Source organism: Euprymna scolopes, chromosome 11 (assembly GCF_053919585.1).
Source record: "Euprymna scolopes isolate OS-2025 chromosome 11, ASM5391958v1, whole genome shotgun sequence".
Lineage (NCBI taxonomy): Eukaryota > Metazoa > Mollusca > Cephalopoda > Sepiida > Sepiolidae > Euprymna > Euprymna scolopes.
This window is the reverse complement of record NC_136492.1, coordinates 115,180,777-115,252,865: the sequence shown is the minus strand read 5'-3', so window position 1 is coordinate 115,252,865 and position 72,089 is coordinate 115,180,777.

Below are 72,089 nucleotides of genomic sequence, written 5' to 3'. Positions count from 1 at the left end.
ATTATACTTTTTTCGTCGATTTTTAGCCGTTTGCTTCCAGATATTAATATTGGTCATCGATTACCATGAGAGAAATATACGAAAATAGGGAGGGGGGCGATTTTACCCGGTCGTTAAATACATCTTATTATAGTATTTTAATTCATCCAGATTATGTACCTATTATAAGAGAGTCCTAATTTCAAACGTAAAAAAAAAATATATATTTGGGTGCTATCTATTAGAATCGATATCGAAAGCAAACCTGTAGCATCGAAAGCTGGCGACGTTACTACTGTACCAAAGTGACACATATAAACTAATTTTAATAAACTAAGATGAATGTATAAAATATGGAACACTTTTCCTTAAATCAATTTTTACCGATTAAAGACACATAACAGAATAGTTAATAAAATTCCAATCATATAAGGCTTCAAGATCAGCTCTTCGACTTTTAGTTTCGGAGATATATTGTTTTAAAATTTAGAAAAAGATAGACACAGTGACATCGTAAGTTTTATGAATTATATTTTTGTTTGGCACCTTTCGTCGATGTATCTAAGAGGCACGGAATAATCTTACGAGAACACGGTGCCACTCTTGTTAAAGAGCTCATATTTTATAGTAATGTAACAAAGAAAAGTTCAATGGGGTAACCGCTTGAAGTATGAAATTACATGCGTCACATTTTGAGTCAATCATAATGCATTAAACTTTTTCATATGTTTTGCAGGTAATGAATTTAGAGTGGGGTTTATGACCTAATTATTGTTTGGGTAAAACAGTATATAAACATTCATTTAAATAATTTTGATGGGACTTATGATCCGCTCTAATCAAGTCAACTCCATGATTATCCTATATATTCCCAATCTAAAACAGATATAACATATATAGGCGTATGATTATGTTTCAGTAATTCAAGATATAAATAAAATTAAGTAGTGGGTTTATTTAGTTTATTGCCGCCAAGCCCTAATAATGTTTAGGCACTATGATCAATATAAAATATACTAAATCAAGTATATTGAACAAATTAGTTTTTATGAATTTATTAAAGATTATGCTTGTTTCTAACTGTTAATTCCTACGTTACGCTTCGAACAGGCCACGTATAATATTTAAAGACCAAACGATTTAAAAAGAGTGGCATTCAATTGATCTAGTTTTTTTTTTTCAAATATCGTATAATAATATATGATCAGTGTTGGAATTATGTGAGATATGAACTCGTAGGAATTTCGACGTGCATCGGTTCCCCAGCAAAAAGGTAGGCAAAGAAACGCTACAAACAAAAATGGTCATAAATTAGAAGGATGCGCCTTCCAAGAGTAACTGGACTGAAGTATTACATAGAAAAATGTATCTTATAATGTGCTTTTGTTATGTTAATTAAAATATGTAGTATAACATTACTTTCTAAGTCTTCAGTATTACTTAATGATTTATCTACCTTGAACTAGCTTATATTCAATACAAAGTAAACAATATTTTCACATACATTTTTTATAAATTCTTGCTTGCTGCAAGTTGATTTTTCTATTAAAAACTATTTTTTCTCGCTATACTGAAAAATATCAGCTTGATGAAAAATTGATTAAATATATGTCTAATTTTGTGAAATGTCTAATGGCACTCCTAAAAATATGAGGTTCCTCTCTCTCGAAAACTTTGTGCGCATTTATAATCAAAGGTAGAGACAGAGACAAAAAAAACTTATGTTCTTAACTAATGCGTATATTATCCAGTAATGGCTGTCTGGTTTATAATATCATACTAGTAAGTTTGTATTTGCAGGGATTGATATACAGAAAGATTATTAAACGTGGGAAATACCACTAGGTTATATTGACTGTATATATGCAGTCAGGTCGACTAAATGAATTCTAAGTTATATTAATAGCACACAAACATAGTATCAACAATATTGGAGAATGATAACTTCAATACGTGTGTGTTGTAAATGAATTTTCAAATTACAAACAGCATATATGCAATCTTAATATGTGTATAGATTCATTGTAATTAACATGTAATGTAAACGGGATAGCTAATTATAACACTTTCACAAGCTGATATTTGGAGATGTGTTCTAAAGCAAAATTGCTTGAGTGTACGAAACTGACCTTGGCTTCTCCAACAAACAATCTATATTATATACTTGACCCTATATGGCTTTTACGTTGATTAAGCTTTCAAAGTGTATTCAACCGTGTATTTTCTGAGTGCAGGTGTGAAACTTGTCCAGTCAAGGGATTCACGTGTCTCCTTGGGATTTTTGAATACAGCCACGTAAGGCTCTAGGTATACAATTTACTTATTATTATGGTTGTTTATTTATACTAATAAAATACACTTATATGCTATCTCAAGGTCAGAAAAAACGATACTAATCACACTTTCGCCGAAAATAACGTAATGTTTCATGCAATACCAATTCCAATTCTACGCAGTTAACAAGACTAAAAGTGAGATTTATATATTTATATAGACTAAGGGAGAGGATAAATTGCAAGGCATAAAAACAACATCCGGGTAGAACATGCACCTGCATAGTTTTCTTATTTCTGCTCACTATGTTTTTTGCATCATGAATCGCTTGGATAATAACATTTTATGCACAGACAAAGCAGAGGAAAGTATTTTTTTATTTACTCAGTAGGAATTTTATTTTAGTTTCTATTTAAAATACACCAAAACTCAAGTAAATACGAAATCAAAACGAATTTTCACAGACTATTAATTGAAGAATGAACTGTACAACTGTGCATCTTTTAATTAGTTAATTATATATATATTTGTGTGTGCGGGGGGTGCCTACCCATCCCTGTCGTTACAAATATTCTTACTGAGCTGAAGATGAACAAAAAATATTCTGTTGTGGTGAAGGTCAGTATAGCAGATAAAAAAAAACACGACAACTGCGCACATATTAGATTTAAAGGTGAAAATCCGAATTTTGAATATGTTTACTTTTTAATCTATTGTGTTTTGTCGTGTGAAATTCGTTGAACATTTTAATAATTAATCTGTTAGATTAGCAATATATACTCAAATTGCTAAATACATATATATATATATATATTGCTGAAGGTTTAGTTTTTCCTTGGGGGGTCTATAGTTTAAGCATAAACCATTAAAAGGAACTTTCAAAAAGAAGACTAAAATACACTTGTGAAGTATATATCTCCGAAGCATAAATTAGATAAAAAAGCCAAAAAAGGTGTGGTGCAGAAGAAAACCCTATAGAGACGTCTTTCAGCCAACTCTTTTCAAGATTAACGTTGACAACGAGGGAGAAATCGTGTAAAAACGTGGTCAGAAGATCACAAATTAATAGCGAGGGTAGAAAACATGTACAGCGAATAGGAGAAAAAAAAGAAACAATCTCAGCGAACACCCATTAGCTCTAAATTGTCTATATACTCTCTTTGCTTACAGAGAGATGGTTGGCGGAACTTTATGGATACAACCTCGAGAATGTTTAAGTGAATTCTCGAACGATCTCTGTGTAAAACCGAGAAAGTTTCATCCTTGTATCCCTCAGTGCAAATTTGGCTCAAATACAAAACAAAAAAACGCAAAAAACTATACTCTCAGTAATTATTTATGGCAGTACATCCTGTGTTATTCAAAGTGTTATAAAATTATGTGCCGATAAAACTCTTTATATATATATATATATATATATATATATATATATATATATATATATATATATTTACGGAACTCTCTACTTTTTAATCTTTGAAAATTAAACAAATATATTTTTTTTACTGAGCCCAATATTGCTAATATACCATTAAGTAGGGCATGCTTTGGAAAATCAATACTAAAATAGAAAATAACTCATAAATTACTGTGCATTCGGTTATAAATACGATGCTTTCTTTCGGCAATTTGTACTTACGAGACATTCCCTCACCTATGGTAGACAATAAGAGCCTTCGTATGTGTAAAAACTTGGTATCCATGCCTATTTCACATTTGCTGTGACTTTGTGGTTAACTTTGTTTAAAATGTGGGGTAGTTTAGCGTCTGCTATACTCTCGCGTCCAGAAATACTTCGTCCTGGTTGCAAGACAGGACCAAGAAAACCATGCGTGATACTAGATGCAGTAGTTGTCCTTAACACATACGGTGGCAAGCATTCCCAAAATTATAACCCATCTGGTACTGGCCGGCGTCATTGTTGCTTAATTTCGAGGGTTATGTAGGCAACAAATAGACATCGCTTATTAAATAAGAAGTAAATCATTATATAGTTTATTCGTCACTTAATCGTCAAAACAAATGCTAAACATACACGGGATTTTTCTTTTTTATTCAATTTTCACCCCAAACAAGGCACAGTGCCACATTGAAGCAGGGGGCTACTATCAGGGACTTAATTAGCAGGGTAATTATGAAGGGAGATGAGTAGAAAGATGTTTGTTCACATTAAACTTGAACTGCTGCATATCAGTACCGTTGGGAAAGCAGAATCCCGGAAGGGAGTTCCAAAGACCCGCAGTTCTTGGGAAGAAACTAATGGAGTAAAAGGCTTTCTTGCACCTAGGGGTATCTACTGTAAAGGGATGAGACTGAGTGGCTTGTCGCGTTTGTCGAGGGTAGTTACATCGGGGAGGTACAAGTGTTTGCAGTTCGTCAGAGCATTCACCATTAAAGTATTTGTAGAACAGGCAGAGGGATGCAACATCTCGCCGATGGGACAGAGGCTGAAACCTAGATGGCAGTTCAGGACCTATCAGGTTGGCAACTTTCTTTTGAACCCTGTCCAGGAGCGAGAGACAAGCATCAGATGCATCAGCCTAGATGTGACAACAGTACTCCATACATGGGCGAATGGTGGCCTTATAGAGGTACAGGATACTGTCAGGCGTAAGTAGTTTTCTAGCACGGTAGAGGGAGCTAACCTTCCTTGCAGCAGCCTTGGCAATACTCTCAATGTATCTATTCCAGTTCATATTCCCTGTAAACGTAAGGCCGAGGTGTTTTCAGGCAATGTGTTCTTGGCCATTGCTATCGGTGGTAGAGAAGGGTGATTGTAGTTATTGAAGGAAACAAGCTTAGTCTTAGCAGCATTGAATGTGACCATCCATTTTGTCCGCAGTCCACTACAGATTGGAGGTCATCCTTAAGTGTTTCTGCCATTTACTTGGATATGTGCTCATTTTTCCCCTCATATCTGTTATAGAGAGTGGGGTCATCGGTAAATATACCCATTTCCGAAACAGTTCTATGAGGGAGGACATTTATGAATATCAGGAATAATAGAGGTCCAAGGATAGACCCCTGAAGTACTCCCGAATTTATGTCATATTGTTTAGATGTACGACCATCGAGGACAACTTGGACTTTTCTCTTACTTAAGAAGGATTTAATTACAACAGTCAGGAAAAGCAAGATTCGTTAAGTCATTTATTGTAAAGTTTGAAGAGAACTGGAGCAACCTCGGCAGAACATTTTTTAATAGCACAGCCGGTATGATATCTGGTCCACCTGCTTTTGAGGTGTCTAGGTTTTGTATAATAGCATGTACCTTAGAAGGGGTGATTTTCAAATCGTCTAGTGTGACGTCTGTTCGCAGAGGAAAATCAGGGAGCGAGTGGTGTACCGGGTTCAGTGTGGAGTTTGAGGCAAACCGACTGGCAAGCAGATTAGCCTTGTCAGTTGCCGTGCAAGCAACCTCATGATTGTTTGATAGTGGGGGAATAGTTGACTGTCTATTATTTACTACGCTGTTGTAGATTTTCCAAAAATCCCGGGTTCCTACTTTTTGTGCTTCGATCGTTTTCTGGTGGTTTTAGAGTAATCTGTCTTAGCTGTCTCTATCACTCTCTTACAATTATTTCTAGCTTCTATAAACTTCTGTTTATTTGAGCTGTACTTATGTCGGTTGAATCTGCGGAACGCATGCTGCCTTTGACAAATGGCAGCTGCACAAGCAGAAGTAAACCATTGGGGAGAGTGGGGCTTGCTTTAGAATTTATAAAATGAAATCACTTTATTTATTTATGTAAAGGCTACCGTAGTTTATGTACGTCTGTGATTAAATTTAGGATTTTTTTTTTAAATTTCGCCACGCAAAAATAGACTGGGATGACATTATGTGGGATTCAGGTACTTATGTGATATGTATTGCATATTTTTAGAGCAAAAAATATTATATCTTATTTAGACAAAAAATGAATTCATTCAAAATTTTTAGAAATTTATGAACAAATATTATTATAAAATAATATAAATGTGTTATCCATCGAGACAAAAATTGCCGTGCTTCTTTTTAATTTTAAATCTTTTATTCATTGAAAAATAGTAGAAAAAGTGTTATATTATTCTGCTTTTGTATGATAATATATGGACTTTTATCGTTCTGGGAATTAAGTCGTCAAGATTTTAGTAGAATTCAATTTGTTTAAAAAACAACTTCGTTTGTCTACGATTTTTGTATAAATCTCCTCTTTATTGTAATTAACCTATAACAAACCAAATAAAAATATTGCCATATATTTTTCTCTTTTCACAAGAAAAGTGTAATGCCATTTGAACTCATTATCTATTATTTAGTTTCCTTTCTAATAGGGACCTTTTTGTTCACATTTCATTTGATTTTCATCAGGTTTGTGTAAAAGTATAGCAAATAACAGGAAGGGAAATTCAAAGGGAAGTAACTATGAGAATAGATACGTTCCGGCAACTACAGACATTTAGGTTGTAGGAGTATATTTTCTTGGGCTTATCCTATATGCGTTGTATGAGCAGGTGGGCTGGGTTCACCAATACACATTCCAATATCTATTTATAAAACAAGTATATTGATGCAAGATTGCACCGATGTGATAATTGTTTTATTTAATGACATTTTCACCCCAAACAAAGCACATTGCCACTTTGATGTAGGGTGCTACTATCAGGGACACAATCTACATGGGTACTATGTGAGGAGTTCGACAGCAGAATATCGGTTCATGTTACACGTGAACTTCTGCATGTCAGTACAGTTGGTGAAGCAGGAACCATGAGGGAATTCAAAGTCTAGAGGTTCAAGGGAAGAAACTACTGGTGTAGAGGGCTTTATTCGCTCTAGGGATTCAACTGTGAAGGGGTGGGATTTTAAGTTTGTGGGGTGTGTACTGGGTATTTACGTCAATGGGGGTACGATTGTTTGCACTTCGGAGAATTTACCGTTAAAGTACTTCTAGAACAGACAGTGGCATTCTACATTTCGACTATGGGGCAGAGGCCGAAGCTTAGATGACAATTCAGGACTTATCAGGTTGGCGACTCTCTTTTGAATCTTGACTGGGAGGGAGAGACGAGTAGCAGATGCGCCAGCCCAAAAATCACAACAATACTCCGTACATGACCTAATGGTGGCCTTATAGAGGTACAGGATACTTTCGCGGGTTAGTAGCTTTCTAGCACGGTAGAAAGAACCTACCTTTTTCGCAGCGGTGCTGACAAGGCTCTCAATGTCATTGTTCCAAGCCATGTTTCCTGTGAACGTTAGACTGAGGAGTTTTAAATACATCTTTAAGATAATGCTATTTGTGGTAGAGAAGGTTTCTTGTAGTTATTGAAGAAAAAAAATTTAGTTTAGGCAGCATTGATTTGGACCATCCATGTTGTCCCCATTCCACTACAGCTTCGAGGTCATCCTCGAGTGTTTCTGCCATTTCTTTAGATATGTGTTCATTTGATTTCCTGTCGTGTCTGTTATAGATCCTTGTGTCATCAGCATATATGCCCATCTCCAGACAATTTTGTCAGGGAGGTCATATATCAATATTAGTAATAGTAGAGTTTCAAGGATAGACCCTTGATGCACTCACGCATTTATATTATATTGTTTAGACGTACGACCGTCTAGGACAACGTGCATCTGTCTCTTATCTTAGAAGGATTTAATTATATTATGTATTCTTACAGTGACACTGTATGCTTTGTTTTTCCTGAGAAGACCTTCATGTCATACCCTCTCCAAAGCATTAGATATATCTAGAGCTACCGCTCCTTCCTCCCCTGTTTTGTCCCGGGAATGGTATATACGTTCTAAGATTACAGTTAAGATGTGAGCTGTAGAACGGGCTTATCTAGATCCATAGTGTTAGTCGGTCAGAAGTTTAGCATCTGTACGATGATGGCCTAGAGCTTGGCCAATTATTGACTCAACTACTTTTGCGAAACGTTGGAGAAGGCTTATAGGGCGGTTATTAACTGAGTCACTTCTTTCGCCAGAATTCTTGAAAACTGGTATCACAAAATCCGTTTTACAGCAGTCAGGAAAGCAAGCTTCATTAAGGCATTTATTTTAAAGTTTGGATAGAACTGGAGCTACTTCTTTGGGGCACTGTTTTTAAAAACACAACCGTGATGGGATCTGGTCCACATGCTTTTGAAATGTCAAGATATTTTATGATAGCATGCCCCAGGAAGCCGTGATTTTCAAATCGTCTAGTGTGGTGTCTGTCCGCAAAGGAAAGTCAGGAAGGGGGTAGTTCGTAGGGTCGAGTGTAGAATCGGAGGTAAACAGACTGGCAGGCATGTTAGCCTTCTCGGTTGCTGAGAAAACATGATTGTTGGATGGTGGGGAAGTTGTTTATTGCCCATTATTTACTACACTGTTGTAGATTTTCCAGAGATCCCGGGGTCCTATTTCTGTGCTGCGATACATTTTTTTGGATGGTTTCAATAAATTCTCTCTTAGCTGTCCCTATTTCTTTCTTACAGTTACTTCTGGCTTCTATACACTTCTGTCTGGTTGACCTGTACTTCTGTCTTTTAAATCTGCGGTACGCATGCTGCGTTTGAGCTATGGCTGCTGCACAAGTAGATAAACTATTGGGGAGAGTGCGGTTTGCTATAAAATTTCACCGTCGGAACATGTGATTCAATTGCCGTTTTGAACCATTTAGTGGTCTCATTTGCGCACTGTTCAGCAGCAAGTGGATAGATATTCGCCAGTAGGCGTCTCTGATGAGATACCTGATGGCTCCCCTGTTATGATTTAATTTGTTGTTAAGAGTTATCCCCCTTGGGATTGACATTCATAATAAAAGCGCCCTCTGTTTCATTTTCCCGCTCGATCCTTTCAAGAGCGTACGTGTATTTTACAGTTAATAAAACCTTTCTAAAAGGCAATTCTTTACTTACTGATACTATTCACTTCAATTTTATTAACTGTAAAAAAAAAATAATGGATCGAATCTTACGTCCCGACAGATTCGAGGTGGAACCTACATGCCCTAATTCCGAAAAATCCTATAGGCATTGGAAATTAACCCTCCAGAATTATATCCGCTCACATAATAACGGATTAATCGAAAACACTTCAGATAATTTCTTTGCCTTGATTAATTGTATTTCAGCCTCTGTTTTCGATTTAATAAGCGATAAAACCGACTACGATAGTGCATTAAGAACATTGGACGCCGCTTATTTAAAACCTGAAAATATTCTTTATAATAGATATCGATTGATGACGACGAAGCAACAAACAACACAAAATATAGATGCCTTCATACTACAATTGGAAATGCTTGCCAAAACATGTAACTTCGAAGCGGTTTCTGCTGAAGAAAACAAGAATCAATACATTCGGGAAGCTTTCATCGGCGGAATTTCTTCTTCGTCCATCCGACAACGACTGTTAGAAAAACCCATCCTGACTTTACAAGACACATATGCCACGGCCAGATCTCTTGAACACGCAGAAAAGCATTCGATAAGCTACGCAAATAACTTTACTGTAGCAGCTACAAATAATCCTTCGGGCTACAATCGTATAGCTGTGACTAAAGAAAATATGCATCCAAAAGGGGTTTGTTTTTTCTGTGGAAAATCACGTCATCCTCGATATTTATGTCCTGCACGAAACGCCGAATGTAAAAAATGCAAAAAAAAATGGTCATTGGGCTAAAGTGTGTAAATCTTCTATTTCTAACACTCATACTGCTGTTCTTTATGACGACTCTGACTACCCCTCACCTTCTCTATCCTGACTAGGAACTAACTCCAAAGATGTCACATTCACTCAATGCCAAATTAACGGGCACTTCGTGAACGCTATGGTGGACTCCGGCAGTGTAAAAACATTCATTAATGAAAATACTGCTAAAAAACTTAAACTCTTCACAATACCTAAAAACAAAACTATAGCTCTGGCTGCTTCCGATCAACATGCTAAAATAACTGGCGAAGCTGTCGTGGATTTAATACTGAAAGATAAAACCCATTCTGGAATAACAATTGAAATCATTGAAAACCTTTTCATTGATTTAATAATCGGAAAAGATATTTAAAAAAAATATAAAAAAGTAACACTTAAATTCGACGGTCCTAGAGACAAACTTATAATTGGAGCTATAAACACGAATAATTTTTTTCCTACCATAAACGTTTCACCCCCTCCTCTCTTTTCTAATCTTTCTCCTCATACTACTCCTATTGCGACAAAATCCCGACGTTACACTTTTGCCGCCAACAAATTCATAAAAGAAGAGACTGCTAGAATGTTGAAAGAAGGCATAATTGAACCTTCGATATCTCCGTGGCGAGCGCAAGTTCTTGTAACTTCGAATGAGAATCATAAGAAAAGAATGGTAGTCGACTACAGCGATACCATTAATAGATTCACGGAACTAGACGCTTACCCAATGCCTAATATCAATAAGATGGTAGACGACATCGCTCAATATAACATCTTCTCTACTCTCGACCTAAAATCTGCTTATCACCAAATACCTATAAATCATGCTGATCGTAAATTCACTGCGCTTGAAGTAAGTGGCAAACTTTTTCAATTTACTCGTCTTCCTTTTGGCGTCACCAATGGAGTAAGTGCTTTCCAGAGGAGCATAGACTATATTATAGAAAAAGAAAATCTAACCGATACCTTTGTGTATGTTGATAACGTAACTATATGTGGAAAAAATCAAGAAGAACACGATTACAATCTTCAAAAATTCTACAAAATTGCTAAACAATATAACATCACTTTAAATTAAAATAAAAGCATAATTTCTTCTAGTTGTATTACTCTACTCGGCTACACCATAGAAAATAATCAAATAGCTCCCGATTATCAAAGACTAAAACCATTACTCGAAATGCCACCTCCGCTGAATCTTAAATCTCAAAAAAGAATAGTTGGAATGTGTTCCTATTACTGCAAATTCATTAAAAAAATTTCTGATAAAATTTTATTACTAAATCAAAACAAAGAATTTCCACTACCTCCATCTGTATTAAAATCTTTTCAAACATTGAAAAATGATCTAAAAGACGCCACTTTAATAACGGTAGATCCAAATAAAGAATTTGAAGTAGAAACGGACGCTAGTAACTATTGCATTGCTGCAACACTAAATCAAGAAGGTCGTCCTATTGCATTTTTTTCAAGAACTCTCAATACTAACGAAATTAAGCACCATGCAGTAGAAAAAGAGGCAGCCGCTATTGTAGAAGCTCTCCGTAAGTGGCGACATTTTCTACTCGGCAGGCACTTTAAAGTCATCACAGATCAGAAGAGCATCAGCTTCATATTCGACAATAAAAGAAAATCAAAAATTAAGAATGACAAAATATGTCGTTGGCGTATAGAATTATCCCAATACAATTTCACTATAGTTTATCGACCTGGACCTGAAAATATTGCTGCTGACACATTCTCTCGCATCTCTGCTCTTACTTACAATCTACAAGATCTTCGTGATTTACATAAACAATTATGTCATCCTGGTGTTTCAAGACTAAGCCATTTTATAAGAACGAGGAACCTCCCTTTTACTTTGGATCAAATTAAGAATATTACTGACTCTTGCTCATCCTGTCAATTACTGAAACCCAAATTCGCCAATACCAATGGAGGGAATCTCATTCAAGCCATAATACCTTTTCAACGATTAAATCTTGATTTTAAAGGCCCTCTACCTACTTCTATACATGGCAACAAATATCTACTTACTCTAATTGATGAGTATTCCCGTTTTCCTTTCGCTTTTCCTTGCAGAGATATGACAAGCAAAACCATTATCCACTGTCTAAACAAACTCTTTTCAATTTTTGGTTTGCCTGACATGATACATACTGACCGTGCTTCTGATTTCTTAGCAAGAGAAATAAAGGATTTTTTACACAAAAAAGGAATTGCTACTTCTAAAACAAGTAGATATCATCCTGAAGGTAATGGACAGATTGAAAAACTCAACGGTACCTTATGGAAGGCCATTCAAACAACATTACATTCTAATCAAATGAAACTACCTTATTGGGAAGACATACTACCGGACGCACTTCATTCAATTAGATCATTACTTTGTACTGCCACTAATATGACTCCCCATGATAGACTATTTAAATATAGTCGTAAATCTGCTTCCGGATTTTCAATTCCTTCTTGGGTTAAACCAGGCCCAATATATATTAGAAACCACACTCAAACAAGTAAACATGACCCTCCTGTAACGCCTGCCACCCTAATAGATGTCAACCCCCACTACGCTTATGTTCAACTACCTTCTGGTACTGAAACCACTGTCAACGTTCGAGACTTAGCTCCAAACTCATCAAATGAAGAAAACTCTAATAATAATCCTACTACTTCAGAGACTTTATTTGAACCTTCTACTAATGAAAACATTGGTCATGAGGAAGACAAAAATCAATCGTCTGATCTTGAAGAAAATCAGATTTCACTAAAAAATAATACTGAAAATCAGCATTCCTGCCAATCTGTGCGGAGGTCGTCCCGAGTTCGACAATTCCCTAGTAAATATAAGGAGTTTGTGACTAAATACTGAAAAAACTGCAGTTTGGGTTCATATGTTATTTGTAAATAAAATGATTCTTATGTGATTGTAAAAAAAAAAAAAAAAAAAAAATTGTAATTAATTACCCCTTACTTGAATACTTTAGGACGGGGAAAATGTTATGATTTAATTTGTTGTTAAGAGTTATCCCCCTTGGGATTGACATTCATAATAAAAGCGCCCTCTGTTTCATTTTCCCGCTCGATCCTTTCAAGAGCGTACGTGTATTTTACAGTTAATAAAACCTTTCTAAAAGGCAATTCTTTACTTACTGATACTATTCACTAATTCTTTACTTACTGATACTATTCACTATGCCAGCCGTTTTATAATATATCGTTGTTTTGAGCAATGACTCTAGAGTTTATGGCGACTTCAACCATTATCGATGTATGACCGGCGTTCCCAAGTGGGTTGTAAAACTCCAAACACAATCGTCGGGAACTCTTATCAGAAACAGATCTAAAAGTGATGCGTGTTGTTCTTGTTGTTCAGGGAAACCGGTTGGAAACGTAACCATCTGTGATAGAGAATGACATATAGAGAAGATATGTGTTGTGCTACCAGCTGCGTACATTTAACTCTTTGCAAAATGAAAGAGACTCGTACTAGAAGTACGATCACAGTTGTCGAAACACTACTTTATGCGCAGGTCAATTGAAACTTTGTAAATATATAGCATGCTTTCGATTGTGAGTATATATCTGTGCGTATGTGTGTTAGAGTCTGCGAATTACGGCGTTTGTGTGTCGCCAAATGATTTTCAGTATTGATATCAACTGGGATCTCGTCAGATACGTCCCATGGCGAAATATTTTTTTCACTTGCTGCTGAACAGTGCGCAAATGAGACCACTAAATGGTTGATATAGTTTTTCGAAATATTTATCAACTAGCCATATTTTCCGTAGCAATAAATTTCGTTCTAACAACAAGAGATGGCTTGTTGCGCTTATTTGCGCCAGGCATAGTTCCGGGATTGAAGTTGTCCGTCATATATTCAACTTCTCTTGTGCTAGTCGTTCGTCTTTCTCACAATGAAAAAGTAGTATTAGCTAGGGGTTTGGATGTTGACATCACCCATTAGGATTGATAGAGAAAGGACTTTTGCCGAAGTCGAGATATTTAACTCACATCTCAAACATCATAAACCACGGTCCAATGATGACGTGTATATATGAAGGCAAGATTGGCTGAACTAGCGCATAAGTTCGCTAATTCCCCTACCAATACTCGTGAGTTTATGTGGACTAAGATCCATTATCAAGCTGCCACACCCCTGCAGACTAAAAAGGGTATTTATATTACTTAGCCGGATAAAGGTGCTGGTGTAGTAATTCTAAATTCGAATATATAATCAAATTTGAAATTCGAATGATATAATCAGGAAAATGTTGTATATTCTAAACGATGAATCAAAATTTAAGAGGTTTGGCCACATATCAGTTGACAATACTTCGGGCACTGAAGTGAAACTGCAGATATGTTTCATTCAGTTACGTAAGATGAAATTTATTAACAAGGATACTTATGGCAGGATCCGCCCCGTGGGTTCACATCGACCTAGAATGTACGAGCTTCCTAAGATCCACAAGAATGGGGTCCCTTTAAGACCCATTCTTTCAATTATTGGCTCACCTCATCATGAATTGGTCATATGGTTGTCTGAGATCATTGAACATGGACTAAAAAAACTTTTCAGATAATTGCATTGTGGATTCCTTCCGATTCGCTGCTACAATGCGGGAACTGGATTGTAATTCACAAACTAACTTCTTATGTTCGTTCGATGTTACTAACTTGTTTACAAATGTGCCCCTTGGGGAGAACATTAAAATATGTGCTGACATGCTTTATTGGATCCCATTGATCCCTCCAACTTTTCCTGAGAGTATTTTCCCTGAACTAATGGAATTAGCCACCAAGTCGGTTTGCTTTAGCTCTAATGATGCAGTGTACAAGCACGTCGACGGGGTGGCTATGGGCAGTCCTTTGAGTCCTATTTTAGCCAACATTTTCTTAGGCTTTCAGCAGTCATTACTCTTCACTCGGATCTCTAGACCTTTAAGTTATTGGCGGTATGTGGATGCCACTTTTGTTATCTTCAAATCTCGCGCCGAAGTAACCGATTTTTCCCAGAATTTGAATAGTCTCCATTCTGCACTCAAATTCACAATTGAGGAAGAGCAAAATGACTCTTTACCCTTTTTGTGGCGTCCTTGTAGAAAGGACAGAGCATCGTTCTAGTACAACTGTATACAGAAAACCCACATTTTAGACCTGTATATAAGTTGGAATTCTTCTGCCCCTACCAGGAGAAAAATTCGTTGGATCAAGACTGCTCCACCGTGCTCTCATGATTTGCTCGACCAGCAAACTTGATAATGAATTGAAGGTAGCTGATATTCTTGCGAAAAATGGTTTCCCTGAGTGCGTAATCTCTAAGCCTGTTCGTCAGGCTCTTGTTAAATTTAATACCAACCTTTTTTGTCCGGCTAAGTGTCCAGTTTATCTGAAACTCTCTTATATAGGTTCTACCCGTAAAGAGTTTACCTCGGTTGTATATCACTGTTTCTATGCGGTTCAGCCTCGTGCGGTGTTCGGCACTAAAACTGCTTTTCCAACTTTTAAGAAAGATACACTTCCCACACTACAAAAAGTTTAGTTGTATAACAACTTAAATATCAGTGTGATGCTGACTATGTGGGTCGTACGTTTCAAAGGCTGGGAGTCAGATTGGCACAGCGTGTCCCTACATGATTTCGAATGTCCAGAGTGTCTAGAATAAAAACATTGTTGAACAGATCTGGTCGTTCATACAACACTTTCGTGAATTTGCGGAACACATCCAGGCGCTCACCTATGCATTAGTCATCAATTGACTGACAATAAAGCATGTGGTGAAGCGTAATCGGATGGCTGTTTTCGCACTGTGCACAAGGCACGTTCCAAACAACATCTCACTATTTTGGAGGCTGTAACCAATGTGAAAACCATCACTCTGTAGGCAAAAAGAGCTGTCGTATGTCATATAACTGTTTAAAGAGCTCTGATTTACCGGGAAGAGGAAAAAATGCCTACATTGCGTCTTTGTTTCTTGTTTCTGCACTTATTTTCAGGCGAGTTATGTTTTTTTGTTGTTTTTGATTTGTTTTTATTTTGTCCCAGGTTCTGGACTATTGACGATATGGCTCGGGTTATTCATTGATTTAATTCACCCGGTCTAGTTGTATAATTTTTTTCACCCCTCTCTTCGCCTCCATTTTTCAATTATGTAATTTTGTTTTAATCGCTTCCGACGTGATCTCTTGACAAGGGTCGGACAAAAGGTACCTCGAGGTTCTTTTTATTTTAGTTGAATAGTCTTGACTATTTTTAGTGTCTATGTTTTCATCCCTGCATCGATCTTCCCCAAAATTCTAACGTATCCTTTTAAAAACTGTAATATATATATATATATATATATATATATATATATATATATATATATATATATATATATATATATATATACATGTGAGTGTGTATGTGTATGTGTGTGTGTATGTGAGTGTGTATGTGAGTGTATATTTAAGCAGGGAAAACTATAGAAATAAGAAAAAAATATTAAATAAAAACATATGTTTGCGTCATACTTAAAGCATAAGTTGATATCTATGGTTTTAATAGACGAATATTGACCCGAGTTACCTAAAAGATGTTCGTAATAAAATTAATCTCAAATTTCAATGAAATATAGAAATAATTTTCTTTTAAACTGCTTTATCTATATGTTTGCTAACAATTACTTTAATTCTGCTTTGTTGTTAAGATTGTATCTTGAATTCACTTGAATTGAGTTACGTAATCTACGGTTCTCTAAACTGGTTTCCACATTTTATTTAATACGGCGTTATTCTTGGAACACATTACAATAGATATCACGCTGTGTTATTTAACCACTGTTTACTAATGTTAGGAATTAAATATGGCCAATCAAGCTGAATCGTCTATTGTTGATTTTGGTGATACTATCTGATGGTTACTGCGATCTAACCTGTTCGTTTGGTGGTTAATCGGTCTACTGTATTTCTAGTATAGCTATAATGCAAGAAGAATATATGTCTTGCAATTTTCTCTCTTAGCTGATTTAAAGATTCGATATTTAACTTCTATATAGCCTTGTAAACAACAGTGTCACTCGCAATAGTCATAACTACTGTATACATTTTATAATATACCAAATATTTGTTCGACTCATATAAAGCTGAATAATTAATTAGAAATTTTATTCATGTTTTTTCGTATTCTAACAGTTAAACTTTACAATTTGTACTGTTTGCAATACTGAAACAATTATTTTAATTTGGTAATAAAATGTATTAGTTGTATGGCTATATACTTGTCGAACACTTTCAGAGTAAACTCTCTATACTCTTTACAGAAACAAGCATCGATTATAAACATCTTACTGATAGCATAGATTATGAGCAAAATGTACCATACATATGATAAAAACGATAGTATTAAAACACCTGACATATTCAACTAATATTCCGAGATAAAGATTGTAAATATTTAGCAAAACTACAATAAAAGTTCCGAAAAAATAAAAATAATGCAACAATTTATAAGTAAAATGATTAACTAGAAACTAAAGCATGCCTATAATAACTATTTGTGAACAACAGCATTCACGTTGAAATCGATTTCCAAATGGATGACCGATTTGAAACTTTGACAACGATTAACGCATACGCACGAAGTGGATCGATTCTTGTTTATTCTTTCTGGATTTACAACTATTCACATTTATATGAATGTCATGTGGGATTCAAATCTGTTTGTAACGAGACTGTTTCACCTACCAAGGTAAACTTATATTTCGTCTATCTGCAATATGACAATAGAATAAATTCTATGGAAATTCGTTTCGCTTGAGTTGAGTTATAAAGAGCTAAAAAAAAGAATGTGCTCTTGAAGACTCATTATATTCACATTAATTTTTATTACCGGATCTGAAGACGTCAAAAACATTTCAATGGGTCCGATAATCTCTGTTATTGTTCGTCGATAAGCCAAATTAATCATTGTAAGACTCTTAACGTGATGTCTTCACACCTGTTTATATGGAATAGTATTAAATATGACACACCTTTTACACGTTAATATATGTATATATATATATATATATATATATATATATATATATATATATATATATATAATCTCGATATTACCAGGACAATTATATTGCTCCGAGCGTAGAGTTTAGTCACGTACAATTTAAGATACACCAGATATCTTAAATTGTTACCATTTTTCTTCAAGTTGGTCACATTTTGGATTTTTAAGAATAACTCCTATACTAAATGAAAACTTACTTCTGTTTTTAACAAAGCTAATGCTGAATATACTCTTAATGAAAATAAATTAAATTAGTTGTAAATTAAACAGAATATAAAATACATAATTTGGCTACATATACTTTTCCGAAATAGATTACTTTAAAAAATCCTATAACTAATCCATATATTAATAAAATAGCGTGCGTGTTTTTTCTCTGGGTTACGCTTGCATCCGGATCGTTTAATTATTATGTACTTCCATTTATGTAATAAATAATTTTAATAATTCTTCATAAGTTTTGGTTTCGGGTCCAGTTATAAACGATGCCGCTCGAGTTATTATTTTTTTTTAATAAATAATTTTACTAAGAATACTTTATTACTTTTGTTTTGGCTTTGATTAGAGCTGATTGCACTAAAGTCATCTATTTTTTAAATAAATAATTTTATGAAAAATTCCTTATAATATATAGTTTGGAGCTAGATCTATGACATCCGCATATTCTTTCAATTGTTTTTATTCTCGAGAGGGTATCCGTTGATATCTGATATGCTTTTATATTGAGTGAGTGATTATGCGATGATTGACTGCGTCTTACTTTGTAAGATATATACATGAGAGTCAAAACAATGAAAACGATACGCTGTTGTCACACCTCTGCTAATGGCACTCCAATAATCAAATTTATAAAAAGTAATTTAATCAAGACCTCTTCATAAGTCTTGGATTCGGTTTCGATTTAAGCTGATGGCACCTTGTTAACATTTTTTTATATAAATAATTTTATCAATGATTCTTCACATGTGTTGGTTTCGGCTTCGACTATAGCAGAAGGAATAACCTTTATGTATATATATATATATATATATATATATATATATATATATATATATATACATATATATATATATATATATATATATATATATATTCATGAATTTGGGATTCTGTTTCGATTCAAGATGATGAACACAAATAACGTAGATGTATGATTTTTTTATAATATAGAAAACTCGACAGAAAATTACGAGAGGCATGCAATAAGTAATGCCGCTAAGCAACTTTCACTTGTCTGATCTAGCCGTAATTTTTCATGTGCAATGATTTTGGGTTTTGTGGCAAAGTGCACCTCTGAACCAATTGTGGTTTCGGTTTTTCAGGTGTTTGAACCGATTAAGGTTTGAAATGGAGCCTGTTTATTGTCGAGCAGTGATCCGGGTTTTTGGTATTTAAACGGACGCACACCACAGGAGACTTTTGATGATATGAAAGAAACTCATGCTGATAATGGCCCATCATATGACCTTGTAAAACGCAGGCATCCTGAATTTGAACATGGCCGGAAGTCTGTGGAAACAGCTCTCAGACCTGGTCGCCCCCTTTCTGCCATTGATGCGGCTGCCATTTTGTGAAGATCCGGCCATTACTATTCGCCAAATAGGCCAAGATGTCAAGATAAGTACAGGGTCTGTGGAAACTATCATTCCTGAATATTTGTATGTGCATAAGGTGTCTGCCAGGTGGATTCTCAGGCTGCTCACACCATTACAGAAACAAGAACGCGTCGAGTGCTCGAGGATGAATTTGGAGATGTGCCAAAAAGATGGGTCAAAGTTTTTCAAAAGACTGATCACACAGGATGAAACCTATGATCCAGATACCAATTTTCTTATATTTTAAAAACAGTGTATTCATCTATGTATCAGTAAAATTTAAAATTTAAATCTAAAATCAAACAGATATTCATAAGACTTTATCATATACACATACTTTATATATATATATATATATATATATATATATATATAAATATATATATATATATATATAGAGAGAGAGAGAGAGAGAGAGAGCAACGTGGCGCTGAATGTTTGAAAACAGAATTCGAAAGAACACAGTTATTTCTGTTCTTTAACTGTTGCCATTTATCCTTATGCCGTTCGCATAAGTTTAATATATGGTCTTCGAATCTGAATTAGGAAATCGATAATGAATATATAGATTAGGCTTAGCACTTCTAATCATTACCTTTACTTCTATAAACATATCTATGAAAAATAATTGATGGTTCACATTTCATTTCAAAGTATTTTTTAACTAGAAATGTTGTAAAGTAGGCATTTATGCCAAGTACGTTCAAAGGTCATTGATTCATCAAGAGCAGTTAATACAGAAATAAAGACCGCACAAAGAGGGTTTCTTCTGGTTTGTTATATGGCACTCAACAGATAAGATTTAGATTTTCTTAGGATGAGAGCAATATTATTTACCACTGAGTACGATGTTTTGTTGAAGTGACTTAACACTTTGATTCATCACCGTTTAATTAAGCACGGGGGACTGATTTTCCTACACAGTTATGAAGATAATTCAGCCTCAGTATTGTTTATAAACACGTTTCCAAAGTTTTATGCATACTTTCTACAAAAAAACGTTTTGACAGCTTCAGAAAGAAAAATAAACTAATGTAAGGTTAAGCCTTTTTTCAGTGCTTTGATTTATATATGTCAGAGTAGGTTTCGTATGTTGTGTCATAATCTGTGACAAGTTCAGTAATCCACAGGGCAAATACACACACACATCACACACACACATACACACACGCACATATATATATATATATATATATATATATATATATATATATAATTTTCCACAGCATAAATAGCGTCGCAGCTCACAAGAACCAAGAAAGTCAACAAATCTGAAGTCTAAGAATCGAGTTTCGCTCTCATTTTGGTTCCATCAGTTAGTCACATTCGCGTTCATTATTTTTAACTGGTGAGACGTCTGCTTGGGTTAAAGCTGGTTTTATACCTCGTCCCTTGTTCGATATGGGGTAGGTTCTTTTCACTGTCGGATCTATTCCGGTGGTTGGTTTATCTGTGTAAGTTAATAAGCATTCTTTTGACGTGTTTGCTCAGTTGGTAGAGCGCTCGCCTAGCATGCAAGAGGTTCGAGTTTCAAATCCTGAGCGGATGTGTCTAACTGATGAGCCCAAACTGAGTGTGAAACTTGAGTCTTAGACTTCCGATTTATTGGGTTACGACCTTGGTTCGGCTGTGGAAAATATATATAGTCTTTTACACTTTCTGAATATATGCATATTAATAGATAGATCAATAGATAGATATTTTTAAATCTACGTTAAATTAATCTGATCCTAATAGTTATATTTCATAGTAGCTTCTTTGTAAACTATTGGTGTTATCAGATATCGAGAAACCAGCGTAAACTATTGATAATAATTGTAATTGAGGTCTTACTTGTTAATGATCTGTATATAGCGTGTAAACCAAGCGAGTCTCTATTTTCTGTCGTTTTTTTTTCAAATAGAAATATGATATCCCTAGGTTGTTATAACATTATAGCCGTGGATACTGGTCCTACTTCGAAAGACTTATTTTCAAGGCATGTATTTTGTTGAAAGCAATTGATATTTGGGGTTGTATAAGAAATGGCGCCGTTATATTACAGGGTGCACCAGAACTGGCTCTTGGTTTTCTCTTTAAATATTTTAAAGGTGCATTAAACTCTCTCCACTATAATTAATCTAACAGATTAATTTGATGCTATTGAAGACAGATTCTTTTCAAACATGGAATGCAGAGATATTTCAAATATAAATGCTTCGAAGCTGTCTCAATCAGTATAAAATAATTTTACACTGCACTATCGACAGAAATATCTATTTTTTTTTACAAAGGAGTAACCATTTTTCGTGGTCCGGATGTAACCCGAAGATGAGGGGTAATGTGTGTACAGTACGTAATGAGACACTATCATATTAATCGTCAGTAGTGAACATTTGGTGAATTGTATTACTTAAGAGGACGGCTCATCACGAAATTATTTACGTTGTACTCAAAGACAAACGTATCGTTGTAAGCTGGAAAGCAGGGAAACGGAAAGGAGAAGTAGACCATTCCCAGCATTTTTTTGCCAGCGACCTTGGCAACTTATTGGATGTACGGATTTCTTATCAGATAAGGAGTAAAAGTTAGACCCAAAACCTTGTCAAAACATGGAGCCTCCATAAAACGAAAGTCATTCATTTCAATTTATGGCAGACAGGGAAGAGATTATTGATGACGTAAAGATAAATGTTCGTTTTAGACGCATTAAAATAAACCAGCCACCTCGTTCCTTATTGCTTAAGATAGGCGGAGAGAGAATTAAAGAGCACTTGGTCAATTACGGCCTTAGAAGTATACCTACAACTGAAGGTATGTCTACAAATGATACTAGAATGTTATTTTCGATATTATAAATGTTGATCAGAAAGATAGCTTGGCCCAGGATTGACATGAGTGACTCCAGGATTAATAGTGTGAGCTTCTGGATTTCGACCATTAACCACTACGCTAATGGTTGTAAAATTAAATATAACTGAATAGATTAAAATGCGTGTTCGATATTAGGGTTATAAGCATCGAAGTAAAAAGGAAACAGAATCGGAAAACACATAAACATCTAATAAAAATATTAAAAAATAATATTACACTCAGTATATTCCGCCGTAAATTTCGGGTCCGTTTATTCTCAAATTTAATTGTATCCCTTTGCAATCCGTGGAAAAACACCGATATTTTGTTGTCCTAGGAGAAGTAAGACATCATTTAAATAAAAGAAAATACCAGTGTACAAAACATAAATGTGTTTAATTCTAAATTAATATTTATATCACAGTAAGCCATTTCTTACGTGAATTAAGAAAAAAACTGCTTTATTATAATATTTTATAATTGATAAATAATATTACACATTTGTTTCTCATAAACAAGAAGAAAACAGAACCCGAAACAGCATGCGAGAAGGGAAATAACAAAAGTCATACAGTCACTTACTGTTGCTTATTTGCACCCAAACTTTTCTGACTGTCTTTTTCGCTCGTCGTCTCTCATATTCTCCGCAAATGAACTCTCTTTTCTTTATACGTCTTACATTTACTTGTTTTGGAGGAAAAGGTTTTGGTCATAAGGGTACCAAATTGCATCTAATGCGGTTGATATACACAAACACGCCTCATTGTTGTTCCTTCTGCTCGGATTTTCTGTGACGTCACATACGCGCTACAGATTTGTTTTTTTGTTTTTTGCATACGTGTAAGTGGTTTCATTATATTATGTCTCAAATGTATGTTAGTTTTTATGTACGCATCTGTATATCTACGTGATGGTTGCAGTAATAAAGTATTATAACGCATGATGTATTTGTCTAAATATGTGAAATAATTTACCTAAATTTTTGACTAAAATCTGTTTGAAATGTGTGGGTTTATCCTGCTCAATTTTTCTTGTTGCTGTTGACAACTTGTTCTTTTCTTAACCCCAACAAACTAGTATTTTTTTCGGAATGCCTGCAAGTATATCTGCAATTCATGTGAAACTACGTGAACTTTTGCGACCTTGAAGAAATAGCATTTTACTTGATTGCCAACCCTGCAGAAGAATATCTCTAAATTCTTATGCCGCTCAACAGCTTGAAATCAAATGGTCAGTTAATGCAAGTGTGCACAATTTTAAATTACAGCAGTATAATAGTTAGATGTTCAGTCGCTTCATAGAGCTTACTATAATATGCCTAGAAATCCTCACCAGAAACAACAAGAGAGACCTATATATTTGCTTTAATTTACGGTTAGAAACATACAAATTGAAATATTTACTATCCATGAATATATATATATATATATATATATATAGTTGAGCATATTGAGAAGTGATACACGAATTACCATTAGCGTATAAGCGACGCTCTTTGTGTAAACAAATCGAGCGGCGGTATTTCGGACGATGTCAAAACATCGTTAAATTCACTACTCGTTCAGCGGCCGCCAATAGCGTAATGGTTAGGAGCCTTGACTGCCATACAGACAGTCGGGTTTCAATCCTGGCTTGAGGTGGTTGCCTGTCTAGCCGCACTGATGAGCTGTGAAACAGCGAAACAGTACTGTATGTGGATGACTATAATGCTCCTCACCTTGAGTTGAGCATATTGAGAAGTGATACACGAATTACCATTAGCGTATAAGCGACGCTCTTTGTGTAAACAAATCGAGCGGCGGTATTTCGGACGATGTCAAAACATCGTTAAATTCACTACTCGTTCAGCGGCCGCCAATAGCGTAATGGTTAGAAGCCTTGACTGCCATACAGACAGTCGGGTTTCAATCCTGGCTTGAGGTGGTTGCCTGTCTAGCCGCACTGATGAGCTGTGAAACAGCGAAACAGTACTGTATGTGGATGACTATAATGCTCCTCACCTTGAGTTGAGCATATTGAGAAGTGATACACGAATTACCATTAGCGTATAAGCGACGCTCTTTGTGTAAACAAATCGAGCGGCGGTATTTCGGACGATGTCAAAACATCGTTAAATTCACTACTCGTTCAGCGGCCGCCAATAGCGTAATGGTTAGGAGCCTTGACTGCCATACAGACAGTCGGGTTTCAATCCTGGCTTGAGGTGGTTGCCTGTCTAGCCGCACTGATGAGCTGTGAAACAGCGAAACAGTACTGTATGTGGATGACTATAATGCTCCTCACCTTGAGTTGAGCATATTGAGAAGTGATACACGAATTACCATTAGCGTATAAGCGACGCTCTTTGTGTAAACAAATCGAGCGGCGGTATTTCGGACGATGTCAAAACATCGTTAAATTCACTACTCGTTCAGCGGCCGCCAATAGCGTAATGGTTAGGAGCCTTGACTGCCATACAGACAGTCGGGTTTCAATCCTGGCTTGAGGTGGTTGCCTGTCTAGCCGCACTGATGAGCTGTGAAACAGCGAAACAGTACTGTATGTGGATGACTATAATGCTCCTCACCTTGAGTTGAGCATATTGAGAAGTGATACACGAATTACCATTAGCGTATAAGCGACGCTCTTTGTGTAAACAAATCGAGCGGCGGTATTTCGGACGATGTCAAAACATCGTTAAATTCACTACTCGTTCAGCGGCCGCCAATAGCGTAATGGTTAGGAGCCTTGACTGCCATACAGACAGTCGGGTTTCAATCCTGGCTTGAGGTGGTTGCCTGTCTAGCCGCACTGATGAGCTGTGAAACAGCGAAACAGTACTGTATGTGGATGACTATATATATATATATATATATATATATATATATTCTCTTATTAATTCGTTTTTCTTTTGTGTGTATTGATGTTCATATGTAAACCCCTCTTTTCTATTTATTCAAAAATAAATTATAATTTTATAATTTTCTTATATATGGGTTGTGGAATTGAATTCCCTAGCAAACGATCTATCGAATTTGCATATTCTTTTAAACATTAATTTTAATTAATTCCCTATCAGTTGCATCGATTTCCTTCTGGGATGATCATATTTAATTAACTATTACGTGCAATTATACACATGTAAAATGAGAATACATGTTTACACAGCGACTTTATTTCAAGAACAACTTAATCATACTAAGGTAAATACACTAATTACATTGCACTGTTGCTAGAACATGTTGCACATACATTGCATCTACAACTTAAAAATATAATCACATTTGTTGTTAAAAATTCTGTATACACTGTATAATTCATAATATAGTATTAGATGTATATACATATGTATATATATATGTACAAATGATTAATAACACATGTTAAAAGACATCTTGAAAAAGAGTTAAAGCATATTTAATTTTAAAAAAGGAAGCACAATATAAGTGGATAGTCCTTAATCCGCGGAGTTTCGAAGAAATACTCTCCTTCTCATCAGAAAGCAGTAATTAGCAAAATGCAGGATCGGATTTTGCATGTAAAAGTATTTAATGAAACTACAAGTAAGTCACAGATCTTACTTGGTTAAAAAAAGGGTGAGGTAAGGTGAATAGGAGGTAAAGGAAAAATATATGTATATATATATATATATGTATATATGTATATATATATGTATATATGTATATATATATGTATATATACACAGATATATACAAATATTTATGAATATATATATACATATATATATATATATATATATATATACACACACACAAATTGAATGAATATATGTGGGTGCGTGTTAGTGGGTTAGTTTTCTTTTTAATATGGTTCAGAATGCAAGTAAGCACTGTCTTCTAAACACACACTTTTCCATTCGAAACATGACAATATAACTCTTTGCTATTCATATATATATATATATATATGTATATTATTTTAGTAAACACAGCATATCTTTACTGATTAAACAATGATTATGTTGTCGTGTGCTGATGTCGTTACGTTATAAATGAACTGTTTCAATTTACGTCCAAGTTAGTTGCTTTTGAAGATAATCTATTTTCTGTTGATTTTGGCAATGCATGTGTTATATAAATTTACTCATGTCGCGTTTCTGGTCAGTTTCATGTGTTGCATATGCGTACTAATATTAAAATACGAAGTTATAGAGGCACTTTCCCAAGAAAAAGAAGATTGTTACACATGTATTTTATTGAATTTGTTTAGTCTTATATGAGAGCTTACACTAATGTCATCTCAGCCATTGGCCTTGTAAAAGTAATCTACTTATCATAGGAATGATGCATATTCATAACCTTTTATTCTCGTGTAGCGGCTGGCCTTGATAACTGATTAATACTCAATATATTAAGTTTTATTTAATACTTTTACATACGGTTGCATTACATTATCATACGATCTTTCACAACGAACAACGGCAACCAAAATGTGATGTTTTTAAGTACGTTTTGCTATTTTATCACAAACTGTGATAACTGATTGTTCGTAAAAATATTAGTGCATTAGCATATAATCTATATATATATATATAAATATATATATAAAAGCGAACATGTATGTATGTATATATGTATGTATGTATCTACGTATGTATGTTTGTGGGTCTGCAAAAAACTTTTGACCGACGGAACAAACATTCACAAACTTGGTCTCATATTAAAGCCCCACCCTCCGGACCACAAATATCGAAAAATCGGCCCAAAAGGACCATCAGAAGTGCGTCAACTGATCGATTTTCTGCAGAGCGGGGAGGGGCCAAAAAGGTTACATTTTAATGTTAAACATTACATATATTTTAATCGATTTATAACTGCCCCAATAAATACGGGCGCCAACTCTTCTACATAAAGTGTACACGGGGTTGTTTCTTTTGGGTCAACTTTTATTTAAAACCCGAAGAGTCATGTCACCTGATCTTGATGTCAGCAAGCTATAATGGCAGTCTCAATTTAAAAACATTGTTGTTATCGGTAAAAAAAAGTTTTAACCCTCACACAAGCTAAACTATGAACTTATACGCTATGACAACGTTACCAAAGTTATTATCACGTTAAAAATAGTTAGATACGATAGTTAAACGAAAAATAACAAGCCAAAAATGTGAAGTAAAAAAAAATACGCTTACAAAAAATATTAACAATCGAAGTTTATACAAATAAAACAGACATACGCCATTTTCTTTTTAGTAACACTCTTTAAAGTAAGGAAGACAAAGCGAGAGAGAGACGCAAATAGAGGTAGAGAGAGACGCAAACAGAAAGAGAGAGAGATACGTTAAATTTTTCACCCCGAAATCGACAATTTTCGACGAGGGATGGTCAACAACGCATGCGTCAGATGATGTCGTTACGTCGTGACCTGATTTACTTTACATAGTTGAAAAACCGAACAAATTTCAGATACGTCGCTTTAGCTCAGGTAGTTAAGACCTTGGTTCATTTTCTAAACGGTTTGGGTTCGAATCCTGGTGTGAGATCCTTTTTTTTCGATTTTTTAAAATTTCAATATTGAACCCTGTATTATTTAAGACATTTTTCACGTAACGTTCGTTTTCCGTTTTTTTTTTTTTTTACTTCGCTTATTCTTAGCGACACCCAAAAACACCCGGGTAATCACCAATGTTTGTTGTAAATTTTAATATCGGAACAGGCGTATTTAAGCCATTTTTCACGTGTTCTTTTTTCTGTTTTCATCGTTCATTTGCATTACGTTAGTTTTTTTGTGTTTTTTCGATGTTTTGATTACCCCCCCCCGCTTAATATAATCGATGTTTTCTTTTCTTACTTCGTTTATAACAATGCTTGCATCGTCATCGTCGTCGTCTTAACGCTCGACGACTTTCAAACATCTTTCACTTATTCGCTTATAACAATGCTTCATTCTGGCTGGCCGATTGTATTTTTAAACTTCGCCCCAGGGTTCGGCTTCGATCCTATCCCCCCGGTTTCTTTTTTATTTTACACCACACACACCTACAAACACCCAAGCAACACTCGGTACCCCTCGCTAGTATTACATAAATCTCATAAATAATTATTAATCTGTTATTGAATGATTGATCACTGTATAATAGTTTTGTTCACCGAATTTTATAAGAATATATCTGTCTATCTCCTATATACATATATATATATATATATATATATATATATATATATATATATATATATATATACATACATATATATATATGTAGTCATCGACATACAGTCTAGGTTCGTTTGTATCAAAACTCATGTGAGTGCATGTGTGTGTATACAATGGTCCTGTATATACGCATATGTATATTAAGACCGGTCAAATTTATAGGTAAGTAAAAAGCTTCAGTTTATGATCTCAAATCCAAGTTACTCCCGTGCCACAACACTAGTGCGCAAGCGTCGAGGTGTGGCTGACTGCGCATGCGTTTATGATCAGCGGCCATTTTTGCATCACTGATATCACACTGATATAATTAGAAGTAACTCAGCGGGTTGGCAATTATGGCGGATTGATGCTAATGACTTGCTCGCCGCTCTCTGCAAGACATTTTTGCCACAATCAGCAGACACATAATGGCACCCGTCTCTCACACACTGACAAATACAGCAAATGTAGATACAAAAAAGTAAAAGTTAAAATGGGCAATTCTTTACATAGTTCAATTGCCGGTGTATGTTGGAAAGTGGCTGTATTGTGGAGACTGTAACCGTTTTTGTGTCAATGTACCTGCGTTGAGAAAGAATTCGTTCAATCAAGAATTTAAATATTTAGTTTAAAATAGTTTTTAAAAAGTACTGTATTTCCTCCATTTATTTTCAGTTTGAAGATGAAGAAATATGGATTTTTCGCATGTAGGAAGTAAAGGCTTTTATATCTGTATTTACAATGTGTACTTAATTCATAAAAAGAAGTAAATCTAAATAAAATAAAATAATTATATTTCCTCTCCTATCTCACTAAAAAACGTAATCACTTTAGTTTCTAAATTGGTTACTTCTTTTTTATGAACTGTACTAATTTTATGGCATTAAAACATTCCGATTATGATCGAGAATTGGTTCTTTAGATTCTGATCATTTTTGCAGAAACATGTGCACTAAAAAAGATATGTTTTTTGGCACAAGGATAGAAAACAGTGAATTATAAGCCTATTTAATACTAGCTACGCAATTATACGTCATGTCATCAAATTATTTTCTTGGTGAAATATATATTCGCTGTATATCTTTGAAGAGATTTATATTTTTCTGTTGAAAATTGTCGCGGATATCTGTGTTTAAGTTTATCTTGTTTCAGCACCTCAAGTGTTTACTTGTATAGCTGTTAATGGCAAAGTTATCTAATATACAGTGAAAAATATATTTGGTCAATTTATAATGTATTTTCTTACCGATATTTTAGTGGAAGGATGAAACATAATTAAATGCGCTTAAATAAATATAAATCATTTTAGTTTAACGGATACAATTATTATCTGTGAACTAAATACATGAAAGTATGTAGTTTATGTATACACCAACGGATAACTGACTATAACATTCAATATGTAGATGCTATATAATCATTATGGTAATATATAAATTTACTGGTAACTTTTTGCATAGTAAAGATGGCTCCATAATCGTAAAGTCTTAAATACTTAATTACACACAGATGCTTACGAGGTTTTATTAATGACTAGCAAATAGACCGGACGTTATTGACAGTTCTAGTTGGGAATCTAGGCGTTTAAAATGTCTCATTAGTACATTCATTTCATAACACATTGTAATCTATGCTGCACCGTAGAGCTTATGCTGTTTAATTTTTAACATTATGTGTAAATTATTTTTAACATTATGTGTAAAAAGCAAAGAGCATGATTTAAGTGTTCCCTAAACAGGAACATTCATACTGAACGCACTCATGTTTTATTGAAAAAAAACAACTGTTGAGCTATTAGAATTATTTTAACATACTCACTTGAATAAAAGCTAGACGTAACAGAAGTCGAGACAAATTCGCTAATTAACCAATCTCTTATGAAAGAATCTACGGTCATTTTTGTAGGCTTAGTTTTTCTTGAGGTGTATGGTTGTATCAATGAGTAAACTGTGGTCAAAACCGGCATTTTATCTTTAATTAAATTGTTTGGTTATAAATGTTTCCTTGTTATAAAACGTATTTCAATACATCTTTAGCAAGGATCACAAAAACTAAACGCACGTCTAAGTATATGTGTGTAAAATTTCGGAAAAATCGTCATAATCGTTTTCGAGCCCATTATCCCCACATACACGGACACTTTATATATAATAGTAGAGATGGTAAGTTTTATATATGTCTCAGCACTTATTGACATCTTATAAAATGTTTATTTGAGAAAATATGCCTCGGATGAAAATACATAATATTTTATTATAATACATCTAACCGAACACACATATTCTCGGTGGTCTTTAAGAATCATGTAAATGTTTTTTTTTCCTTGAACTAAACTCCGGGGCCTGATAATAATAGTAACTGATAACAATAAAACACAAAAACATTCTTGTATGAAATTGTATTTGTATAATAGCAAATCTTTTATACTTAAGTTTTATAAAGTAACACTGATAACAATAATCTTTTACGTAATTAAACATATTTCTATTGTAAAGATACCCACAATTATTATTCGGAATAGCAATAGCAGAATAATCAGTATAAAAATTATACTAGTTATAATATTATATTAAACTAGATGTTTAATAAATTTACGTATAAGATGGGTTTGCTATGGAATTATGATATAAATGTAAATAAAACGGATACGGTTCAGTAATTATAAATAGAATATGATTACAATAACAATAGATGCAGTTACAAATGATCGACGGCATGACTACGACGACACGCAATCATCTATTTACCTCTTCCTGAAAGGACCATCTACTTCCAACGTAAGTTAGCAGGACGTCAAAACATAGCACCGTTCAGTTAACCACTCTATGAAATATACTCATGTTAATTACTGGTGTATTTCTTTACTTGAAACCTGTAATCATACTTTTAGTATAGAGGTTGTTTGTTTTTTTTGTTAGCTTTAAACGCCGTTTTGACTTTAGTCATTCCATAATAATTACTTTTGTGTAAATTCGCGCAATCAATTACGATCCATGCAAAAGATTCAGTATTATTTATTATTCATTACTCATCAGATTTGCTAACTGTGGTTTTAATGTTTAATGTTTTGTCCATAATTCGACTAAACTATTTTATTTTATTTTACTTTTAAATACGATGTAGTCCAGATTTTTACACGTGATTTATTGTATTATCCCACGATGAATAAGGAGATGAGATCCGTTTCTTTCGACCAGGTCGGGTTTTTGTTGAGGTTTATTTGAAAAGAATCATATTGTTATAAAAACTGATTATATATTTTAGACTAACTGGTTTAGTTTTTGTTAGGCATATCATCCTCAATACTTTTCTAAGAGTAAACTGCAAAAAAACATATATTGATTGCTTGAAAAACATTTATTGCTTCAAACTAAATGCGAAACATTGATAAAGATAATTACGCGTAAAGTGTATGTTGTTTAACCATTGTTTGAACATCAGAGTTTGAACTTCCGTTTCTGCGAACTACTGGAAGGCTCAGTGGAGAAGAGGGTCATACTTCAGATGCCAACAGTAGCCAACCATCCTTACTGCGTCATAGTGATTTTAATACCCGATTTCAATCTTGTTTAAGTCTTGTTTGAATTTCTCCTCTTACTTATCACTCATTAAACCTAGATGCCCAGGAAACCGATCCGTATAGAAAATCAGGTATTGCATATTGACGTTCATATAGCAGCTTAGACTTCTGAAATCTGTCAGCACGTGGTTGACATATACTGCGTAGTTTCTTGCCTTTTTATTGCCAGGAAAAATTCTTCACAATCAGGAGAAATTCATGGTACATTCAAGCTTCACTCTATTTACTGAGATTTCGGAATTTTAATCTATGATGAGCGTCATGAGCCGAGGTCACATATGTCGGCTTCAAATTTCTCCATGGTCAATCCTGAAATAGCCTTGCAAAAGGAAGGCAATCAGGCACCAGCTTTGTTCAGAGGCTTGGTGCACTGCTTGATCAAGCCGAGCATGATGTGCAGCGAGGGGAAGAGTATTTTGTTCTTTCGTTGTTGAAGTTCCCTTCCGTGCAATGCACAGCAATCTCTCGCATAAGCTAGTCGTTCTATCTATATAGTGAACTAATTTATTGAGTCTTCTGAGTTTTTTTTGGAAGAATGACCCATAATTATTAAGCTTGAATATGTTTTGCAAATAAAATAATTTATAATTAAAGCATGACATTTCACCCATAAAAAATTGTTAATAGTTCCACACGTGTGTACCTGTGCAGAAAAAATCAACAACAAAAACTAAATGACGAAAGTGCTATAGCTAAAAAATTTGACTTGGTATAGTAAAATCAATATAATATTACGATTTAGCGCAACACATTTGTACTTAATCAGCTGATGAACTGCCTACAGATATTGTGCAATTGTAATTGCTCAATGTTAGTTTTTGCCAACAAAACAATCTTAGATTAAGATAATTATCATAGCCGAAAGGCACAACTTATTCCCATTTTAATTTAAATTTGTCCAAGTTTTTATCATTTCATTCGGTAATTGAAAAGGAAAACACGATGAAAAACATTGGACTTTCAACATAAACTTCCTTCTGTCGTGTTGTCCAAGTTTCACAGCTAATATATGCTCGAAACAAAAAAAAACATCGTTGTAAATCAGTGGCTAATTACAACATACTGAAACTAAATAATAATGATGAAATGGACGTTCAACATCCGTACTGTGTTGCCTCTAATTAATTAAACTGATGAGCACACGGTAGCACAAGAAAATAATTAGTGATCAGTATCTTCTGCACAGTGACTACATTAGTCGATGGCTTTGTAAGCCACGCTGCGTATCGTATTTATGCAACCGAAAACACGATGATTAGTACCTCGTATTTATCAAGACACCCTAAGTCAAGTTTCCAATGTCGTACTAAGAGGAACACCCTATTTATAAACTGAATTGCTGATGAAGACATAGGAGGTCATTTTCCTGGTGTTTCGATGTAGTAACGGATCAAAAACATAGGCTTTTTAACTAAGAAGACACACATTCAGAATAGGTGTCCAGAAAAGAAATGGCGGTGTCCGAGGGTGTCATTTTAGATTTTTTATTTAGTAATTTAATTTAAAAAATGTTTTCTTTCTATTTATTTATTTATTTTTAGCGTCTTAGCAAGGCTGATTATATTAAGTATCATACTTAATAAAGTGCTTCTATCATCTAAATAAGCTAGCATAAGCTGCGGGGATTCCAGCTACCACAACAATGTAGCATGGCAAAAGTTTAGTCAGGAAATTGTTTTGAAATAACTGAATTAAAAATGGTTAAAAATATCCATGAAAAAATAAACTAAAATATAACTGTAGAGAATGATATATACATACGAGAAAACTGTGTTAAATTTAGATTTGGATTTGTAAGAAATGTGCGGATAAAATATAAAATATACTAATAAAATAAAATAAAATTACAGCTCAAGCAAAAAGAAATCAACAAACGCGACAAGCAACAAAGTTCCACCCGTTTGCATTAGAGACCCATGGTGTGAGAAAGCTTTTTATTCCAATAGTTTCTTTTCAAGAACTGCAAGACATTGGAACTCCCTTCCGTGATTCTGCTGTCCCAACTATACTGATATGCAGAAGTTCAAGTGTAATGTGAACAAACATCTTGCTACTCGTCTCCCTTCATAATGCTTGTACAACTTATGTCCCCCATAGCAGTCCCCTACTTCAAAGTGGCACTGTGCCTTGTTTGGGGGTGAAAATTGACTTTAAAACACATAGTCATGGTGAGATCCACTCGCCACAATATGTGTAGCAATGCTTGTGTATCAGACATACTTTTTTTCTATTCCTAGTAAAACCTTCAAGGGTTGTCGATATTTGTGATAAAAGAGGCACTCGTCCGACGCAGAATATGTCTCGTCGAGTGCACACATTTTTTACATTGGAAAACTTTCTTAGTGTCTTATATTGAACAATTCACTGTTTTCCTTACATCTTAAAATCGGTTAAGTAAGGTAGCATATATTAATGCATATACACATTATAATACAAAGACTGCCTTCATATTGACTCAGATAATAGATTCTAGACAAACCTTTGTCTGCTCTCAACGCAACAAGAATTTGAAAAAAATACAAACTAAAGGAACTAATAATAATATTACAGGATTTTAAGCACTGTACGATTTAACGGATACAAAGTAAACTTGCGAATGGTACAACATAGTTTAACACTTAAATTTCATGTTTCTCAAAGACAACGTGGAGGGCATGCCCTGGACTGATTCTACTACTCTCGTGAAATACTTCTGTAACTGGAGATTATAACCAAAACCAGGCGTCGACTAACCAGCTATGTCCTCCGTCCAAGTAAATGGCACCTGCGGAGATATACTGCTCTAATCCATAAGTTCACGAATAAATTGGTGTTGAGTCCTGTCAACTTTTCATCCGTGTTATTTCCATGTAAAAACTAATCTTGACACTGCTGAGTACAAACACGCATTCTCTGTTCAACTAGTCAGACTGGTTAATTGTGGCGCCAGCACCGCAAATGTAATATTATCAACGATGAAATGTGCCAACGCAAGCACATAAATAATCTGATAAAGAGGATATCTTTATCCAATAAAAAGTTCATCCTCTAAAAAACACGCTATTTTACATACAATGTATTAATCTAGAAACGAAACTTATTTTCAGATCCGGTCGATTTATGGTCACGCTTTAAGAAACGATGATCGAGCCCAAGCAAAAAATTGGCCCAATTTTTCAGTGCGACTAGAGTATGGACTTATTTAATATGACTCATAACATGTTTAAATTATTTTAGACTGTTCAGAAGAATAAAGGGGCGTCAGCCTCATCTAATTTACCTAAATGAAAAGCCTTGTGCAAACGCCGAGTATATATTCTCCAAGATTTATAATGAGTGAAAAAGTTCGGTATTATTGTATGTTAACCGTACCACAACATTATGCTTGTTCATATTAATATGCTAAACACGCACATGTTCTGCAATTCATTAAATTTCTATTTGATCATGAACATTTAGCCGCTCTAATATCATATACAAATTCAATGACAGAATTCAGAAATTTCTTATTGATAATTTTATGATTCTCCATAAATTAAATCGCAGATTTTCATACACACATATTTGTAGCAACATTTTTTAAGATTACAATGATACGCACAACCACACAATATACACACACACATATACACACACACACGCCCACGCACATAAACATATATATATATATATATATATATGCATACAAGGTGGGGCAAATGTACTCTTACAACATTAAGCTCAGATTAAACCCAACAAAATATTTAATTACAAAACCTAATTGCACAAAATGTTTGGCAAATACCTAAGTAAAAATATGGCAAATAATTTATCTAAAATGTTTGTTTTGAGCCTTCACTACACTATTAAGTCTGTAGAGGAAACATTTCCAGTATCACGCTCGACAAGGGTATTTTCTTCCAGCATTTGTTCAATTATATAGCTTCAATATATTGACAAGGAGTAGAACAGACCTAACTCTCCAGGATTGGTTATAAAGAACAATCGAGAGCGTAAATATAAGGTGATAAGGGAGGTCATTCTTCATCGCTTATTCAGGACGAACAGTTGTCTTTACACCACTGCTATGTTACATGAGCGGTGTGACTTGTCGCGCCATTTTGTGTGATAGTCCAAACTTAACACCGACATATAAATTACACGATGGGGTTTGTGCATATCCAGTAATGTCATCAATGTAACGTTCTTTGTTGATCAAGACACCTTGAGGAAGGAAAAACAAGTGGAGGTTCCCCTCATCCAGAAATAGCTGCTTAGGCAATCACTAATAGTAGTTTCTACCTTCTAAAATAGATACTGCATTATCAGGTATTGGCTCAGGACTTCTCACAAGGACAGCCATTTTGATGCTTCTGTAACAGTAGAATGATAATAACATTCATCCGTAAAGATAATGTTATTGAGTGGGCCTTAATTTTTTTCGGTTTAACAAGTGTCTAGTTTTCATTAGCCTCTTTGCAATTCTGAGTGCAGAGGGGAGGTTCCGTTTATGGAGATTATAGCTTATTGTGGCATCTGTACGTCATTTCCATATATCCCTCGCATAATCGTTGGTTATGTTTTGGATTCTTTTGCCATTTGTCGCATGAATCTTTTCGGATTTCGCCTGCTTTTTTCCCTGAATTTTTTTATGAGCTTAAGTGTTCTGAAGGTCTGGAGGCTTCTATCTTTGACCGACAAAGTTGCCAGGTATCGATCAATCATCCGTTCTATGAAGTTGTTTTACATTTTGAAGTTTTTACTTTACATGAGTATTTCTGGTGAACGTAAGTCCTCTGATGTTCCTCCGTGATTTATATTCTCTTCAATTCAACAGACTTTGTTAATAATTAGTATCAATTTTATCTGAAAAAAGAAATCATATATTAGATTATAATAAAATGAAAAAAATAGTAAATTACTTTTAATATTATCATAAAAAGGTAGTTCCAAAATTTTGTAACAGGACTCATGCCCCATCCTGTGTGTATGCATGAGCAAACAATTAATAAAATATGTTAAAAAACACTTTGAAATGAGTTAAAAACATATTTAATCTGAAAATGAGTTTCAAAGAAATACTCTCCTTCTCATCAGAGGGTAGGAATTAGCAAAATGCTGTATCGGATTTTGCATGCAGAAGTATTTGATGAAACATATATATATATATATATATATATATATATATATATATACATACATACATACATACATAGATATACTTGCTTTCTTATAGAAAAAACATGCATGTTTATTTTACTGTGAACTATAAATCTTATTATTTCATATATATATATATATATATATATATTATTTCATATATATATATATATATATATATGAAAAAATGAGATTTGTAGTTTACAGTAAATAAACATCCGTGTTTTTTTCTATAAGAAAGCAAGTCAGATATATCTCTGTAATTAATATCACAGTACGTTGAACTAATATAATAATTTTGTTCTCACATAGATTTAATATTTAAAATTATAAGCTTAGAAGAAGCAGAATACTTTATTAATGATAGCTTTAAGAATATGGTTAACTACTTTATCTACACTAACATATTCGGCCGTTTTAAGTTACGTATTTATATGTAGCAAACGTGTATGAAAGATATGTTAGCAGATAAACAGAAACCTTGTTTATTGTTTCTATTTGTTTTGTAACTCTTCCTTTTTATGACAGTGATTCCTTAGTAAGGGTAGGTTTCCCTATACCATGAATTTACGTACCATTCTCTGCGCCATTGTGATGTTTGTTATATGTGTTACGTTGTTGCTCTATAATAATATGATATGAGTGTTTGTTGTATTTTATATATTTATGTTGTATCATAAAGGGAATCGTGTGTGAGTGACATGTATTTTCAGAACCTACCTCTGCTTCTTCTATGTTGGAGTATCTGGAATTTCTCGTCCTGGAGGGACACTTGCTACCTGTTTTTGGATGAGGATTCAATCACTCCAAGACAAGGAATTAGTTCTATAGTTTTTTTTTATTTCACTTTCTCCAGATGTCCTGCAGAAGTGGAAGTGAAATCGGCCTGTGTGGGTTCTTCTTCTACACATGTCAGCGTCCGTCCCCCCAGTGCAGAGGAGGAGACAACGGGAACCGTCCGTTTTCTTCTGTGTCCAAATCAAATCTCAACGATTCAGCTAAACTGATCACATGACTAATACGCAATCAAATCAGCTGATCTTTTACTTCCGGCCAATGTGTCTATACTATAACTCACCTCTTCCCTCTCTCTCTTTCTCTCGCTCCCTCTCTCTATTCCTTAACATTCCTTCCCCCCTTATTTACAAAAATGCATGACGAAGACATACATTTTTTTTACTACCCACTTTTACTAAGGGAATCCTAAGCTCACCCCACTGGCAAAGGAACTGTCATACCATCATTCAATAAATCATAAATAAAATAAATAAAATCACATTTACAAATAATACCATGTGGCGCGAATCCTTGCGCCCTCGAAGGTCAACAACTTTCTGTGACCCCATGGCTTCCATCTCGCATCTTAGAATCATGCAGAGATCACAATATCTCTCGTCACGCTATAACGCGTTTCCACAAGCACATGGCTCATACGAGATAAAAGATTTTTCTTATAATATTACGAGAGCATTTTCCTATGTCTCCCGCCGAATTACGCATCCGGAGAAAACTCCCACGAAAAAACGACAAAAAGATAATTATTCTACAACCATTTCGAAAATTAGGATAAATATCGACTGAACCTTTGACTCTTCCAAACTTAAGAACTAGTTGACCCCTTATTCAACCCAGTAGTGTGCCTTTTTTTCGTACACTGCTTAATCTTATTTCTTCCTCTTTTTTAACATGTTATTATTATTACTATCATTATTAATTAATTAACAACATGTTCTTACTTATAAATTAATTATTATCTCAATAAATCCCACAAGGCAAAATTCACCTCTCCTCATTCTGCGAAAAAAAATACATGCCCAAGAACAAGAAAAAACCTGCATAATTATGCTGTGAGAAAACATCAATCGCATGAAAATATACATTAAAAACATCTTACAATCATTCACAAAGTCTCATCTCACCAATAAAAATTACAAATAACAAACACATAGATTCGTGGAAACCCAAAATTGTCCACGTCAGCACATTTGAGATCAGTTTACATAACCTTTGCCGACCTCACAGAATCTCAAAAAAAAATCACAGTCGTTTACAAAAATTACATAGACATTTACAATTACAATACATAGTCGTTTCCAAAAACCAAAAAAAACGACTCATTAAATTTTCAGACACTCCTTCAAAAACAAAAATCCAACACAAAATAACAATCGATGGAAACTAAATTTGTCCACATCACCCAACACTTGTGGTTTTTGGAAAAAAAAATTATCACCTTTTACTCATCCGAGTGATTTCTATTATGACCTTTTCTGTCATTTTCTCTACTGCCACTTATGACACGTCAGTCGAACTCCATTTGTTCCCTTATCTTGGACAGAAACATATTTTGCTTTGCTATATTGAAAAAAAAAATTCCAGGTCAGTAACTGCGACTGCCTTTCAAGGCATATAGCTCAGCGAAACATATCGGAATTTCATCCATGGATTTTTCCATGTTGATCCTACTCGGTATCACAGAATCCCATCACCCTAAGACAACACTTGTGTTTTTTTCTTTTTTTTTCTTAATGTAAAAAAAAACATGCATTTAAACATTTCATCAAGCAGTTTAGATACAATAACATTTTTCCACACCAGAAAAAAAATCTCAGGAATAAAAAACCCGTACAATTAGAGAAAAAAACAAACAATGCCACATTAGCAGAAACAATCCATTGCTTCTTAACAAACAAACAAAATACACATTGTCTTTTCCGAAAAGTACGCAACGCTTTTACAATTTTGCAACATTTAAACTTTATAATTGTTTAACTTATAAATTCATAACAAATATTTAATGACGTTTTTCTCTGGTAATCGTGACAGTCATCTCATTTCTTTTTCTCTTTTGTTCCACCTCTGTAACTAAAGTTTATGTGTTCTATTTCTTTTACACCAATTTGTTATGAGTCTGTCGATTGATATATTTGTTTTTTTTGTTTTTTTTTAAATTATCATATAATATAACTATACATAATTTTAATGTGTCTTTTTTTTCAGTTGCGTATATATATATATATATATATATATATATATATATATATATATATATATATATATATATATATATATTCTAATGTTCAATGAAAGGACACTACGTGGTTGTTTTTCTTTCTTTAGATATTTTTATCCTTTCCTTTTTTTATGTGCAGCTACAATGTTTTTCTTTCTTTTTTGTTCGCATCTTTTAAAAAATTGTGCTTTTTTTCTCTGGTAACCGAAGGCCTTTTTCTTTTTTTTAAACCCACCCCTGCCGGGTGGTTTGGTCATTTACGGCACCAAATTGAGTGTGTTACGTTTGTGCTCTATAATAATATGATATGAGTGTTTGTTTTATTTTATATATTTATGTTGTATCAGCAAGGGAATCGTGTGTGAGTGACATGTATTTTCAGAACCTACCTCTGCTTCTTCGATGTTGGAACATCTGGAATTTCTCGTCCTGGAGGGACACTTGATACCTGTTTTTGGATGAAGATTCAATCACTCCAAGACAAAGCATTAGTTCTATAGTTTTTATTTCACTTTCTCCAGAGGTCCTGCAGAAGGTGGGAGTGAAATCGGCATGTGTGGGTTCTTCTTCTCCAAACATCAGCATCCATCCCCCCAATGAAGAGGAAGAGACAACGGGAACCGTCCGTTTTCTTCTGTGTCCAAATCAAATCGCAACGATTGAGCTAACCTGATCACATGACTCACACGCAATCAAATACGCTGATCTTTTACTTCCGGCCAACGTGTCTACACTATAACTCTCCTCTTCCCCTCTCTCTCTTCTCTCTCTCCCTCTCTCTATTCCTTAACATATGTAGCGTTTTATATTGTATGTCCAAACTCCAAAATCCAAGCAAGTTTCGTCCTCTGCTTTTTTGAAGATTCAAGCACTGTTACACACAATAATACAGAATATATTTGTTCGCAACTAAACCTAATTTGTCAGTTTTTTTTTAAATTAGTTTATATCATCACGCGTAAAGTGCTGGCATGCTGACTGAAAAATTCTTATCTCTGGAGAAAAAAAAAACATTGATGTTACCATATATATATATATATATATATATATATATATATATATATATATATATATATATGTGTGTGTGTGTGTGTGTGTGTGTGGGTGTATACATACATGTATATAAGCACATTTAGTTAATAAAACATGTGAAACCCCTTTTAAAAAGAGTTAAAAGCATATTGTTTTTTTACAAAGGAAGCCCTAAATAAGTGGGTAGTTCTTAATCCGCGGAGGTTCGAAAAAATCATGTTCTTTCGCATCAGAGTGATGGATATAACAAAATGCGGGATCGGATTTTGCTTGCAAAAGTATTTGATGAAACTATAAGTTAATTGAATTAAAGTAAAGTGGATTAATTTGGACAATCTTCCAATATCGCGATTCCCTTGGATTTTACACGTGCGAATGGAAATTTAACATACTTTCTTGGATTCTGCATTTTTGGATTCTACAGTCATTGGATATTTTAACGTTCACCAGACTATCCATTCACGTGAACTCCCTGTTTTATTCACTGTATACCATTTGATTCACGTTTTGTTATCAAATAAGATCTATTACTTACTTTTGGTTTCATCACATACTTTTGCAAGCAAAATCCGATCCCGCATTTTGCTAATCCTACCCTCTGATGAGAAGGAAAGTATTTCTTTGAAACTCCGCCGATTAGGCTATCCACTTATATAGTGTTTCCTTTATTAATTAAATATGTGTTTAAAGTTTCAGCAAAAACCTTACAGGCAACCATGGTTCTCTCCGGAAAGTGCTGCTGCCATTGCGCATAGAAATTACTTTTTCCACTGCTTCCAACGTAATAGATGTATGGAAACTAAAGCCGCTTTCAGGACCGCCAGCAACCATTGTAAGAAAGTAATAAAGAACGCAAGAGAGTTGTATGCTCAATCTGTTACGTCCAAAGTAGCTGAGCAGCGGATTGGTTCGCACCAGTTTTGGCAAATAGCAAACAGAATCCTGAACAAAACGTGTGCTCCATCCCAACTATTATCAATGGACCTGAAGTAATCTCGTCAGCATCAGACAAAGCCAAATTCTTTGTCAAGAACTTTGCAGCTAATTCTACCCTTTGCTACCAAGGCCGCCAACCCCCAATATTTCCTCCTGTATCAGAAAACACGCTATGTGATATACGTATATAAGTACGTGATGTTGCCAAGCTATTCAAAAACCTTGATTCCAGTAAAGCAACTGGCCCTGACGGTATTCCAATTATTGTACTACAAAAAACTTCCACCTGAACTAGCGCCCATACTTACAAAACTGTTTAAACGTTGTCTTAAGGAGAATAGTTTCCCATCTCCCTGGAAAATTTCATCAGTATGACTTGTATTTAAGAATTCAGGTGATCACTCATCCCCCTCTCAGTACAGGCCAATAAGTCTCCTGTGCGTCATGAGTAAGTTGCTGGAATCTGTGATAAATACAGAAGTAATCAACCATCTCAACAAAAATAACCTTCTTAGTGACACTCAATATGGTTTCCGTTTTGCTAGATCTACACCAGATGTGCTTACATTTATATCTCATAGGATTAGCAAATCTCTCGACGGAGGCCACCTTTCTAAGGAATTGCTCTCGACATATCTAAGGCCTTTGATAGGGTATGGCATAAAGGTTTACTTCTTAAGATCTCTAGCTACGGTATAGCTTGAAATGTCTTCTAAATTATTAAATCATTTCTCTCTGATAGGTTCACAAGAGTAGTAGTTGAGGGGCAAAAATCAGAAGCTCACAGTATTAATTGCGGTGTCCCTCAGGGATCCATCCTGGGCCCAACTATTTTCCTGATCTACATCAATGATCTTCCACATCACATCCTTACATCATTTGTAGACATTTATGCTGACGACACTACCATTTATGGTAGCACATTTAAGACAGTAAACGACCAAGTTCTCTCCAATTCTATCTTCTCTGATATTGAACACGGAGTACAATGGGGAAAGGAGTGGCTGGTTACTTTTAATGCATCTAAAACCAACCTTCTCTCTTTACATCATCAACATTCTGATCCACATCTGGCATCAATTTATATGAATGGCTCTCGTCTTCAGGAGGCCTCAAGTTTTGACAAGCTTCTGTGCTTGACCTTTATTTACTCCTGATCTTAAATGGAACACATACATCAAATCTGTTTCCAAGGCCGCTGGAAAAATGGTGGGATCTTTCTATCGATCCTGTAAATATCTCACTGCTGATGCTATTCTCTATCTATATAAGAGCCAGGTACGTCCAAGGATGGAATATTGTTGCCACAGCTGGGCAGGAGCTGCTAGAAAGGACTTGTCCTGCCTTGATAGAGTTCAAAATAGACTTCGTAGCCTCGTAGGAGATGTCCTTTACTCTTCCTTGCAACATCTATCTCACAGAAGAGATGTTGCGAGTTTGTCTCTGATGTATCGTTATTTTAATGGAAGGTGTTCAACTGAGCTTGAATCCATGGTGCCCCCTCGCCAAACTTTCACAAGAAACACGGGTCTAGCTGTAAACCCTATCAATAATTCCCCCTACTCTTTATCTGTGCCTAAACCTAAACGTAGATTATATGAACAAAGCTTCTTTCTTAGAACTGCACGCCTGTGGAATTGTCTTCCGTTTTCCTGCTTTCCGACTGACTACAATATGGTTGTGTTCAAGTCTAACGTAAATAAGTTCTTGATGAGCCGTTCTATATAAGTTATCAAATTTACCAAATTTTCATTACTAATGATTGCTATATTGTCCAATGTCTTCTGTACACTCTTTAACCCTCATCCTTGAGTGGTCTCTTGGCCTTGCTAAGTGGTGATGCCTATGTAAAAAAAAACAAAAAAAACTTTTTTTCAAAGTGTTTTTTAACATATTTTATTAACTACATGTTCTTATTATAAGCTCTATCTCCTTTTTGGTATTACCGAGCTTTTACATCTGGTTGAGATTGTTTTATAAATATTAATTCTTTAGTATTTATAATTTACTTCAGTTTTGCAATCATGTGTGTAAATTTAACTGTAATTCTTATTATATAAATTAAGAACGAATTATCAAGTAGGTGTTCTATTCACTTGGGAATTCTGCATAATTCATCGGTATAAGTGTTGGATTTATACATACACACGCGCTCACACACACACACACGCCCCCCCACACACATATATATATATATGTTTGTGTGTTTCTGTGTAAATACTACACGTATACTCATAGGATATGTTAATTTATTGTATTCTGAACTAAACAGTTGCTTGATAATCGTTATTAATCTTACGATTGAACAGATATTACAATCACTTAACTCTTGCGATCTTTATTTTACTCATTGAACTTCTAAACAAAGTACACCGCATCTTGGAATGTAAGCGGCTTAAAGTTATGTTTTATTTCCCATTAAACTGTGGAATGTTTAGCAAGTGGATGTCTTTCACCTACATTTATTCTGTTGCGGGCATGTACAATCGGGAAGCAAGGAACGGATATTGAATTCCTGACTCTAGAATTTCTTGGAACAAAGTAATTTGGGAACAAATAATTTCCCCATCAATGGACCGTAACGGTGAAAGATTTGGATCCAATTGCTTGACTGATTAGTCGGCGGAATTATCGTATATTAAAAATAAGGGCCCCACGGTGTAGTTTTTTTTATTCCAACAATAAGGTTTCTAGTATATTCATGAAACAGCCTTCATTGATAGACACTCAAACTGATGTAAAATGTGTATTTAAATATTTATATTCCAATAGCAGGACAATGTTAGAAGAGTAATATTTTGAACAATAACAGATTTTAACATTTACGATGGGTAAAGTAATTTAATGTCGCAATAAAATATTTACAGAGTTTAAAATAGCAAGGACATAAAATTATAATATAAGGATACCTATTTATTCTTCACAATACTCAATAACTTTGACCTGTTCCTATAACGTGCTTAACCAATAAACACTTCATGGCATATTCACCTAAACGGGCAGGGTCAGTATTCGTTAGTCATTTTGACGGGAGAGAGGACTCGCAATTGGCCGTCATTTTTATGCCTACCGTGAGCGTATTGAGTAATATAGCAAGTATGAGGAAATATTCAAAACCTCCCTTGGTTAAAGGATCGAATGCAGTCGCCAAGCGCCGGAAAGAATGAAATTAGTGAACACGAGCTAAGCGTCTAGTTTGTCTGTGCGTTTATTTAGTAGTCCGTTATAAAACAGGCATAGCGTATTTACTCGTACAAGACTGTCGTATTTATTGAAACGGTTTAATGTATAGTTTTTTTTACACAGTGATCACCACTTATCAAGGCCCGGAAGCCACTCAGGGATAAGGGTTATTGCAAGTACATTACGTTAGTGTGAAGATTTGATGAAATGTTTACTTAAGGGAGCGGTTCATTAGGAATTTGTTAACATTGGACTTGAACACACCCAAATTGAAGTCCGGTGGGAAGCAGGCAGACGGAACAGAGTTCCACAGGCGTGCAGTTCTAAGAAAGAAGTTTTGTTCATGGAATCCGCGTTTTGATTTTGGCACAGATATTGAGTGGGGGAAATTTTCACAGTGGATTAAGCTAGACGGGTGTTTTTCGTGAAAGATTGGCGAGGGGGGGACCAGTTCAGAAGAGCACCTGCCATGGAAATAATGATAAAACAAGTATAGGCTCGCAACGTCTCTTCTGTGGGAGAGAGGTTGCAGGGTAGAGAAAAGGGCATCCCCCACTAAGCCAACGAGTCTATTTTGTACTCTGTCAAGGCAGGATAGGCTGTTTTTAGCAGCTCCTGCCCAGATATGGCAACAGTATTCAATCCTTGGACGTACTTGGCTTTTATATAGATAGAGAATTGCATCAGTAGTCTTTATATTATTAACCGATTATGTATATACATACGTTTAGTGAACTATGATTCGATGTGTAACGCACAAAACACCACATAGAAGACACACAGAATTAAGCATTTTAATATACAGTTATAAAATCAGATTATACGTACATCACTCAGATATGTATGCATGTTTGCATATACAAATCCCGTGTAACAATAACATTATCAACACTTAATATCATACATACACTGAAATAATTTACAACGGTGCAGATAGAACAGCTAATAGTATACGTACGTTCTGCTTTAAAGTTTATTTATATATTTATACAATATAAAGAGCAGGTACAAGTGGAAATATAAATTATAGCGCATTCACTTAAATACTTGAAAAACCGATACACGGATGATGATAATACGGAGGTTAGGACTTGGCAAACCGGGAAGGACATAGTGCAGGATTTCAATTTTGTTAGAACGTATAAGCGTGAGGGACTAGTGTAGATGCATTAATTCAGATGAATGACTTCTTACATGTGCTATTTGTAAATATATAGGGCGTTCCACGATATAGTGAAGTGGCTTTCCTACCAGGGTTTGCCCACCTTTCTATTATCAGTAATGACTATACTTGTTTGCGAACGTTATATCGACGAATTGAAAGATTGGCTTTTAAAGGTAAGGTGGTAATTGTTATGGAAATCATTGATTAATTATCTGTATTTAGTACAGGAAAGTGTCTCAATCTTATGAGCGTTTAAGTTTTTCAATTCATTTACAAGAACAACATATCAAACGTTATAAAATTCATATATAAAATACACACCATTTTGACAGTGAAAAGATAGACTTTAATTATTGAAATATACAAGTGCGTATATGAATATTACCGTACAGAACCAATCGCATAGTCATTGATTGGAAAAAAAGATTCAGCACACAGTCTCTAAATAATAGCAGTCATGCTTCATTGGGATTAATTGCCGAGAAATACATTGAATACCATAATAAGAAACACGACGTTAATGCACTATTGTCGCTGTGCTATTTTTTTAATAGTATTTGCAAGTTAAATTCAAGTTTTCCGGCATCATATTTTATGAAATTTTTACGAAGAAAATACAGCAGTATTCTCAAATAACCTCCCTTTTCGATGTAAAAATGTCTTTATAAATAACTAGATTGGGTGTCCGGCGTTGTCCGGGTGTTTGTAAGTGTGTGGTAAGTAAAAAACGCAAAAAAATGTCGTAGTAGGCAGGTAGCCTCGAAGCCATGACGGGAAGGCGGAAAAGAAATTGGAGGTGTGTGTAAGAGTGTTGGTTGAGCAAAACTAAAATAAAAAAGGGCATTGCGATCGTAAAAAAGTGGAAGTAAACTGGCAGGCTCAAACGTGTGCCGCGAAAGATGAAAAGAAAGTAAAAATTAAAAACGTAACGCATCAGCTGTTGCGCCAGTCGCCAAACCGGAAGTGACGTCGGCTTACATTAAGGCTAGACAATCGAAAAAAAGCGATGACTTTCGAAATCAGCGAAATAAACGAATCCTATCTGCAGAAAAGTGCCCAGTTGAGGGTTTGAATTTAATGTTTTTGGCCAATTTTTCAATATATTTATCCGAATAGTTTAGCTTCTAAATGATACCCTCTAGTGAAAATGTGTCGCCTCGGTCGAAAATTTGTTGCGAGACATACAAACATAAATACATACATACATTCATGCATACATTTAAACAGACTGGTGAGATTTATATTTTAGATCAGCTTATTATGAGCATGTTAATAAAAATGCATAAGTACCAAAAACAGAGAAAAAAGTGTCAACTTTTTTTTACGATATTTTTAATTTCGTATTTTCACTCAGAATATAGAATCTCAGTATAGAAATCACATTATCGCAAACTTCTATTATCGACAATTTAGTGATTCTAATTGTTCCCTTATCACCACAAATTAAACGAAATTATTCTATAAACTATAAAACAACTTTATTTTTTAAGTATCTTTTTTTTTAATCTGGTTACCGTGATTTCATGCGACAACTTCACGAAGGAACCTACAATATTTAAATAAGAGAAAGCTGTACACACAAGCGCACACAAACACCCCAACACACACCCACACACACATACATATATATATATTTATATATATATATATATATATATGTATATATTCTTGACTGCGCTCTTATAAAACAGTTAAACAAATTATAATAAAATAAAAACGAATACAATAAATAAATTTCAATTTTTTTCCTAGAAAAAGAAAAGAATTTAATTATAATATCAGGCAAGGAGGCTGGTAATTAGCTTCGACATTGTTAGTCATTTGGTTTCAAGGCTTTATTCACTTGTCCCCGTGAAGTTATTGCAGCAGTACTCACTTCGTAAACGTGTGCACTAAAAAGGTGAATAAAATAAAGAAAATAAAAAAAAAATCTTTAAAATTAGGTTTTACCAATTTTCTGAGGTAGATACACAATAAATTTACAAAGGATTCTTGATTTTATTTCTTTTCTTTATGTAGTTATAAAATGCCTATCTAAAACTATAGTAATGTCAGCCATATATTAATCGGTTTAATATGTATTCCCTGCACAGTTTCAATTAAATTATTTTTTTCATAGCCACATAGAATAATTTTTATCATTTTGTATTTGTTCTAGTAATTAACTTTAATGGAATTAACTTTAATGGAATTGCGGGCAACATCAAAACTCCTTCGACTTATTAATCAACCTCTGACATCATATAAACTGGTGGAGGGTAACGATTATTAATAGTTAAAGATGATAACTGAAAAATTAAAATCCAGCTAGGTTAACTCCGGTTGTTGGAGATCGTGTAACGCAAACCGTTATTCCATTATCTCTCAACAGACATGGATATGTTAACTGCTTTAGAGAGGAAGCCCTTGTTAAGTGATACACTAATGTTGTGTGATATTACAGTTAGCATTTAACAGATCAGGGACCATATTGCAACCATATTGTGCCAAATTATTTCTGTTGTGGTAGTTGATCATTTATCTGTTTATTACAGATTCCAGGAACTTAGGAGACTAATTGGTCTATGCTGAGTGGCATATATTCAATATTTAGAATATCTAAATAGGGGCGGACTGATAAAGTTTCCCAGCATTTTAGGAAGCATTTCACTTTAAGGCAAAAAGCTTAGTAAGTATAAGGGCAAGTCTCGATTAAAGCTTTTTGAACACAATGATTGGAATGCGGTCGGAGCCAATTCCTTGCTCGAGTCAAGGTATTTGATAAGTTTGCCAATATTACTCACATGTATATGATATACTCACAGGAATAAGATATGTAAGCGGCCATGGTTAACGTCGGGTAGAATTTGAAGTACTTGACAAAAAATATTGTTTGTCCAATGATGATGAAATGATCTCAGATCATATGTCTACGATACAGGACACATCTCTGTTCAGGGTCCTATTTGTAATTCGCCAAAACTCGTGAGAAAAAAGCTGCTAATAAGATCTCTAGCATTCGTTATTCCTCTTTTACAGTGGTTGCTAGCAGTCCTAAAGGCTGCTATAGTTTCACTTATTTCGTTAAAAGCAATTAAGATACTGTTTTTGTACGCAATGGCAGCGACATATTTTGAAATGAACCACAGCTGGCTATTATCTTTTGCGGGGATTTTAGCGATGGTTTATAAAGTGCCTATACACACACTTTAATATGCTGGCGTGTTAAACATTATGATAGACCCGTTATTTATAAACGCGGAATGCATGAGTATATCTGATATAAATGTTCGGGAGGTATATCTATGAGTATCGATTGACAATACATTTGATGTCTTATTGCTTTTCGTTTTTACCTAAACGAGACAAATTAATGAGCAGAAGATCCTAAGGAAGACAGAAGGGAGCATAAACACAATTCCGGACAATATGTGAGAAAATGTCCGGGAGACTAACAAAGTATTCGTCAGTGTCAGACATAGTGCGAGTTCGTGAACAATTTCTGTTGGTTAAGAATAAGCGAAAAATCATAACGATACCTTTCTGACATTCTGATACCTTTCTGACATTCGTCTTACTTGAGTATGTTAGCTATTAAACATTGTGAAATTGCAATCTACACAAATTTGAATGCTTGCCCAGGGGTGAGCAGACATTATATGGTCAATTTCCTCAGAGATACTATAAATGCTCCTAAAATATGAGGGCGATAGAGTGCAAATATGAACGTGAGTCAGTCCCACTCTTAAGCACATATAGGCCAATATAGGGCCAGCTCCTTTGATATCCATACCACACGGAAACGCATCTATAAATCGAAATTTCTATGCCCATAAAAATTGGGGGATAAATTTTAATGTTAACGTTGAGTATTCGTTAATCACGATCTCATCTAGGGAAACATTCGACCAATATCAGTTTCTCTACCGCGCAATAGAAAAGGTCTGCTCCCTTGTAATTGAGTTTAAATCTCTGAGATTGTTCATTGTTGAGAATAGAAATATAGAGAAGAGGTTCAATAAGTTGTTAAGGCAGAGCAAAGATGAAAACCACGAATCATTATTTGTGCACACTATATTGAGGAAAATCTCTAATGTTGTATCGATATATTCCCCAAGAATCTACCGTATTTATTAGTAAGTGGGGAAAGAGGAGAGCGACAGAGGACTTTGAATCTCATCTGATTTTTCAAACTATCATTATTAAATTATGTATACAACTTTAACTATTTCACGGACGAAATAAAAATAAAATAATAAAAAGGACGTTTAAATAAAAAGAAGCTTATTCAAGAATTTCTGCAGAACGGCATCTCTGTCGCTTCGAATTCTAGGAGTCTGAAAAGAAAGAGTTCAAGCCCTGAATTCAAAACAATGGTGAAACATCTTGCAATTTACGTTTATTTTCTATCATCCATACCCACGATTCAGTTTACAATAATCGTTGTTTTTCTAAGGTCCGAAGTATATTTTAGAAAAATATCTTAAAACATATTTACGATGATATGTAAAAATCAGCTGCTAATACGACAAAAATCTAATCGATTTTGTTAGCATATATTTTCTTGTTTTAATTAAAATTAGCACGTAAACCTGACCTGCACCTGAGAAATAACCAAAATTTAGATAACATTCATACAGAAAATGGTGACAAAGGTAAGACATAAATGGTGACAGTTCAAAGTAACATTAAATTTACAATATCACACCATCATTTAAAATACCTAATTGAATGGATGGTTCCGCTTTTTCGGTACGACTCTACAAAAATGAGGTAAGTTTAGAACAAGTTGTATTGAAGCGGTTCTAATTCGAATCACGACTAATTGTAAAAAAATGATACTCTCTTTTGATATTGTAGCTAAGTTCTTAAATTGTCTGATCACTGTTAAAATGGGCACTATTCTAACGTACATTCTCTTGCAGATTTGAAGTTTAAGTATATTCAGAAAAAAAACATTTTGTATTTGTCAACTTTATAAGAGTACCATCTAAAACAAACGCTTTGAAACCGTTAATTAATGCTTGAAAATCTTGTTATCGCTTTCTGGTATATTCAATTAGATATCAATAACACATAAATTAGAAATTTAGTGTCTCTATTGTAGGATTATTCTAAGACGAGCACACAAAATTGTTCATCAATATCATTTAATCATCATGATAAATACTGCTTTTACGAGTCATGTTATCTTGCAAATTGTATTTAAATGTATACCGCTGCTTACAAATAAATATATATATATATATATTTATATATATATATATATATATATATATATATATATATATATATATATAATCAGGGATATAAGCTACAGGGGAACAATGTAGGTGGTTGGGCAATAGCGTGGCACTTCACTTTACACTTGAACTTCTGTATGTCAGTATATTTATGGAAGCAGAGACCATGGATGGGAATTCCAAAGTTTAACAGTTGTGGGATAGAAACCTCTGCTATTTCCTTGTATATGTGTTCATTTGTATTCATGTCGTGTCTATTATATAGAGAGGTGTCATCATCCTATATACCCATCTCAGAGACAATTTCATCAGGGCGGTAAATGATGAATATTAGGAATAATATATGCCCAAGGATAGGCCGCTGAGGCACTTCCGCATTTATACCATACTGTTTAGATGTAGAACCGTTGAGGACAACCTGCATTCTTCTCTAATTAAAGAAGGATTTAATTATGCTAAGTTTCGTCTAGTGATACCGCATGATCTGATTTTCCAGAAAAGAATTTCATGTCATACCATGTCAAAACCCTTCGATATATCAAGAGCCACCGCTACACTTTCCCCTGCATTGTCCAGTGATTGTCATATAGGTTCAGATATTACAGTAAGGATGCCTCCTGTGGAATGGGGTTGCCTAAATCCATATTGTTGGTCAGTCAGAAGTTTAGCATCTGTAAGGTCATGCACCAGAGCTTGTTTCATTATGGACTCAAATACACACACACACACATACACACACACACACACACACACACACATATATATATATATTGTGTAATCGCTTTATTACAGATTAGTAATATATCAATCTTTCAAGAAATATACGTCACAATGAATTAAAATTATATTAAAAAGGGTTGCTTTATGGTTAACTATTTCTAAAAACTGTATTCAACTCCCTGCGATATTCACGAAGTTGTGACATTTTATATATAATCAACGGATTTCCACTTTACTGCAAGTCTCTAAAATGTGGTTTAAGGGCAAAATACAGTGGATCATAATGAAAACTTTATTTTGATTATATTTTTATGCCAACGTTTAATAAAGAATAGCACATCGTCAAGTAAATAAATTATTTATCGTCCAACATTTATCAAAGAACTCTTGTTCGCCGAGGAAGAAAACCGTTTGGTATAAAAAGAAATCTTGGCTCTGGAGACATCGACTATTTTCCTACACTGGCCCTCGCTGAAAGTAAATTGTTCTCCTCCCTCATAACTCCCCCCTATTCATTATTAGTAAAAGATGTTTAATGGTGTTAAGCTCTGGTGAATGTGGTTGCCATATCATAAGTGTTTCTCTAACGAAGTAAATTGATTCAAGGATGGCTGTAATCGCTCTAGCAAAATAAGATGCCTCATTGTCATAATAAAAAAATAAAAACGACGTCTCTTTGTAGGTTATCTAGCCATAGCGACAAATGATTATCCACAATGGCGGTGTACGCACATCTGGTAAGCTTTATCCCTATCTGGTACTCGGAGTAGTCCACACAAATTATCTCCAACGATATCAGCGCACAACAGGCTGCCTCCACCTAATTGTTGGTCATACTCTGTAAGGGTTCGGAGTTCTGTCCGAGTACCAAATTCGGCCCATCAATCCTTACCGTCAAATGTAACACGTGACTCATTTGTAAATAGGGTTTGTTGGAAATCCGCATTCGTGTTATTCCGTGCAAAAGCTATTCGTCTTTCCCGATGTTCTTTGCATTATAAAGTGATAGGGAGCGGTGTGATATCCCTTGCTATCTCATTCAACATATTGCATCGTACCTACTTTGACCTTAATGCGATTCCAGCCCTTGCAAAAATAGAGATTGGAGCTGTTTGGCTTTCGGTTTAATTCTCTACGAAATCTCCGAATATCACGATCTTAAAATGTTCGCCTGGTGCCATTATCCTTTCTGGATTAAGTGTTGGGGTTGTTCACGAATTAATCCAAGATTCTAGGACCTTTTTCTATCTCCATGGCTTCAATTTTTATGGACTATCCTTCTTCGAGTCTAGCAGCAATCCTTTGAAATTCCTATTTTGACAGTGTAAGATATCTGCAAAAATGCGACGGATAATATAAATTAACAGATATATAATGTAGTATACCTTCGTGAATATCGCATGAATTTCAATAACATTTTGGGAAATAACTAACCCAGAAAAGTCCTTTAATGATAACATTTTATTATTTTGTTACGAATATTTAGTAAAATATTGATATTTTATTGATCTGCAATAAAGCGATTGACACTGGTTATATATAAAAATATTATATATTCATATTATAAGCTCTATTTCCTTTTCGGTTTTATTGAGCTTTTACATCTGGCTAAGTTTATTTTACTTGTAAATATTAACTTTTTAATATTTATAATATATTTCAAGTTTACCATTTTGATTACCTTGGTAAACTTATTGTAATATTTAGTATATATATATATATATATATATATATATATATATATATATATATATATATATATATATATATAGTGCTGGGAAAAAGAAAGTTTGCACTTGTAATTTTGTCAAAAACTGCAAATTTAAGCTAAATTTAATGTAACTGTTTAAACACGTACACCTCATTTGATTTGCTTTTAATTCCTCAATGATTTTACTGTTCATATTTGACTTTTACTTTAAATATTCTAGTGTTCACGTCAATTTAAAAAAAAATACTTCAAATTGAGGAGGCAAAAAAAATCCGCAGCAAAAAATTCGCTTAAAACTAGCTATTATTATTATCGGTAAATCAGTTTAAAATATTCACCAGCAGGCAACAAAGTATCTCTAATCGCATTTTTAGTTGTTCAAGGTCAACAACGTAACATTTAGTCCATATACCATGACTTTCTCCTAGTGATCCTCAGAAGCTTATTAATCTCAACCTTTCTAGTTTAGCTACCGATTTAAATATGATGAGAAAACGGCACTGGGCGTGATGCCTCTAAAACTGGTCGTACTAGCGTTACTTCTTATAGGGGAGATAATGCTATCAAGATCCGCAACCGAAGTAACAGATTTGAAACGGTTTCCCATAAATCCAACAACAGTGCAATCTTGTTAAAAGTGCCCTCTTTCCACTGTCAAGAACAGATTAAAGGATTTACATTTGCGAGTATGTGTTGCAAGACGCAAGCCGATGACTTCTATACAGAACAGAAAGCGCCGCCTGGACTTAGTCAAATACAATGAAGATCATAACTCTTCATATTGGTCCAAAGTGCTTTTCAGCGAAGTAAGCAAGGTCCATAGGCTGGGCAGCATGTCCGTCGAAGAAAGGAGACGAAGAATTTAATCCGAGGGGCTGTTTCAACGCTGCAAGGTGGCGGAGGTTTTGTTGTGGGGATTTATTAGTACCAATGGTCCCGTGACTCTAATTCGTTTTCAAGGTCGAATTAATTCGACCAAGTACATTAATATGTTGAGTGAGCATTTTCTACCCTACTTTGGTCGGAATTTGGATGGTAATCCCAATACTTCCATTCACACAACTGGCAATGTAAAGAAGTTCCTAGAAGAGCATACTATTAAGTGTTTGGATATGTTTGTACACTCTTCAGTTCTCACTTCTATCGAAAACGCATAATATTGGATTCAAGCAATAGCTACGCAATGATAACATTTCAAATTCGGAAGAACTTTGGACAAGAAATAAATAAAATGGGATGTAATTTCCCCGAAGTATTGCTGCAGTCCAATAAAATGAATCCCCAAAAGATTGCAGGCTGTCAAATTGCAGAAGGGCTATGCAACTTAATATTGATTAAATCATTTTTTCTGTTGTATTTTTGTTGCATTAATGTCCTAAAGTTACATTTAAATAACAATTTTCCATTGTGCAGACTTTCTTTTTGCCGCCTCTATACACACCCACACACCCACCCACACACACGCATATATATACATATATATAGGTGTGTATATATATATATAGCTATTTCATTTATTCACATACATTTACTATACGAAAGTATAGATTTATGCGTAAACTTTAAGTATTTACTTCAAAAGTGCTCAATACGTAGGTAGAGCTAGTTAGTAATTTATAAAATATATATGGCGATTAAGCTACACTGAATATTCTGCGTTTCATCCAACTATAGGATTCGTCAGGCTTATGCGGTAATTCTGTCGTTGCTTCTTGTTTTTATACATGTTGAGGATTACTAGTTGGCCAATCAGCTTTCTAGTATCCACCGCGCCCCTTCCTCTCAGCCAATGGGCATGCATTTTATCAAACAAAGGATCTGTTTTAGAGCTAGGTTAGTGGTTTTAGGTGGCCGTTATACTTTTTTTTTTTTTTACAAGATAAATGCAATTGTAGACACCGCACACTTTGCCCAGTCCAAACAAATGTCTAACAAAAAGCGTACTCTATCAAGCAACAATATTTGCAAAAGAAAACCCGAATAACAAAAAAATATTACATAGGCATGACTTCCTTAGATTTCAAAACCCGATACTATGACCACAAAAGCACATTCAAAAATACAAAAACACCGTATAAAAACAACACCAGCGAATAAATACTGGGAACTCAAAGAAAGCGGACATTCGCCGGTAGTCGAATGGAAAATAATAAGACAAGCTACCACATGCAGACATTTAGACGACCCATGTAAATTATGCCTCCATGAAAAATTTTCTATCCTGTACTTTAAAGAACCTCAAAATCTATTAAACTGTAGGCGGGAAATAGCAAACAACTGTGTTCACAAAATAAAACTTACTCTAGGATAGCGATACAAAATAGCTTTAAAACTAACAATAACAATAGAAAACAAACAAATAAATAAATTAAATAAACATGAATATACATAAACGATCACACGCATATATATATATATATATATATATATATATATATATATATATATATATATATATATATATGCATTATTGTGTACACATAGGTATATTTATATGTATATAAAAAAATGCATGCCCATTGGCTGGTAGGAAGGGGCGCGGTGGTTACTAGAAAGCTGATTGGCCGACTAGAAATCCTCAACATGTATAAAAACAAGAAGCAACGACAGAATTACCGCATAAGCCTGACGAATCCTATAGTTGGATGAAACGCAGAATATTCAGTGTAGCTTAATCGCCATATATATTTTATAAATTAATATATATATATATATATATATATATATATATATATACCTCGTATATATCTTTATTTTCGGTATTAATATTATTTTTATTGCTATCGATTTTTGTTCTGATAAAATGATAGCCGATAGAGCTCTAGAAAGATTTCCGCTAATATTCCAATTTGTTTATTTATTAGTTTATTTAGGCAGAATTTGTTTTTCTTTTATGCATGTTTTAATAACCAGCAGCAAGGGAAAGTCCTGTTTGTTTCTCTTGTGATTCGTCTAGTTTTCTGTTTGGCGGCCCAATGTTCGAACGTTCTGTTCGAGTGTAAGAAATGCTCCATAGTTGCTAACGTATTTGATTTCATGAGTCTTTTTTAGACGACTGATGCATTACAAATTACATTTACTGAATTCATTAAAACGGTCGATAAAAACAGTTAAATGTAATTAAGTGTGCCTTGCCCCTTGTGTTGAGTCTGATTGATTGTCGGTTTGTGTTTTTTTTTTAGAATGAGTAGGTCTTCCATAATTGGTAGGCCCAGGATACAATTTGAAACGGCTAAAATAGCAGTTTTTTATTAATATGTTTCTAAATTCGTTTTCAGAACTGCCATGTGCTACAAAGATGTGAGTAGATAAAGGTATTAGGAAAGACAATTGGCATGCTACTGGCTCTAGTCATGCTTATGTACGTTTTGTTGGAGACAATTTCCTCTATAGCATAGTAAAATACATACAAGGTGTCCAAAGAGATAAGACGCGTTTTTTTGGTAGAACAAGTGCACGTTTCAAAACATGAATTCTTGCACAAATGAACCATGATACTTGATTTGGAAAAAATTATAAACTTCAAATGAAGTCATTATTTTCAAATAAGTTGATAAAATCAACAGTATATTTTTACAGTGCAATGTAAACTAACATGTATACCGAACGAAGTTATTACATGGAGTCATCTAATGTTTCCCACCACGGTTCTTTTGGAGATGATACTAATGCAGATAATTGATTATAAAATGTACGACTTCACCGATTTCTATGACAAAGTGATATTTTTAAATTCTTATCCAATCCACAACTATGTCTGCCCTCCCTAATTTACACACCCACTTAAATTTAAAATACTATTTTAAAAATGTAGGGAAAGTTTTATATTATTCTGATGTTCACATGATAAAAATAAGGCTTTTATCGTTTGAAGAACTTACTCAAGAGTAATAGATTTTATTTGTTTTTTTGTAAACACCAATTAGTTTCTCTACTATATTTTGCCGATCCTAGATTTTACAGATATAGTTTCGCATTATAGTGTAAGAGAATCCATACCTGCTGAACATATGTTGTCGTGTATTTATTTAAAACACGGCATAATATATCTTTTTTCCATTCTGGTGTATTTTAAATTGCCATCTCTTCGTTAATATTCCAAGGGAATCTGATTATTATAATGCCGACAGAGAGCATACATTTTGTCTACTTAGTTATATAATAATTACATAGTTTGCAGTGTGCTTCGATAAAAACCTGAAGAGTATACTCCCCCGACTTCGTCTTTCCTTCATGAATCAAATCTCTTCACGATAAAGGAAACCATTAAAAGAAAAAAGATTACACTTTTTGAACGGTGATCGCCCTGGAGCGTAATAAAGTGAATAAATCATTTTGGGGAATCCATGACACTAATGAAAATTAAAAAAATATATAATTAATAATCGAACCTAAGCACGTGCACATATTTATGCATATAAATAATGCAACATAATTATAATCTATAACAAAACAAGTTCACGATATTTGAAGAAAATAATGACTAGCTCAGTTTGTACAACACGCATCAGTATAAGTGGTTTACATAATTTTGCAGTACATGAAATTACGCTCGTAATTTAAAATTGAATTTAAAAAAATTAGCGGAAATGAAATAAGAATCATAATAATTAAATATGCGCCAAGAAATTTACGAACAACAAAAGACCAGGAAACCAAGGGAAAAGATGAGAGGAAATTGAGAAAAATGTAAATAAAAATGACAAATAATGGGTATATGCGTAGAACTAATAAAATATAGTATTGTTGAGTACAGTTTATCACATATGGAATTTTAAGGACGAAAATCTTGGTGCATTTCCGTGTGTTTTATCTCTCCCTCTCTCTCTCTCTCTCTCTCTCTATATATATATATATATATATATATATATAACTACTTCATTTACATAAAATTAATATACGAAAGTATAGATTTATGCGTAAACTTTAAGTATTTACTTCAAAAGTGCTCAACACGTAGGTAAATTACTATATATATATACATGTATATATATATATATATGTGTGTGTGTGTGTGTGTGTGTGTGTGTGTGTGTGTGTGTTTACCATAAATACTCACATAATACAATTTTCTTGCGTGTGGCGTGTGGATAAATATATAACTTTGGACATGTTAATACATTGTAATTTCCATACACAAATACAAATCTGTGTGTCTCATTTTAAGTACGCATCTCTCGCTTTCTATCCGTCTCTATATTTCTCTCTCCCTTTTATTCTCTTACTCTCTCTCTCTCTGTAACTCTCTTTCTCTCTCTCTCTCTCTCTGTATATATATATATAATATATATATATATATGTGTGTGTGTGTGTGTGTGTGTAGTGTGTAGTGAGTTATAAAACATATACGAGGATTAAGCTACACGGAATTGCCCACGTTTAATCTACGCTAGTATTAATCAGCTTATGCTTGATGAATCCTAACGTGATTGAAGCGCGGAATATTGTACGAGGTATAATCGCCATATATATTTTATAACGTACAATCTAACTCTACCTACTATTGAGCACTGTTTAAGTAAATACTTAAAGTTTACGCATAAAGTTATACTTTCGTATATTAATTCATTTGATTAAATGAAGTAATAATATGCGTATATATATATACATATGTATATATATATGTATATATATATATATATAAAATTATTGATACGTCGAAATTAAAGTCAGTATTTATTAAATGTATATATGTATATTAATATATATGTGTATATGTATATACTTTTTTTTCAAGGTGGCCACCACTTATCAAGGCCCGGAAGCCACTTAGGGATAAGGATTATTGTAAGTACAGTACGTTAGTGTGGATATTTAAAGTGTCTACTTAAGGGAGCGGTTCATTAGGAATTTGTTTACGTTGGATTTGAAGACATCCAAGTTGTAGTCAGGAGGGAAGCAGGGAGACGGAACAGCGTTCCATAGGCGTGCAGTTCTAAGAAAGAAGCTTTGTTCATGGAATCTACCTTTGTATTTAGGCATAGATAAAGAGTAGGGAAAGTTTTTGGCATATATATATCATTGATACTAATAGATTCAACCGCTGGTCAGATATCTAAACATACGACGTATTTATTCCAATAAAATATGTGGGTATACTTATCCACACTTTTTCATACTAGTAGGTGTTGCCAAAAGTCATAGCCTACAGGAGGCTTTAGTTTCTATTCACAAATACTGACAGAGTATATATTCCAGTTAGTTAATCACCTTTCCGTATACTCGCTTTATATTTTTACGTTATGATTTTGTACACAAATACGCCATTATTTTTCCTGAAACAGTAGTTTTATTGTAAAATGAGCTTTATCATGAAATCAATATATTCTCATGCAATATAATCTACAGAGCAAACTTTTTAACAAATTATGCGTGAAAACCATTAATTTAATTAAGCAAACATATTTGTATACTCTTTCTCTTTCTCTCTCTCCCTCTCTCTCTCTCTCCATATATATATATATATATATATATATATATATATATATATAGAATGGGTATACAAGTATATATATACATATATATATATATATATATATATATATATATATAGTTAGTAATTTATAAAATATATATGGCGATCACAGAATATTCTGCGTTTCATCCAACTATAGGATTCGTCAGGCTTATGCGCGGATTCTGTGGTTGCTTCTTGTTTTTATATATGTTGAGGATTTCTAGTTGGCCAATCAGCTTTCTATTATCCACCGCGCCCCTTCCTATATGCCAATGGTATATTTATATAGGTATATTTATATGTATATAAAATGGAGAACGTCTACCTAAAACCACTAATCTAGTTCTAAAACAGATCCTTTGTTTGATAAAATGCATGCTCATTGGCTGATAGGAAGGGGCGCGCGGTGGATAATAGAAAGCTGATTGGCTAACTAGAAATCCTCAACATATATAAAAACAAGAAGCAACCACAGAATTCGCGCATAAGCCTGACGAATCCTATAGTTGGATGAAACGCAGAATATTCAGTGTAGCTTAATCGCCATATATATTTTATAAATTACTAACTAGCTCTATCTACGTATTGAGCACTTTTGAAGTAAATACTTAAAGTTTACGCATAAATCTATACTTTCGTATATTAAATTTATGTCAATAAATGAAGCAGTTATATATATATATATATATATATATATAATACCTATATATAAATATATAAATCTCTAAAACATGGTAAAAAATAGATGATCACTTTTAGAACATTAGTATACTTGTTTATATATGTAAGTGAATCTATTCAGTCTGGTAGAAAAAACAATTGACTTGATGGCAAAATATTTTTCCTGGGTATGAAATTATTTTCCTTATGTTATAGTTTAAAAGAGTTTAAAGAAAGATCTTAGATAACAGATTTCTATATCTATAGGTACGGGCTAAAATGGGCGAGCAAAATTGGGGGACCTAGATTAGAAAACCGATTTATCATAATTTTATGTAGGTTTCCGACTACATTTAGATTGTATTTGAAAGATTAGAGACGAGCGTTTATTTCCTAAAGGAAAAAAAACATATTTGTACACGGGGAAAAACGTCATGAAAATTGTTTTCACGGCGAGCTAACCAATTCAGCTACATATTGAAGTGAAATAACTATATTGTAAAAATCTTGTAAAAGATAAAAATTAGTTCTCTTGGTCTACTTCAAAGATTATTATTAAATTCTAAGATATTGAATAAAATAAAAAAAACCTGGTTTTTGCAAAAAAAACTTTATTAACCCTCAAAGCAAGGAATTTACCGTTCGCCAAAAACGCAACAATCAAAATATGTAAACATGATTATTAGGAGGCCCAAAATTTCAGCCAATCGAAACGCTCTTTCAAAATGAAGTCATGATAGTAAAAGGAGATAGGGTGTCAGATTTGTTTTTTTTCCCCTTTTACGTGCATCCGTACATTCCTATTCTGAACGTTTGTTGTAATTTTTATCATTTTTTAAATTTAATTATCTTTTATGTTCCTCTTTTTAAATTATTTTTTTTAATTATTGTCCGAGATTATATAAAAATTATGGTATGCTGAACGTTTCACATTCTTGCAATCAAGGAAAATATGATAATCTTGCATATAAAAATTATGCGAAATCTGTAATTTAAAAAAAGTAGAAATATTTTTTGCTATTATATTGTTTTTGTGTGTGAAAATATTAAATAAACAATGCTTAATTCAATGCTAATATCGATAGTTCGAGAAACTCATTTTTCGTCGAGTTATATCGAATTCATAAATACTGACTTTAAAGAATTTTTGTAATAATCCTGTAAAAAATTTTTTATTGTTACAAATTACGATGCTTTTTATATATAAACAAAGCCAAAATAAATCCCTACGTTTTTTATTTACTACTGGAAATTATAAATTTAGTAAAGGCATGTTTTGTTTAAACAAAACATATATTTCCAGTACTATTTAAATAAAAATAATTAGGCTATTATATTCCGCAATAATTATTTGATAATACTAAATATTGCATTAAAATTTGGTAATTTCCTGATATTTGGTGAATTTTTAAATAAAGGAAGTGGTCAAAATGTTTATACATTTTGAGTGTCGGCATTCATTTTTCCCGTATGTATGTATGTATGTATGTATGTATCTATCTCTCTATCTATCTATCTCTCTATCTATCTCTCTATCTCTCTCTCTCTCTCTCTATATATATATATATATATATATATATATATATATGTGGGGGGTGAGTGTGTTGAGTGTGTCTGTGTGTGTGCAAGTGTGCCCCTGTGATAATTTTGTGCAAGACAAGAAGTATAATAGCGTGAAGAAACATATATAATTCACGTACCACCCAAATTAGGAAGGTACTTCCCGTGTATAAATGTATACACAGAGGCATACTGTTTGTCTAAATAATCTCAGACCAACAGATAAATTAGCCCACTTGCCTTTTCTCTAAACGTAACAGAGAATAATTGAATGATTATATAATAAGAAAATGGCAATGCCTTTAGTTTCCCCAAAAATGGAGGACATTATATATTAGTAAATGTAAGTGACTGTTAATTCTTAATTTTTTTTAGTCAGTGTGTGTTTGTATTTTTTCGTTATAAACCGACCACGTCTTCCTTAAAACATAATAGATAATACCAGTTGATCGTGAATGTTTGCATAAGCTCTTACTTCGTTTTTATTTATCGCCTTTTCTTACGTATCAATCCATCGATAAACAAAATGCGATATTTGTATGACATATTTATTGCTTACTATCTATGAACTTATCTCAGTGCATTCTATTAATTTTCAGAGTATAATCGATTAATCAATTTTATGCACATATTGTGTAGGAGATTTAAGGAAATCAATACATATAGTTCTACCAAAATATGAATTATAATTGGCAATACTTAAATATTCACGTACCCAAAATTAAGTAATCAAACATTATATATATATATATATATATATATATATTATCTCATGAAGAAATTCAGTTTAATAAGTTGTACTCTAAAAATCGAGGGTGCTGCCAAGGTAAGATTCACATTATCATAGGATCAGAGCAAACTGCTAGTTTGCTCTGAACCTAGGATAGCAGATTTTGTGGTAAATAATACCAAAGTTTTACGAGCATATTATCTTTCAATTTTAGGGGAGTCTAGATCAGGAAAAACATAAGCAAATCCAATTTCAGCAAAACAACAACTTGGTGCAAAATGCACACATCTCATACCAGAAACATAACCGGCAAGTTATGAAATCCACTCTTACTGCTCTTACCCTTCGGAACTTGCCCCTTTTTTCTTTCAGGTCTCTCAAGACACACATTTGATTTTTTTTTTAACAACCCATAGACGGATATGTTCGATTAAAAAATGGCTAACTATTTATTCATGTATCACTCATCCTCTAATTAATTTGCAACCAAGTTATTGTTATAACCAATGCATATAAAGTCCAGTGGTTTTGTAAACCATTGATTAATTTCGGGAGAAATTACCTCCGCTTTTCAAAAAGAAAGCAAATTAATTATGTAACGAGACGTGGAGTGATGGATAAATAAAGAGTTAGACACTTCTCAACTAAAACAAACACGTTTATTTGTGTGCTTGTTTTTCCTTACTTCCTCTAGTAATTAAGGTGCTTTCCCCAATACCCTCGGCTTTTAAAGCTTCCATATATTATTTTACCAGCAATTCTTCAAGAAAACTACAATTTATATATATATATATATATATATATATATGTATATATATACATATATATATATATATATATATATATATATATATATACAAATATCAAATGAAAATTACAATTGCATTTGCCAAAATGATCCAAGATGGTAAAATTAAAGTAAATTATGAATATTAAAGAATTAATATTTATAAAATTATCTCAGCCAGATATAAAAGCTTGATAAAACCAAATAGGAAATAGAGCTAAGAATATGATCAAACAGTTAATAAAATATGTTAAAAAAACACTTTGAAATGAGTTACAAACATATTTAATCTGAAAAGGACACTAGATAAATGGATAGTCCTTAATCAGATTAAATATGTTTTTAACTCATTTCAAAGTGTTTTTTAACATATTTTATTTACTGTATAATTATATATATATATATATATATATATATATATACATATATATATATAAATATATAGAAATATATATATATATGTATATATGTATGGATATATGCATATATATATATATATATATATATATATATATATATATATATATATATATACATTCATTCGAATAATATACAACTAGATTAAACGCTGAATATTTTTAAAGAAGAATTAAATAACACAGCTGGAAAGTAACCCTAATTTCTGTTAAAGGTTATTGAGTTCACATTTCATTACTTAGAACGTATTGCTTAATTGTACTGTTTCATATCCATAGGGTTGTAATGACGGTGTTGTTAGTATAATGGCTGATATTTTGAAAGGTTAGTTACAACAATATACGTAGGAAAAAGATGACCCTAAATCAACACAGGTGTGTAAACATTATATATAGATATACATACATATATATATATATATATATATATATATGCATATGTATACATATATACATATGTGTGTTTATCATATATATATATATATATACATATATATATATATATATATATATATATATATATATATATATATATATATATATATATATATATATATATATATATATATGGGAGAGTGTAGAATTAAGGGAGAGAACGTATTTTGGCGTCCAGGTCAGAAGTGGCCAGGAAAACACGACAATAAGAAAACGAATACCTTTAGCTAAATACCCACCTGGCTAAAAGTTGTATATATAACAGGTAAAGGAATGCTAATGTGATGTCGAAAAAATAAAAATAAAAAAAATATATGCGTAAAAAAAGATGTCAGGAAGGGAAAACACCGACTCTGTAAGCAAATAAATGGGCCTAAAAGAAAAAAAAAATGCACATCTGGTGTTTTGTTTAATAGGTGTAGGAATGAAGAAGTCAACCTACGTATGGATCAGTGTCAAGGCTGCGTCAACAGACAACTGGAAGGACAGATCTACCTTTTAGGCTTGAGCTATAATCTGTGTAAACGAAAAAGAGAGAAAAACTTAGAAAACAAAGTGTCATCAAAGATAATGTTTAACGGTTTTGTGGTTCGGTTTGATTAATGGAAATAGCTCGGATAATCTTTATCTTACTGTTAGATATCTTGTTTAAATCAAGCAATACGTATGTTAAGCACGGCAGTGTACTGCTAATACAGTTATCATTAATTTTTAACTGGTAAGCAATGGGACCCCAAAAATGGGAAACTTCAAGTCTATAGATTTAAAAAGACTCGACTCCAGCGATTAACTGTATAGTATTTTCTTTCACCGCTCTTAACATACACATTTTACATTCTTTTTATTTTCGATGAATACCATTATGCATATGAATATAAAAATATATGTGATTTATTTATTTGTCCTATGATTTGAAGAGATTCATTTATTCATTAGAAAACTAGTTTTACCTTTATATTATTTGGAAACAAGTTTGCCTTAATTAATGCCATGCATCCTTATTAGGGGTGGCAGTATTTCCTTGAAAGGAAATTATCCACGAACGCATATTTCGTCATTCACAACTAATCAGCATGGTTTGTCTCCTCCAAATTTAATAATATATGGCAATCAGGTCTGTGCAACTGATCTTACTCGCGGTAATAGTTTTAAGTGTCGAATGTTGTAACTGCTTTTTATTCTTTTAGTTGTGTTCACAGTTCTTTTTGTATGAATATGATAATTTAGAAGATATGACATTTTTACCTTAATGTTTTAAAGTGCAGTTTTCTTCTCATTCTCGGAAGTCCACGTTTACATATCACTTATTCATTTAATACAATTAGTTAAGCTTGATCTGAAAAATGATAAAATTTACTACGCGTAAGACTATTTATTAAATTTACTGAAATTTGTTTCCTCAGATTCTACTATACGATTCCAAGGTGCAACGTATTAATATATGTTGTTTTTGCTTATCATTTCTTCTTAATATTGCCTTATTCAGATTCCTATTTCTAATTACTTCTTTTAAATATATAGCAAATGATGTACAAGTGTTTCGAGAGATTTGACTGATCCTTGTGCTGAAAGTGCATATGCCCTTCGACTTTTTTTTCTAGTGAATTCGACATAATCTCGTGAACATACCTCGTTAAAACGCTTCATTATTAGTCGGTGGAGAATGATTGCGAATTCTGCACTTGCATTGTGGTTCAGTTCTATTGAAATTAGTATAAGAAATGTGTGTAAAGAAAAAAAACACGCTCAATTCGAGTTTCCTGAAGTTTACAAAGAAAATTCGACAGTGTTTTTTTAATTATTATTATTAAGTAGTTTACCTCATTTTCTCTCCTTGTTAGTTTCTTTTTCAAAGATAAAAGGATATTTTTGGAATCGCTATGAGAAAATGTTTACTGTATTTTGAGTTAAATTTTATGCAACTTCGCCTCCTCTTTTTCTTTCTTTTTATGTTCGTGCCGGAATTAAAGAAAACAAGTCATATATTATTTTAGTATTTAGGGTGCCCCGCTCAATATTTTCAGCAGGCCTAGTTTAATAGTTAGGATGGCGTTTCATTTTTTGTAATTAATAATTTTGCGAAGAAATTCTCATAAGTTTTGGTTCGGTTTAGATTAAACTGATGCCACTCAAGCCATCTATTTTATTAATAAATAACTAGCAGGCCACCCGGCATAGCCCGGTCGTAAAATATGCTTAAATATGATATTTTGATTAATGCAGATTTCGTATTTATTATTATGTTATATTGGACCCAAAATATAGTAATGCTTTAAAAAGTAAAAAAATAAAAATTACTCGTTTGCCACCAGGAGAATCTAAATCAAAACATTTAGCTCACAATGTACTTATTCATTTGGCGTGTATGACTTGGCTGTGAAGACATGTTTGCTGCAAGGCTAAACATTTAAACATGAAACAATAGATCTTATGTTACTCATGCATATCTGTAATGCTGTCATTCGACCTTCAACTGGCAAATTTATTTTTCTTTTAATTTTCATACTTTTGCACCGATTTCCTCCGTCTAAACTTACGCATGACTTCGAATACACTATATATTAAGTTCCATGTCTGCAGATCAAAATCTAACAGAGAACTTTAGTGGGAAAAAATTAAAAATATATATATATGTGCATCCTTAAATATATATTTAAGGAATTTGGTATTTACTATGCACTTTCTGCGCAAATATCACGCATATCTACATCATATAGAATATCTGCATGAATTTAATCACACGTGATATTTAACTAAATATAATCATCTGAAAAGAAAACCGAATATCTAAATGGGAATGAATGAAAAGTAATGTTTAAAAGAATTTGTAAATTAGCTAGATCTTTTGTAGTTGAATGAAATCCTCAAGATCTATGTATAACAAAGTTGTATTTTCTTTTTAAATAAATGAATAAAAAGATTTTAAATAAATATATATATATATATATATATAAGTATATATTGTGTATATATATATATATATGTGTGTAGAAATGTATATATATAATACAAATAATTACAAAAAATAAATTTAAAAAATCAAAAATAAATAAAAATAAAAAATAATAATAAAAATTATAAAACCTATTAATGAAAAAAATACTCTATAATACAAGATATTTGCATGTATAAAAATATCATATTTAAGCGTATTTACTACGAGAATATGCAGGGCATCGCTGCTATCTTTTATACATACTTTTGCATTTTAATAAAAGAGCTACATTTATACTAGGTCGTATTTATTTACAATGATCATCAAGAGAATCCAACATCGATTTATTACATATGAAACTGTTCTGTGTAGACTTTCCGCAAACCCCGTTAGTTAATTTATTAACTTTGTAGTTATGTTGTCTTTTCTCGTTTTTTGGCCTAATTAAATGAGTGTTTTATATAGTTTTATAATGTAATTTACTAAATTAGTTCTATAGGTAGCAGTCAAAAACATGGCAATTATCTTTTTCTTATTATGATAAGCGGTGATTCCTGTGTAAAAAAAAATCCTTGATGATAAGACCATTGCAATGGGCAGGAACTGCTAGAATCAGCTTATCCTATTTTGACAGACTTCAAAATAGACTTCCTAGCGTAATGGGGGATGCCACTTTCTCTTCCCTGCAAACTGCGACCCACAGAAAAGACGTTGCTAGTCTGATTCTCCTTGACCGTTATTTTCATGGCACGTGCTCAGCTGAGCTTCAATCTATGCCCCCCCTCACTAAACTTTCACGGAAAACACTCGTCTAGCCTAAACCTAAACACAGATTCCACGAAAAAAGCTTCTTCTTAAAACTTCAAGCCTGTGCAACTCTCTTCCGATTGCCTGCTTTCCAGCTGACTACAATCTGATTGTCTCCAAGTCCAACGTAAACAAGTTCTAGATTAACCCCTAATAATTTCAATTTAAAAAAATTCCCACTACTTATATTTAATACTCTATAATCACATTGACTAATGCATAGCGTTATCCTGGAGTGGCCCCAGGCCCTTGATAAGGGGTGATTCCTGTGTAAAAAATAAATAACACCTGATGATTTCGTAAGTATTTGTAATCTGAATGTTTCTAACTATAAGAAAAACTTATCATTAATTATCGTCACTTTGATTTTAGTATCGAGCTATAACATTCATTTTTTATTAAATCTATGACACACTAGTAGAGATCAGGTTTATTATTTAACTAGATTTTTTTCGTATTTAAGTAAACAGTACATCACATAAAAATAGAGTGTATATCGAAGAAGTGTAAACATGAAAATGCTATCGAATATATCCTCCCAAGTAATTAATGTATTAGTATAATAATTAATTGATTACATTCTGATACTAAATTCTCACACATTTATTCTACTAAAACTTACTTTGGGTGAAAACATATAATATATATATATATATATATATATATATATATATATATATATAATTTAAAGGAGATTAGAATAATAGTCTAAAGAGCTAAGTGTATTTTAATGTAATAGTGAAATTACTAGTTTAATTAAAATACAGGAAATGCTCGTTGTAATTTAAATATATAATAAGCTCGATAGTTAAATGTCCTAGAGCTAATTCAATATTAAGTAATGTGATTTATAATTTAAAAGTTTTAAAATTTTTAAAATTTAAAAATCAAAATTTAATTAAATTAAAAATCAGTTTCATAAGAAGGAACAACAACAAAGTCAATTATCTGTACGATCGTTTCGGAAATCCGTGCTTTTTATTTGTGGTATACATGAAGTCACGTAGAATAATTATACATAGTTTTTTTGGTAAGCACGGTCTCCTCATCAGCAAATTTAGGAGGATTTCTATTGAATTGAAAAGACACCAAAAATAAACCTAGCATTAAAAGTAAGGCAGATGAATCTGAAAAATTGAAGTAAAAGGTTTGGATATAAAATTTATAAGAAAATTAATAAGGAAATTGGTATAGGTTAGAGATAGAAATGAGTAGAAAAAAAATATATATTTTTGAATTTACATAATAAATTTGATTTAAAAATATATATATATATATATATAATTACCTTTTGGTTTTCCTTTTTTTTGAAATCAGGAACTGTATTTAAAGTAGTCATTTAGATGTTTGCTATAGCTTTTTATTTTATTGAATGATGAATTTTAAAAGGGCGACGCTCGTGCAGTAAATTGTTTCCGTTAGCGTATTTTGATTTAGAGACGCTACAGTTAATATCTATAGAGAGAGAGTTTTTTTTTTTTTTTTTTTTTTTGCAAGTTTTTAAGGGGAGATAATTGTCATGGCTTTATTTATTATTTGATTTACGAGTCTAAGGGCGGTAATTGGTTTAACTTAATTTATTAAAAAAAAAAAAAAAAAAAAAAATCTATTTTTACTAATGAGTAATTTTTAATGATTTAAGGTGGTTTATATTTATTAAATTTAAACCAACGTTTATGATTACACGATAGAAGCTCGTGTCTTGAATTTACTAGTTTGGTTGTGCTTTTTATATCTTCATATTTTAAAATTTTTACGGTTTCTTTTGTACATAATGTACAAAATTTATCTCCTGGTTTATATGATTTGCAAGTCTCAATTATTTGCCATTTTAAGTTGAAAGAAATATTGCTATTTTTTAGTTGCCAAATATAGTTGGATAGAGTAGTTTGGTTTGATAGAGAGTTATTTTTAAAAGAATGTTTGTGCGTTGAAATTCTATGTTTTATTGGGCCAGATGTGGAAACAATATATATTACCTCTTGATTATTATGATTATTTTCCGTTAGGTCTATTGTTGGATTATAATGTGGTGGGTTGGTTAATAATTGATCGGTAGATTGATTTAAGTTGGTGTTATTATTTAATTCGGTAGTTGAGTTATGGCTGTTGATAGGTTCTTGTATATTTGGAGTTTTTGATACTGTGCAGCTATAGATAACATTTTTAATTTTACATGAGCCTTGTAGGGGACATTTATTTTTTCTTCTACAGTTACAGTCCGATGTATTTTGTATAGTTGCATTTTGTAGTTTATTAATTTTATTATTATTAGAGCTAATTATTTTCTGATGAAGGTTAGGCATAGTAGAGTAAGAGACTTTAATTGTGTTCTTATTGAAAATCTTATTATATCTATGGGGGGCTTTAAAGTTCTTATCTAATATTTTAAAAAATTCTCTAGCTATGTTTGTTTCTAGGTTTTTGGAATACGGGGGGTTGAACCATAGGATCTCCTTGTGTCTATTCTTACGTTTGCGGGTTTTAGTTTGTTGTTTATTTATATTATTATCTAATATTTGTAGTTTGGTTTTATCTTTTTTTGTCTCCTGGTTATTTTTCTTAACTCGTATACGGGAAGACATTGCCATATTATATGTTATTACGCTCTTAATAGGTTTATTTTTAATGCAGTTTATGTTTCTATCATTTTCATTTATGAATTTAATTTGTGAATTATATCCAGAGTTTTTAAGGGCTTCATTATAGTATTTTTCATTTTTGGTAAATATTGATTTAGTAGAAGACAGTCTAGAAATTCTTAGAGCGATATTGGGAACTATTGATTTTAATATTGATTTAGGGTGGTTTGATTGATTGTGGACATATAGAAGTGATTGGTTAGGTTTATGGTATGGTTCAAAGGTAGAATTTTCAAGATTTAAGGTTATGTCTAAGAAATTAACAATTTTTTTATTAGGGTCGATTTTTATACTAAGTCCATAATTTTTAAATAATTTATGTAGAGCTTTAATTGCATTTTCATAATTTTTATTAGTAGAATTCGTTATGAAAAGTGCATCATCTCTATATAGCCCTCCTTCAAGTTTGAATTGTTTATGGAGTATACAATGTATTTCATTTAAAAGGAAAAGGCCAACTAGATC